The sequence below is a fragment of the Urtica dioica genome, chromosome 5 (assembly GCF_054948205.1).
Source record: "Urtica dioica subsp. dioica isolate 48M chromosome 5, U.dioica_male_clone48M_v1_H2, whole genome shotgun sequence".
Taxonomy (NCBI): Eukaryota; Viridiplantae; Streptophyta; class Magnoliopsida; order Rosales; family Urticaceae; genus Urtica; species Urtica dioica.
The window spans coordinates 26,212,478-26,284,566 of record NC_142760.1 but is presented as its reverse complement, the minus strand read 5'-3'; the positions used below and the strand labels follow the sequence as shown (position 1 = coordinate 26,284,566).

The 72,089-nt window shown below is 43.6% G+C and overlaps 3 protein-coding genes across 3 annotated transcripts; 1 reads left to right on the top strand and 2 right to left on the bottom strand.

Moving 5' to 3' along the window:
- Positions 1–7,078: 7,078 nt before the first annotated feature.
- On the bottom strand, positions 7,079–9,606 carry LOC149397664 (uncharacterized). The gene is made up of 6 exons (XM_089614309.1): positions 9,422–9,606; positions 8,913–9,282; positions 8,145–8,785; positions 7,980–8,066; positions 7,736–7,859; positions 7,079–7,174 (listed from the first exon to the last, which is right to left on the bottom strand). Exons 1-6 carry the CDS (start codon positions 9,604–9,606, stop codon positions 7,079–7,081), a joined length of 1,503 nt encoding a protein of 500 aa, XP_089470435.1.
- A 17,480-nt stretch (positions 9,607–27,086) lies between these two features.
- Positions 27,087–29,764, bottom strand: LOC149397663 (uncharacterized). The gene is made up of 5 exons (XM_089614308.1): positions 29,480–29,764; positions 27,887–28,641; positions 27,684–27,793; positions 27,464–27,585; positions 27,087–27,227 (listed from the first exon to the last, which is right to left on the bottom strand). Exons 1-5 carry the CDS (start codon positions 29,762–29,764, stop codon positions 27,087–27,089), a joined length of 1,413 nt encoding a protein of 470 aa, XP_089470434.1.
- Positions 29,765–68,758: 38,994 nt separating this feature from the next.
- LOC149397662 (cell division cycle 20.6, cofactor of APC complex-like) lies at positions 68,759–71,040 on the top strand. The gene is made up of 4 exons (XM_089614719.1): positions 68,759–69,337; positions 69,549–69,783; positions 70,072–70,372; positions 70,458–71,040. Exons 3-4 carry the CDS (start codon positions 70,114–70,116, stop codon positions 70,469–70,471), a joined length of 273 nt encoding a protein of 90 aa, XP_089470845.1. The 5' UTR covers positions 68,759–69,337; positions 69,549–69,783; positions 70,072–70,113; the 3' UTR covers positions 70,472–71,040.
- Positions 71,041–72,089: the final 1,049 nt, after the last annotated feature.

Here is a 72,089-nt window from a genome sequence, read left to right as displayed (position 1 = left end):
TATACTTACAAGTAAAAAATTGTCGCTATATCATCCGACACTTTTTGTTATTCAACGGATCTAAATAGTAAGCCGTATTTTTTGAATTATCAATCACCACGAGTGTCCAATGATATCTACAAAAATAAATTTATGAATAATATGTCAAAGCTATAAGAGAAAATGACTTTGTCATAATAAACTAAAAGTTACATGTGAATAAAAGGCATGAGTAGCAATTGATTGGTACTCAAAGCCTTCGCTCTACTCAAAACATGTTCCCCGCGTGCTATTGGTTCGTCATAATGCTATATTCCATCGTTGGTTTCGAACATGGCCGGAGAAACCAAAACTGGATTAACAAACATAAAATTCCCCGTCTTATGTTCTTCTTACATCGTATAGAATAAATGCCTAATTCATGGGATAAAAGTGCTCATTAGATAATATATATATATATATATATATATATATGTATGTATATATATATATATATGTATGTATATATATATATGTATATAGCAAAGTACTTATTAATATCAGAGACTTTTATAAACGTGTACCACATGTAAATGAGAATGACATTTGCTCCTATTTCTTGCATTCGCAGAAGTTGATTGATGTCTTCCTTTAATAAAAAGATAGGTTCAGATGGTTCACCAAAGATGTTTGGGTTGGGAGGTAGCTTGTATACTTCATCAAGCTCGATTTTGTCCATAGAGCGCTTTAATCTCACTGCGAAAGGCTCATGGCTAATAATATCGACGCTCGGAGGTGGATGGTGGGATCTCTTGGTTTTTGACGATTTCAATGCCGTTTTACCCTTCTTAAGTGATGTAACTTTTTTTTATACTACATGACGAGACGGAGCTTGGGGAACCTGTGAAAAAAAAAAGTTGATAACCATTTGTAAAAGCTATACTTGGAAGTTGGAACATATCCAGGCTGTGAATATATTTATGACTATCCAGACTGTTTTTCTTCAGTAGTTGGAAAAAAAAATGTTCATGTTTTTTTTGGATTTGTATAACATGCTCATCTAATATAATATGAAGCATTCTTACCTCTTCTTCATATATTACAAGAGACTTCGGCCAAGCGACAAACGATTTTAACGCGTGGCTAAGCAACGTCATTGTTGGAATTGATCTAGGGTTTAAGAAAAAGTTTAACACTTCGTTAAGCGGCGGAATTTTAAAAATTTTCTTTTTCAAGTAAAAACAGTTTTTACTAACTTAGACAAAGAGCAAGCACATGTAAATATAAACTTTTATGAGCATAGAAGTTTACCAACCTTTCTTGAAGCTTGAACTTTGAGAAGCTTTTGGAAAGTTGCAACGCTCGTCTCCCTCGCAGCACGTCTCTCTTTCTTTCGTCGGCAACTCGAGCAACCACGAAAGTTTCTATCACTAAATCACTCGAAATAAAAGGAATTAGTGTGTGGGCACTTTTAAACACTACGACTTAAGAACGAGTCTTGAAGTCGCAGAGCTAAACTCTAAGTCAAATGAAGACCTAGGTGCCAAAACAATAAAACGAAATTGACTAGAGAGAGAGAGGAGAGGGGCGGCCAAGGTTATAGAGAGAGAGTCTCTCAAATCTCTAAAACTTGGATGAATAGAATGAGAGGAATGATGGTCCTATTTATAGGAGAAGGGTTGGCCTTGGAAAGAAGTAGTTTCCTCTTATTTTCCAAGCCTTTATGAGCAATACCTTATCGCCCAAATCTCCAAAATGGGCGCCTACCTCAAGTCAATCCCCAAGGGATTAGTTTCCTCTTTTGTTTCCCTCTTGGTTGCCTTGGCCGAAATACTTGTTTCCTCATAGAGGAAATTTGTTTCCTCTTTTTCTTTTGGCAAGTATCTTGATACATTTATGCACAAAATATTCTCTCTTTCCTTGGGTATGTTGGGCGCCTATCACATTCTAGAAGGGGCTTCTAGAAGCTTTTCCATTTGTTCATGACAACATGAAAAAAGCCCATTAAGAATTTTCATTAAAATTCTTATGAAATGAAATTAATCCACAAGGCCCAATTGAACTAACTTGGCCGAGTGATATCAAGTCATCAAATGACCTTGTAAAAAAATTTATTGACATTCATTTCATCCTATGTCTCAAAAGACCAAAATACCCTTTTGACAATTTTCGTTCTTGTTTTGACTTAGCTTCCAGTTTAACTATTCCTACTCGATGTGATTCGTGACAGTGACCTCATGGATCCAAATGAACAAAGCTTGAGCTAAATACTTGGACTCAAAAGTTCACAAACCTTTTCCAAGTTTAGCTTAATGTCAACTGACTCCACTAAAGAGTTGACACTGAAAATCTATCGGTCCAAATGAATTTATTTTCTACTCAAGAATTAAAGCTAATTATGATGAGTGGATCCACAGAATATTATCAGTGTTTACCCTTCATGAATATCATCAGCTAGTCGGGATTTACAAAATTACCATTTTACCCTTCTAGCTGTTATTTCCTCAACTCCTTTGTCGCTTGTGAATAAGTTAGAAACAATGTATTGACGAGGAGCTAACAAGTCACATTGTTTCATCCAAAAGAGTCAGGACTCAATTTGGACACTGGCCAGTTCATTTATTCACACTCCAAGGAACAAAGCATGAGGTGATATACATTGCATTTCAGCAATCTCGTTCATGAATTCCATATCTATGAGAACTTCACAAAGTTACTCATGACATTCTCACAACTTAGTTTTCACCAATAGGACTTGTTCGGAATCACATAATGAGTCCGAACTCTGACTTTCTCAAATGAAAATACTAAGGTGTGAAATGACATGTCTCATTTCAGGATTAAGGTAAGCACGATGCAATTCATACGTAGTGACTTCGAGACATAAGAGGTTAAATGGTTTGTTCTTATCTTGTCTCTAGAAGTGCACTGGTCAATTCAGTACCTTCGGAAGATACCTAGAAGAACTATAGAGTCTCCAACTCTCAATGCCTCATAACCAAACATCATAGATTCTTCGAACAATCATACTGAGGTCAATAGTCCTTTGACCCTTAGATTGCGAATATATCGTTTTAAGCAAACTACGAAGAGTTTGTTCATGCAAATCTACATTTGTCTCTTCGTAAGTTGTTTAGTTTGTTTATGGACTAAAGACTAAGGTTTTATCATAAAGCTTCAAACAAGGAAGATTGAATGAACGTTTCAACTTTTTATTAATGAATAAGCAATTACAAGCAAGAGTCTTCATGAGACTTTATTACATCAAATGTACAATATAAAGATTACAACTCTTCTTGTGGACTCAAAGAAGATGTGTGTAGTCTTTCATGCCTAATCCTTCTCGATGTTGGTCGAAGACCTTGTTCGCTAGGGCCTTTGTGAATGGATCTGCTAGGTTGTCTACCGTTGAGATCTTCTTCACTTCCATGTCTCCGCGCTGCACAATCTCTCGAATCAAATGGTATTTCCTCTCAATATGCTTAGAGCGCTTATGGCTTCGAGGTTCCTTTGAGTTAGCGACAGCCCCACTATTATCACAATAAAGGGTCATGGGCTCGTCGACATTTGGAACAACTTCCAAATACTTAAGGAATTTTCTAAGCCATACAGCCTCTTTGGATGCTTAACAAGCAGCCACATATTCTGCTTCCATTGTGGAGTCAGCAATGCAAGATTGCTTAATACTTCTCCACACAACAGCTCCACCATTAAGGATGAACACAGATCCCGAAGTGGATTTCCTGGAATCCTTATCCGCTTGAAAATCGGAGTCGGTATATCCCGTCATAGTCAGGTCAGTACCTGAGTATGTAAGCATCAAGTTCCTAGTTCTTCGAAGATACTTAAGAACATGCTTAACAGCAATCTAGTGCTTGGGTCCAGGGTTGGATTGGAAACGGCTAACTACACCAACGGTGAAACAGATGTCAGGTCTAGTGCAAAGCATAGCATACATGAGGCTTCCTACGACAGAGGCATAAGGAATTTTCCTCATGTCTTCAATCTCTTGTGCAGTCTTGGGAGACTGGTCCTTAGAGAGTGAGACTCCATGCCTAAAGGGTGTTTGGCCCTTCTTGGAGTCTTGCATCGAGAAGCGATCCATCACCTTATCAATATAAGATGCTTGAGAGAGCGACAGGGTCCGGTTTTTCCTATCTTGAAAGATTCGGATCCCCAGAATGTACGCGGCTTCTCCTAGATCATTCATGTCGAATTGCTTTGCAAGCCAGACCTTAACCTCAGATAACTTACCCACGTCATTACCAATGAGTAGTATATCATCGACATATAGTACCAGAAACACAACTTTACCTTCGTGTATTAACTTGTAAACACAGGGCTCATCTATTGACTGTTCAAAGCCGAAGCTCTTTACAGTTTCAGCGAATCTAATATTCCATGACCTAGATGCTTGCTTTAATCCATAAATGGACTTAAGCAACTCACAAACCTTGGTCTCTTGACCTTCTTCCACGAAACCGTCTGGTTGAGCCATGTAAATGCGCTCGTCAAGATTGCCATTCAGAAAGGCTGTCTTGACATCCATTTGCCAGATCTCATAGTCGAGAGCTGCAGCTATGGATAGGAGTATGCGGATGGATTTAAGCATCGCGACTGGCGAGAAGGTTTCTTCATAGTCAACCCTTCTTGTTGAGTATAACCCTTCGCCACAAGTCGTGCTTTGAACGTCTCGACGTTCCCATCAGGACCCATTTTCTTCTTGTATATCCACTTACACCCTACGGGTTTAATCCCTTCAGGAAGGTCTACAAGTTTCCAGACTTTGTTGACATACATCGAGTGCATTTCAACTTTCATGGCGTCAAGCCAAAGGTTTGATTCAGAACAAGCCATCGCTTGGCTATAGGAAACAGGGTCATCCATGTCAGAGACAACTACGAGAGAGTCTCCATAGGACATGTACCTGTCAGGCTTTTGAGTAGCCCTCCCACTACGTCGAAGTACTACTTGACGAGATTCTGATGAGTTAGGTTGTGTTTCAGTTGGGGTAAGAACAGTTCTTACAGATGAGGTAGAAGCTTCCTCACCCAACTTTTCTTCAAGCACAATTTTGCTTCTAGGTTTCGCATCCTTCATAAAGTCCTCCTCAAGGAAACGAGCATTCGTGCTAACGAAAGTCTTATCGTCCTCGGGACTATAGAAAGTAAAACCTTTGGTTTCCTTTGGATATCCTACAAACAGGCACAATTCTGACCTACTAGCCAACTTGCTAGTCTTTTGCCTCAGCACGTGTGCAGGGCAACCCCAAATTCGGATGCGGCCAAGATTCACTTTACGGCCAGTCCATCGTTCATAAGGAGTACCAGGAACCGTTTTGGACGGAACTTGGTTCAGAATGTAGGCGGCTGTTTCGAGGGCATATCCCCAAAAGGAAAGCGGGAGTGATGAGTAACTCATCATCGATCTAACCATCTCCATAAGAGTTCGGTTTCTTCTCTCTGACACTCCGTTTTGTTGAGGTGTGCCAGGTGCGGTAAGCTGAGAAGCGATACCTTCTTCTTTAAGAAAGTCATCGAACTCTCCAGACATATACTCACCACCTCGATCAGATCGAAGGGTTTTGATCACTTTGCCAGTTTGCTTTTCCACTAAAGCCCTAAAGACCTTAAATACGTTAAAGGTCTCGGATTTGTGTTTGAGCAAATAGACAAACCCATATCTTGAGTAATCATCAGTGAAGGTAACAAAGTATTCGTATCCTCCACGTGCCTGTTGGTTGAGCGGACCACATACATCAGAGTGTATTAGTTCCAGCAACTCAGTGGCTCTTCGACCCTTATCGGAGAAAGGTCGCTTAGTCATTTTTCCTTCTATGCAGGATTCACAAGTAGGTAGTGAACCTATTGCAGAGGCTTGGAGTGCACCGTCCCTCACAAGTCTCTTAATCCTATCTAGACTGATATGACCAAGTCTTAAGTGCCATAGGTATGTTGATTTTGTTAGATCGGAGGATTCAGAAAGTTTGATCCTCTTTGGCTCCCTAATTAGATCATTATCTATTTCGGTGTCTAAGATGGAAGGTTGAGTGGGATAAATGTAAAAAAGACCATTCTTCATACATGCATCAGTGACAAAAGAATTAGAAAAAGAAATACGAATTCCATTCTTTATAAACTTTAAACAATAATCTTGCTCTAAAAGTTGAGCAACAGATATTAAGTTTTTCCCAAAGGAAGAAACATAATAAACATTATTCAACTTTAAAGTGCGATCTTCAAAAGATAGCGTCACGGATCCCACAGCCTTCGCAGACACCACGCTCCCATCACCCCACTTGAAGCAGAAGTCGTCATCCTCTAAGCTTTTGCTTTTCCTAAAACCAGTTAAGGAGCAGCAAATATGGTTAGTAGCAGCGGAGTCAATAATCCACGATGATACATTATCAGCTACTAAACAAGCTTCAGTAATAAGTACAATACCTTTTACTTTTGTTTTGAGGTAGGCAGGACAGTTCCTACGCCAATGACCAGGCTCATTGCAGTGGTGGCACTTGTCGTTAGACTTGTCCACCTTCGGAGCCTTTGGCGCCTTCTTCTTCACTTGAACCTTGGGTTGGTTCTTCTTCTCGGCCTTGCGAGGTCTCTTCTTAGATCCAGAGGTGGAGGCAGTAGCATGTACCTCTCCTAGAGCCCTCTTTTTCTTAGTGAGTGCCTCAGCGGTTTGAAGTTCCTTCATGAGCTCGGTAACAGTGTACTCTAGCTTGTTCATGGAGTAATTCAACTTGAAGGTATCAAATGTTTCGGGGAGAGTTTCCAAGATCATATCTATTTTAGTCTCCCCATCAATCTCAGATCCAAGGATCTCCATTTCGTTTAGATAGCTAATGATCAGCATCATATGATCTCTAACGGGAGTTCCAGCCTTCATACGACAGTTCATGAATTGTCGGACCGCTTGTTGCCTAGCTTGACGTCCTTGCCCTCCAAATAGCTGAGCTTCTTGCCAGATTTTTTCTCTTATAGATTCGTCAACTTCATGCCAATCTTCGAAGTCGATAATTGACCCCTTCATTCTCGCCATATCGCCCAAAAACGTGCGAAACTTCTTTCCGTTAGTCCTTATAAGTTCTCCGTAAAAATCGAAATCCACTTTGAGTTTAATGCCCTGATTCCGAATTTTTATAATGTCTGCGATCCTCATGGGTCCTCTTGTCCTTTTCTTCTCCTTTTGTGCTGGCTTCGACATTTTGAATCTGTACAAATTAATCAAGTCGCCATTAAAGCATATAAAAATTATTTTTTTAAGAAAAACTGAACATGTCAAAATTATAGAACTTCATCACAATTTTATTAAAAAAAGACTACTGATAATAAAAATTAAAAATAATTGAATAAAGTAAAATTACCACAATTTATCAAACCCAAATTCCCTCCCCGTTTTTACGAATATATAACAAGTCATTATCATCTTGTGCAACATTATCACCACTGGCATGTAATCCTTTCATAGGAGTCAAGCATTCGAATAAGACATCACTATCATGAATATCATCTTGAATTTCGTTGGCGTAATCTTTACTTTACGTAGCGAATACGTGTGACCATCTTTCATCACTTTGACTCGCAACATAGAAAACTTGTTTCACATGTGTTGCCATAACATACGGATCTCGCTTGTGACCTAGCCTCTTCAACTTTACGAGTGTAGATCCATGTGAATTGTGTTTGACTCCTCCGTTTATCGCAACCCAATCACAAAGAAATATTGGCGTGCGAAAAGACACATAGTCGATTTCCCATATTTCTTTAATTACTCCATAATATATCAACTCAGAATTAACGGGATTTTTATCCTTAGCACTTGCATAGTGCATACTCTCTGCTAGCAAGCTGACTCCGCTATTCTGGGTGACCCTCTCGTTATCCCGCTCCATAGTGCTAAATCGTACACCATTTATGATATAACCAAAATGTTTGATGACTTGTGTACTTGGTATTCTTGATAAACTGCGTAGCGTGTCATGAACATCGGTTTCACCCCTAATCCGCATTTCAAACCAGTGAGGAAATTTCTGAACATGATCATCTTCTACTTGTCTTATCGATTTTTTATTCGATTTCTCTTCCAAAAGTTTCATATGTTCTCTGCATAATCCAATAAACTAAGGTTAAATACAAAACATGGGAAAGGTAGGAAAGCAATACATTTTTTTACTAACTTACTCAATGTAAGGCTGAACCAAAGTGGAGTTCGCTAGTATAGTCTGATGTGCTATGATAAGACTCTCATATGGAGCTGAATGAACTATCCCGCCACCTAAGCCTTTACTCACATTTAGATCTTCGACGTTGTTTTGGAGTCCGATAGCTTCAAGATCATGCAAGTATTCAGAACAAAATTCAAGAGATTCTTCAGCCACGTAACCTTCAACGATACATCCTACTGGTCGATTTCGGTTTCTAACATATCCCTTCAAGACTTTCATAAATCTTTCAAAAGGATACATCCAACGAAGATAAACATGTCCAAACAGTTTCAATTCTCTCACCAAATGCACTGTAAGATGGAGCATCACGTCGAAGAACGGTGGCGGAAAATATTGCTCCAATTTACACAATGTGACCTGAATATCGTTTTGGAGCAAATCTAGTATCGAAGTATCAACCACTTTGGAGCAAAGATTGTTGAAGAATGCACATAGCCTAATGAGAGCATCTCTCAATCCGTCCGGTAAGATTGACTCAATCGCCACTGGTAAAAGATGATGCATCAAGACATGACAATCATGCGACTTAAGCCCAAACAGTTTTAACTCGTCCATAGAAACATAACTATGGATATTTGCGGCGTAGCCTTCGGTGACCTTAATATCGAACAAAGTTTGACAAAACTTTTTTTTTAATATTTGTTAAAGTGAAAGAAGATGGTGGTAGGTACAATCGACCCCATCTCTTCTCTGGAGCTAATTTTTCTCAAATTCCAAGTCGTACCATGTCAAGCCGCGATAATACACAATCTTTAGTTTTTTCTGGGACATTCAGAAGTGTACCAACAATACTTTCACCAACATTTTTCTCAATGTGCATCACATCGAGATTGTGACGCACGAATAAATGTTTCCAATACTCCAATTCAAAAAAGATTGATTTCTTCTTCCAGCAATTTTTGTCGTACACCACCAGCTTGGGCTTGCTCTCCGTTGATTTCTTGCCACCGTATTTCTTCTTCACAATCTTTCCAAAAGGCTTAAAACGCATACGTGAGACTTTCTCAAGTATCTCAATCCCCGTTAATGGTCTTTTCGGTACACCAAACTCCTGTTTTCCATTGAACGCCTTCTTACATCTCCGGTATGGGTGACTGAATGGTAAAAATCGCCGATGACCCATATAGACAACTTTTTTTCCCGTGTTTCAAAAACTCGGTACCTTCTTTATCTTCTTCACATATCGGACATGCGTAATAGCCTTTCACAGAAGCGCCAGATAAATTACCTTACACTGGAAAATCATTTATCGTCCACATGAGAACAGCTCTAAGAGTGAATTCTTCTCCGGAGTATGCATCAAAAGCTTGGACACCATTTTCCCACAACTCTATAAGCTCGTCGATCAATGGAGCCAAATAAACATCAATGTCATTGCATGGTTGTTTCGGACCCGAAATGAGCAGCGACAATAACATGAATTGGCGTGTCATGCACAACCAAGGAGGAAGATTGTAAATAACTAGAAGTACCGGCCAACAACTATGTCTGCTGCTCTGAACGTTATGTGGGTTGATGCCATCTGCCGAAAGCGCAAGGCGTAGGTTCCTCGCCTCTTTACCGAATATCGATCACATCGAATCGATACGTTTCCATGATGGAGAATCTGTCGTATGACGTAGCTTTCCATCATCGATCCTTTGATTTGCATGCCAGGTTAAATCTTTAGCATGTGTAGAATTTTGGAACAAGCGAAGAAAACGAGGAATGATAGGAATGTGCCACAATACTTTTGCAGGGATCTTGGATGACTTCTCTTGACTGTTGGTGGTTTTCTTCCATCTGGATTCTGTACACACGGGACATTGTTCTAGAGAATCATATTCTTTACGGTAAAGAATGCAGTCGTTCCAACAAGCATGAATTTTAGTGTAACCAATACCAATAGTTGCTAGAATTTTCTTAGCAGCATATATGCTTGATGGCAACTGATTGTTTTCAGGCAAGACGTCTTTCAACAATCTAAGCAGTTCTGTAAACAAGACATGACTTGAACCATCCTTAGCTTTTAGATTGAATAATCTTACCAAGATCTACAACTTTGTATATTTGGCAATATAGAGGATTTTCTGTATCACTTAGTAGAGACTAAAGTCCTTCGGGATTATCAACTAGCTCATCTTGCAGATCATCAACCATTTCAGATATGTGGAGCATCAACATATACATCATTCTCTTCAGCCACCACGTTACCCTTTCCCTTTGTGAAATAACTTTCACCATGTGGGACCAGTGAATATAGCTCTTATCAATCCCATTGATGATCAAGTGATCTCTCAAAGTACAAATATTCACCTTTGGATAGTAGTTTCCACATTTAACACATGGACAATGAATTTCATTCACGTTCTCCCAAACAGTTTGACAATGGGTTAAAAAACTTTCTACGCCATTCACATATTGAATTGAAGTTCTAGGAGAGGAAATCCAAGACTTATCCATAATAAAACTATATAAAAAAACAAATTAAAACGATTTAATAATAAACTATGTCATATACGGAACCAAAATTTTCGACGAAATTCACGAAAATATAGACATGCTAACTTAAAAAATTGCCGATAGCATAACAAGTGCTACAAAATGTCAAAGATTAAAGTATCGCCATTGGAAAAAAAAAATTCAACGGTTGCATATTATACATGAATCTTGCAATGAGAGAAAAGAAAAGGTATGCCATACATGTATTACTTTTCTTCATTCAACCAATAAATAATAGAAACCTTACAAAAAAATAGAGATATCTATCACTTGTACACTTTGTTTAGTCAAACGAATTTCTTGATGGAAAGCTATAACATTCCCTCTAACTTTATAAAAAGAAAACAAGGGAAAAAAACTCATGATAATATTGGTATGAATATGCATAACCAAGTCATTTAAAATAGCCAAATATTTAGTCATATAAACTTCTTCTATTTATCAGTCTACAAATTTATTGATTACACAACAAAAAGTCTCAAATTATAGTGCTTTTTGAAAAAGACATCTACAAGGATCATGTAGATATGAGAAACGTGCATAAAAGCAACCCATTATTTTTTCAAAACATTTTTTTAAAAACAATCAACAATGCTTCCACCAAAGCTAACACATGATAACAAATGAACAAAGCTTCACCTGTAACTATAAATATATATCCTAACAAACAAAAAACATCAACAACTTCATACTAACCATTAACAATAACAGAGTCATGCTAAAATAAAAATAATAATAAAAAACCAACGACATGATGTACATATAAAAAGCTTACCTGCGTGTCTGAAGAGGTATTACAGACTCGGAATGCGATGGAGCGTCAAAATATACTGAAAAACACTACAACGACGTCACCGGGATAGATACTGCCAAAGAGGTCTGAATTTGTGATGAATGACCAGGAAAATATGAAAAAGAACCACATCATCGAGGTTAATAACATTCCTTACAACCAATTACACAACGAATTTAGAGATAAAATAATAAATAAAACAATCATAACCTGCCGACCGTGTACACGATGTTGGGCTGTACGAGTGGCTATTATGGACTCGAGAAACGGTGGCGAAGACCGACATCGAGAGACGGTGGCGAGCAGCGGCGGGGAGGGTTGTCGCGCAAAAGTGGCAGTGGCGACAACACTCGACGTTGAGTCTGTTTTGAGTCTAATAACGGAGCAGCTCTCGACGGATGACTCTCCACAGACGACTCTCGACGGACGGCTCTCGACAGCAAATAGCGGCGGCAAGATGTGGTTATTCACGTACGCACATACAGAGAAGTTGTTGCGCTGCAAGAGTTTGAGAAAATAAAAGGCCAAAGTACAAAACCTTAGAAGATTGTGTTTGATTAGTCAAAAACATTTAATTATAATCCTTTTTTTTCTTAGACTTTAATAATATTCTTTTTATACAGCCCACCAAATCTTTTACCTGATAAAAATGGGTCACGTGGATGGGCTTGATTCTTTATTATAGCGTATGAATAAAAAACACTATTGAAAGTCTTAAATACCCAAAAATTTACAGACTTTTAATTTCATGGCGCCTAATATTTAAACGCTAAGAGTAGTGTTTTGGACTTTTAAGCTCTTCTAAGCTATTGACAGAGAGTGGTGATCAACTCGAAATATAAAAATGCATAACTATCTGCAATATTCAGAATCAAACACATCCTTCGGAATTAGCAATCTACAAAACACAGAAAAAAGCCTATTGATTATGAATACACTATCAAATAACCTGAATCATCAAACAAAACGCAGAAAAAAAAACGAATACACTATCAAGTGTTGACATTAAATCAAACACATGGAGGGCCATATTTTTACAGCATGAAATCTAGATCTAATGGTTGATAATCTCACAATCAAAGAAAAAAAAATGTATAAAACAATTCAATCAGATAATAAAAAAAGCCCCCCTAACCTATCGACTATGTACACGATGTTGGGCTGTCAACGAGGAGCGGCTATTATGGACTCGAGAAACGGCGGTGAAGACCGACATCGAAAAACGGTGGCGAGCAGCGGAGGGGAGGGTTGTCGCGCAAAAGTGGCGCTGGCGACGACTCTTGACAGCAAACAGCGGCTCTCGGAGTTTGATAATGGAGCGGCTCTCGACGGACGACTCTCGACAGCCGCAAGATATTGAACTAAAAGCTGATGATTTTTTTTTATCATTATTTTGTGTCTTCTCTTCCACAGGAAGATGTGAACAAGCTTTTATGAATATGAGAGATGAGACTTATTGTGGAGGATCATTTTCTGCAATGAGGCACAGAGTGATGCAGAAAAGATGCGCAAGTTTGAGAAAATAAAACTGTAGAGTATTTCAAAGTGTATTTTTTTTCCCTCAGAGTTAAATAATATTACTTTTATCCATCCCACCAAATCTTTTACCTAATAAAAGTGGGCCACGTGGATGAGCTTGATTCTTTATTATAGCGCATGAATAAACAACGCTATTAAAAGTCTTCAATACCGAAAATTGTCTGACTTGTAATGGTGGTCTTATTTTAAACGCCATTAAATAGATATATAGCCACGTGGTGCTAAATAATTGGATTATTTTAATTTGATGGCGCTTAACATTTAAACACTTAGATTAGTTTTTTTGGATTTTTCTTCAGTTGCCGACGCGGCGATCTGCTATTCGTTTTCTTTTGTAAAAAGAAATTCAAAAATACAATAATTACTTTTAATGGCGTTTTTTTTTCACTAACGCCATTAAAAGCCATTTTTCTACTAGTGATTGTTGGAAAATGTTGGTATTTAATACCAAGTTAATGGCTTATTTGTGGCAACAATTTGAGTGGGGTCCACTCATCGGATTTGAATAATTCGAAGTGCTACGTATTCCTTGTAACGAGGGGTATAAGATTGAATATTTGTTTTCCAAAATCGGACCTAGGATGAATGAGAAATTGATGCTCAAAGTAGGCTTAAAAGAAACACATTCATGCTGTATTGTGGTAGTGGAATTGCAAGAGTCCCACATTGTTTTGGGATGCGTGTTGTGGTAGTGTATAAATACTATCCTCTATCTTTTAGTGGATAAGCAAGTGCGAGAGAGGGGAGTGTGGGTGAGTTAACTAAACACCTCACGCGCGCGCGCACACACACACGCTCGCCGTCGCCGAGCCGGGCCGGGCCGGGCCCGGGTCCGAGTTTCGGGTTTCGGGAATTTCTCGGTCTCGAAATTGGATTAGGCTTGGGCTTGGGCCTAATCGTTATCCTTTTTATTGCAATTTTATTTCCGCATTGGGCTTGGGCTTACGCTACCATGCATTCACGTAGACACTTTGCATGAGAGGAAAACGTCTGTCCTTTGAGCTACATTGTAACCTCTGACTCTTCAGAGTTGAAACCTCTCATTTATCTTAGGTAAAGAGGTATTATGGACCTTAATGGTGGACGTTTTTGAGAGCTAAAGCTCAGGTCTCTATGCCTATATAAGGTAGAGCTTTTCTCTCATTTCAACACACCTGAAGTGATATTTCCTTTTGATTCCCTACTGTTCCCTCTCTCTTAATGTTCCCATAAATTTTTTATTTCTTTCTTTTGTCCAAATTTGGTGATAGTTTAGCTTCGGTTCTAGTTCGTTGTTCGACGAACTCAGTGGTACCTTAGTTCGTCGAGATTGTCGTTGTATCCTGGAAAGCCTTGCTCAAGTGTTCCAGTACCGGTGGGAGAGCAACAAAGCTTCAAGGAAACTGTCCAACAGTCCTCAATATTTTCCTCTCCATTTTATCTTACTTTCTGTGAAGGTTTCTTATTTTATTGTTGTTCATCTTCATCTGATCAGTTGTAATTTTCTGTTAATTTATTTTGTTCTTCATAATAGTAATCTGTCTTTATTCCCGAAAATATATTATAATGTTTCTAACAATCTTGACGCTTTGTTTCTAAGACAGATTACTTACGGGAGCTTAAAATATTTTTTTCCGGATTATAACTTTAAACAATTTACTTATTAGGGTTGAATTCTTTTGTAGAAATGACAACCAACACGAATCTGAACAACAACCTGGTGGATGAGTCGGGAAATCCGATCAACACCAACGTGGATGTCTTGACAACCAATGTGCTGAACCCGAACATCGTGGTGCAACCACATGACCCAATGGCAGTTACGGCTCAGAACGGATCTGCGGGTCTTGTTCAATCAATGGCCAACATGGGCATGAACGGACCTGCGGGTCTTTCTCCCAATGGCGGTGCCGACCTGCGGGTCTTGCTCCCAGTAGAACAACATCTTTTGCTGCCACCTCTTGAAGTTCGTCCCATCAAACTTCCCCGGCTTCTCGGCCTTGTACGGTTCTTAACCGACGATCCGCATATGCTTCAGGCCGACGAAACCGATCCGAGGGTGAATATGGCATACCTCGCTTGGAAAGATGCTGACTATTTGTGTCGCAACTATGTGATGAATTGCCTTGCAGATTCTCTACACATTAAGTATAGCTCCAAACGGTCTTCCAAAGACTTGTGGGAGTCACTGGATCGGAAGTACAAGATCGAGGACGCGGGCTCAAAGAAGTATATCGTGGGCCGTTTCCTCGAATACAAAATGGTGGACAACAAGACGGTTGTCAGTCAAGTTCAAGAGCTACAACTTATCTTTCACAGATTCAAGCAGGAGGAATGACCATCAGCGGGTCGTTCCAAGTCGCCTCCGTCATTGAGAAGCTACCTTCGGGATGGAAGGACTTCAAGAACTACCTCAAGCACAAGCGAAAGGAGATGAGCCTTGAAGACCTGGTGGTTCGCCTCCGAATCGAGGAAGACAACCGTGGCTCAGACAAGAGATTCAAGATCACTTCTGAGAGAGCCAACGTGGTTGAGCATGGTGAAAACTCAAAGGGAAAGAAGCCCGCCAACAAGCTTGGATCTAAGGGGACCTCTTTCAAGAAGAAAAGCCAACACAAATTTATTGGCAAGTGCTTCAATTGCGACAAGGAAGGTCACCGCGCTGCGGATTGTCGAAAGCCAAAGGTGAGCAAGAAGGAGGCCAATGTTGTGGAAGTCGAAGGTGACGACAAGTTCTTCATCGCCATGGTCTCCGAGGTGAAACTGGTGGGATGCAACCCCAAGTCTTGGTGGCTAGATTCTGGTGCTACCTGTCACGTTTGCCACGAAAAGAGCACGTTTTGCTCTCTAGACGAGACTCCAACCGGGGAGAAGGTCTACATGGGAAACTCTTCCACCTCCGACATCATTGGGTGTTGGACATGTGATCCTCAAGCCGACTTCGGGGAAAGAGATGAAGTTGACCAATGTTCTCTATGTGCCCGACTTGAGGAGGAATTTAATTTCTGATTTTTTGCTTTGTAACCATGGTTTTAAGCTTGTCTTTGAGGGACAAAGGATTGTTGTTAGTAAGAACGGAATGTATGTTGGCAAGGGTTATGCTCAAGACAACATGTGGAAAATGAATGTAATCGCCATTCATGGCAAAGACAAAGTTAATGAGAATGCATCTACTTCCACGTATATGCTTGAGTCATCTAATTTATGGCATGTTAGACTTGGTCATGTGAATTTTGACATTTTGCGTAGATTAATTAATTTGGATTGTATCCCCAAATTTAATATTGACTCAAAACACAAATGTGAAATATGTGTTGAAGCAAAACTAACGAGAACATCCTTTCATAGTGTTGAAAGACAAAATGAATCACTTGAATGAACCCATACCGTTTTATGTGATTTAAAATTCATGCCAACGAGAGGTGGAAACAAATACTTTGTGACTTTCATTGACGATAGTACAAAATACTGTAATGTATACCTGCTTAAAAGTAAAGATGAAGCAATTGAAAAGTTTGCCATGTACAACTAGAAGTTGAGAATCAACTCAATAATAAAATAAAAGTGGTACGTAGTGACCGAGGAGGTGAATACGTTGAACCATTTGGTGCCTTCTGTGCACAACATGGAATTGTTCATGAGGTAACTCCCCCTTATTCTCCTCAATCGAACGGATTTGAATAGTTCGAAGTGCTACGTATTCTTTGTAACGAGGGGTATAAGATTGAATATTTGTTTGCCAAAATCGGACCTAGGATGAATGAGAAATTGATGCTCAAAGTAGGCTTAAAAGAAACACATTCATGTTGTGTTGTGGTAGTGGAATTGCAAGAGTCCCACATTGTTTTGGGATGCGTATTGTGGTAGTGTATAAATACTATCATCTATCCTTTAGTGTATAAGCAAGTGCGAGATAGGAGAGTGCGGGTGGGTTAACTTAACACCTCATGCGCTCGCGCGCGCGCACACACACACACACACGCCGCCGCCGAGACGAGCCAGGCCGGGCCGGGCCCGGGTCCGGGTTCCGGGTTTCGGGTTTGGGGAATGTCTCTCGGTCTCGGAATTGGATTGGGCTTGGGCTTGGGCCTAATCCTTATCCTTTTTATTGCAATTTCATTTCCGCATTGGACTTAGGCCTACGCTACCATGCATTCACGTAGACACTTTGCATCAGAGGAAAACGTCTGTCCTTTGAGCTCCATTGTAACCTCTGACTCTTCAGAGTTGAAACCTCTCATTTATCTGAGGTAAAGAGCTATTATGGACCTTAATGGTGGACGTTTTTGAGAGCTAAAGCTCAGGTCTCTGTGCCTATAAAAGGCAGAGCTTTTCTCTCATACATTTGAACACACCTGAAGTGATATTTCTTTCTGATTCCCTATTGTTCCCTCTCTCTTATTGTTCCCAGAAATTTTTTTCTTTCTTTCTTTTGTCCGAATTTGGTGATAGTTCAGCTTTGGTTCTAGTTCGTTGTGCGACGTACTCAGTGGTACCTTAGTTCGTCGAGATTGTTGTTGTATCCTGGGAAGCCTTGCTCAAGTGTTCCAGTACCGGTGGGAGAGCAACAAAGCTTCAAGAAAACTGTCCAACAGTCCTCGACATTTTCCTCTATGTTTTATCTTACTTTCGGTAAAGGTTTCTTATTTTATTGTTGTTCATCTTCATCCGATCAGTTGTAATTTTCTGTTAATTTATTTTATTCTTCATAATAGTAATCCGTCTTTATTTCCTAAAATATATTGTAATGTTTCTAACAGTGATATCGACTCATTTTTGCGTAATATTAAAATATATTATTATAATTAAATTAAACATATTAAAATTTAAAGTATTGAATAAAATTTTATAGTCAACCCATCTGAAAAAAATTCGTTTGCTATAATAAAAGTTAACCTAGGCTTACCAAATCTTCACTTTTGCACATAATAAATTATTTTAATTTTATTTTGCCATTTTTAGAATTGTATAAACCACTTCAATAAATGTATATCAGAAATTATAAATTAATTCTCTTAAACTCTTAAGCATTGCAAACTAACACGTTAAATATTTTGTTTCTTATTAATCGAAATCGATAGAGCCGCGTATATGTATATGATTATACGAATAATTAACAATAATCAAACTAACACGTTAAATATTTTGTTTCTTATTAATCGAAATACGCATGTGTGTTATTGTCAATAGTATCGCATATATGCTTAGGTTATAGTGTCGTGTATAGGCTAACTGATTATCAACTATTAAATCAAATTTGTTAAGAATACATAGCTGAGATTCACCAGCTCATTATGTGTTTAATGTAATTAGTCAACTAGTAAATGCATTCAGCCAAACAAATCCAATTGATTTGCGATTGCAACTCTCTCTCTCTCTCTCTCTCTCTCTCTCTCTCTCTCTCTCTCTCTCTAACTAAATCCCATTTGAGTTCTTGATTTTGTTATGGTATCAGAGCTAGTTCTAGATTAAATACCTTTCTTTTATTTTCGCGAATCAATGGAGTCTCCGGCGAATCTGCAATCTTCTCCGACGACCTTTGATTCCACGCGGGCGAGTCAGATGCAGAACTATCAAAGTTTTGCACCGTACATCAATCCGCCGAGTTTGCGACTTGATCACAAACTTTCAGTTTTGGAGCTCACAAGTTCCCTCAACGACACGAGCTCACGGATTAGAAGGTTTTCGCTCAGAACAATTCTGACACCGGCTCAATTCCTCGGATCGGTTGATTATGAAGGAAATTCCAGTCAGTCCCCAAATCCAGAGTACATATTTTGGCTTAGGCATGATCAATTTATCATCACCTAGCTCTTCACGTAAATTTCCGAAGGAATACTTGGTTATGTCAATCGGTGCCCTAAATCTGCCGATGTCTGGTCAATCCTCTGCCAGTTCTTCCAGACCACGTCGAAAGCTAGGATTCTTCAACTTCGTCTCTCTCTGCAAACCGCAAAGAAAGGAAACCTCAACATCGATGAATACGATATGAAAATGAAGACTATCACAGACAATCTAAGCCTCGCTGGATCAATTATCAAAGATGACAATCTAGTCCTCTACATCCTTGGAGGACTTGGAGTTGAGTAAAAATCGGTTGTAGTAAATCTCACAAGTCAATCTGATGATCTTTCTTTGCCTAAAGTACAATTCTCATTGCAATCTCATGAGATGAGACTTGAAGAGCTCAATGTAGTTGCTGCTTCAGATCCTTTCGCGGTTCCAATGGCTAACGTCGCCTACAGAGGTGGTCGTGGAAATCAAAGTGGTGGAAGAGGCCAACATGGTCAAGGATGTGGACAATCTAGAGGCAGAAACGGCAATGTCAAATCTGTTCGTCAACTTTGCGGAAGAGTTGATCACTTGGTAACCAAGTGCTTCCATATTGTTGTTACATTGTAGTTGGCTTTATTTTTAGCGCAAGTTGTAAGGAAAGATGTCGGTCGTCATGCTCCAGCTTTTGTTGAGACATCATTCCTCTTGTGCACAGACTGTTATTATGAAAAGTTTCCGATTTTGCCAGATTGCTTTGCTGGTAAGGAAACCCTAGATTTACTTCCAGACTTGTTTAATTGCTATAAAAGCCTTGCGCTACCCCCTTAGTAGCCTTAATGCTTTTTACAATTAGGGTTCCTAGACGTGCAAGATTGGCGGATTGAGAAACAAGTTAGATTATTTTGGGCGGTGTTATTCACCAAATACTATTCCAAAAGATTGAGTGTTTGAGTGATTTGGGTTCTGTGTTTACGTGATTGAAGATTCACGTGCGTTGAAGACTGAAGTCGTCCAAGCATATGCGTGTGTTTGAAGAGTGGAATTGAGAGGGGTCACAAATAAAGGGAGAGTCCCTGCACTTGGTAATCACTCGTGGTAATAGTTTCTAGGGCTTTGATTTGTTGTTGTAATCATATAAGACCTTACTTATACTATTGACTACGTGATAGTGAATTCCTTTTCACTGGCTGTAAGCCCTCAGATGTAGGTGACATTGCACCGAACCGGGTAACCATATTCTGTGTCATTTCTTTATCGCACTTATTGTTGTTTGTCCAATATCTGTGTTTAAGCAAGTTGTCGGACACATTGTCTATACAGTGTGTGCGACCTCTTATCTTTCTAACTAAACATAATTTCAATTGGTAATAGAGCAGGCACCTAGTTCTTTGGGTGGTTTCCTGTGTATTTTATTCTGTTTACCAGAGATGGATAGTTCCAGAGAAGGAGGGCCCGTCAATCATCCTCCAGTTCTTGATGGAACCAACTATGGTTATTGGAAAGCTCGCATAAGCGCCTTTATAAAATCCCTCGACAGCAAGACCTGGAAGGCTGTGATCCATGGTTGGGAAGCCCCTGTAATTGTTGATGATAAAGGGGCAGTGACCGGTCCCAAACCTGAGAAGCATTGGAGTCCTACCGAAGATGAGGCAACCTTGGGTAATTCTCGTGCTCTCAATGCTATCTTTAATGGGATTGATAAAAATGTTTTCAGGCTTATAAACACATGCACAAGTTCCAAAGAAGCTTGGGAAATCCTTTATGTTGCCTATGAGGGAACCACTAAAGTGCGCGAGCAGAAGCTTCAGTACATCATTACGAATTTTGAAGCGCTCACCATGTTTGAAGATGAATCTATTGTCGACTTAAATGTGCGTATTCGAGATCTCCCCAATGAGTCATACTCTCTCGGCAAACCTATGACGGATGAAGACTCGGTCAGAAAAACCTTTTAGGGCATTATGTCCAAGATTCAATATGAAGATCACTGCCATAGAGGAGGTTCATGACCTTAAGACGTTGAAGTTTAATGAACTTATGGGATCCCTCATGACTTTCGTGCTATCTCTTCCCAAGATCGAGAAGAAACACAAAGGAATGGCTCTCAAAAGCTCTATCCTTGATTAGAAGAAGCATGTATAAAAAACTATGACATGGTTATGAAGAGATTCAGCTAGATGATCGGGAAGAATGTCCTTCAAGATGTCAAAGACAACTTTCAGCAAAGGTTCCAGAAGAATGGAAATTTTCACAGAAATGGCAAAGGTGGTGAACGCTCTCACAAGACTGCTGGAAAAAGGGAAATGTATAAAGTGCCATGAGTGTGAAGGCTTTGGGCATATTCAGAAAAAGTGTACTCACTTCTTAAAAAAGAAGAAAAAGGGTTACAATGTCACTCTCTCTGATGAAGAAGAAGAAAATAGTGACTCTGACCAGATAAGCAATTTTGTTGCTTTCACAACTTCTATTCCTATTCATAACTCTGAATCCTTTGATGGAGTTGCTGGTTCCTCAAAGAAAATTATTATTGATGATGAACTTTCTGATGATGCTATGAATGATGGTTATAATGTCTTACATACTAAATGGGTTGAAGAGTCTCAGGTTCTTGACAAGCAAAATGCTCTCATCCTTGCTCTTACTGAAGATAAGGCGAGGCTCTTGGAAACCATTGTTGATCTAAAGCACGAAGCCAGCCGCTTAAATGGGGAACTTGACCAGATGACAAAATATGTTAGGATGTTGAACTCTGTCACCGACAGCCTTGATAAAATTCTCACTGTTGGAAAGTCTGCAAAGAACATGAAGAGGCTTGGGTATACTCACTGTGCTTCCACGTCTCATACAACTTTTGTCCCTCAAAAGTCTGCTACCCTGATGCCGCGCATGTTGGAATAGATCTAGGGTTTAAGAAAAGATTATCGCTTCTAGCAAGCGGCGGAATATAAAAATTTCTTTAAAAACTCGTAAAACCTTTTACTACATAGACAAAGTGCATGAGTGTATAATTTAAAATTTTAAAACTACTTCGAGTTTTCACTCGGTATCAACCATGAATGGAGCTTGAGCGTTGAGAAGCCTTAGGAAGGTTGAATCGCTCGTCTCCCCACTCAGCTCGCCTCCTACTAGCCTTCTTGAACCTGTGAGTAACCACGAACGTTTTTACCACTAGAGTCTTTCGAGTATGGTTAGGATTTAGTGTGTGGGCACTTTTAAACACTATGACTCAAGAACTTGTCTTGGAGCCAAAGAGCTGAAACAAAAAACTAGGTCTAATGAGGAGATAGGTACCAAAACAAAAGAACAACAAGAGAGATAGGGAGAAAGAGAGGGCGGTCACTTTTCTAGAGAGAGAGGCTCTCAATCTCTAAAATTGTGTGTTGTGAATTGTGAATGAGGTGGGGTATTTATAGGAAGATGTTTTCCCTTGAAAATGTACTTTCCTCTTTTCCATTGAATATTACATATTCATGAGCAAATCATTGTTTCCTCTTTTACATCATGGGCGTGCAACATCTTTGCTTCAAGCCTTTGATTTGTTTCCTCATTTGTTTCCTCTCTCTTTGGCCGCCCAACATGTTTCCTATTAGAGGAAATTTGTTTCCTCTTTTTCTTTTGGCAAGTCTTCATACATCAATGCACAAAATAAACTCTCTTTCTCCCTTATGCTTCGACGGTTTTAAGGCTTCTAGAACATGCTTCTAGATGTTTCTATATTTTTTCATGACAATATAAGAATAGCCCATTTAGAATATTCACATAAAATTTCATGAAATGAAATTCAATCCTCAAGGCCCAATTCTTTAATGTGGCCGTGTGACATGAATTCTTTGTCATCATACGGCAATGTCAAAAAAACTTATTTATTGACATTCATACCATCCTATGTCCAAATAGACAAAATTACCCTTTAGACAATTTTCGTAAAACTAGTCTAGTTCAACATTTGAACTTGTTTTGACTTAGCTTTCTTGTTTAACTAATCCAACTCTAATGACTTGTGGTAGTGACCTCATGGATCCAAATTAACAAAGCTTGAGCTAGCATACTTGGACTCAAACGTTCACAAACATTTTCCAAGTTTTACCCTTCATGAATATCATCAACTAGATGGGATTTACAAAATTACCATTTTGCCTGTCTAGTTGTTATTTCCTCAACTCCTTTGTCGCTTGTGAATAAGTTAGAAACAATGTATTGACGAGGAGCTAACAAGACACATTGATTCATCGAAAATAGTCATGACTCAATTTGGACACTGGCCAATTCATTTATTCGCATTCCAAGGAACAAAGCATGAGGTGATATACATTGCATTTCAACACTCTTGTACATGAATTCCATATGTATGAGACCTTCACAAAGTTGTTCATGAATTCAAATGAGAATATGTAAGCTATGAAATGACATGTCTCATTTCAGGATTGAGGTAAGCATGATGCAATTCATACATAGTGACTCCGAGACAGAAGAGGTTAAATGGTTTGTTCTTATTCTGTCTCTAGAAGTGCACTGGTCAATTCAGTACCTTCAGAAGATACCTAGGATGAACTATAGAGTCTCCAACTCTCTATGTCTCATAACCAGACATAATAGATTCTCCTAACAATCATACTGAGATCAATAGCCCTTTGAACCTTAGATTGTGAATATACTGTTTCAAGCAAACCATGAAGAGTTTGTTGATGCAAATCTATATTTGACTCTTCATTTGTTGTTAGGTTTGTTTAAGGACTAAAGACTAAGGTTTATCATTAAGCTTCAAACAAACAAGGAAGAATGAATGAAAGTTTCAACTATTTATTAATTATTCAATAGTTACAAGCAAGAGTCTTTGTTAGACTTTATTACATCAAATGCATATGAGTAAATAACTATTACTCTTCTTATGGGCACCAATACCAACAAACTCCCACTTGACTCAAAGAAGACGTGATTAGTCCTTCATCCCCAATCCCTCCCGATGATGGTCGAAGACTTTGCTGGCAAAAGCCTTGGTGAATGGATCTACCATGTTGTCCACCGTCGCGATCTTCTTCACCTCCACGTCTCCGTGCTGCACGATCTCTCGAATCAAATTGTATTTCCTCTCAATATATTTAGAGCACTTATGGCTTTGAGGTTCCTTTGAGTTAGCGACAGCCCCACTATTATCACTATTATCACATATTCTGCTTCCATTGTGGAGTCAGCAATGCAAGATTGCTTGATACTCGTCCAAACCACAGATCCACCATTTAGGATGAACACAGATCCTGAAGTGGATTTCCTAGAATCCTTATCCGCTTAAAAATTGGAATCAGTATATCCCGTCATATTCAGGTCAGTACCTGAATATTTAATCATCAAGTTCCTAGTTCTCCTAAGATACTTAAGAACATGCTTAACAGCAATCCAGTGCTCGGGTCCAGGGTTGGATTGAAAACGGCTTACTACGCCAACAGCAAAGCAGATAACTGGTCAAGTACAAAGCATAGCATACATGAGACTTCCCACGGCTAAGGCGTAAGGAATTTTTCTCATGTCCTCAATCTCTTGTGCACTCTTGGGAGACTGATCCTTAGAGAGTGAGACTCCATGCCTATAGGGTGTTTGGCCCTTCTTGGAATCTTGCATCGAGAAGCGATCCATCACCTTATCAATATAGGATGCTTGAGAGAGCGACAAAGTTCGGTTCTTCCGATCTCGAAAGATTTAACTGTTGTCAATGGTGCCCACAAGAAGAGTTGTAGTTTCTAATTATGTACATTTGTTGTAATATAGTCTCACGAAGACTCTTGCTTGTAACTGCTTATTTATTAACCCCAGGTTCCCGTGGAGGTTGCTCAATCGACAAACTACCCGCCTGACGGAGAGGCCACCGATGGGTCGGGCGTCCCTCCACCCGAGATCGATGAGGAGCAGGTCGATTTTGGTTTCGAGTAGCTAGTTTTATTTTGATTTCTCGCGCACTTGTTTAGCGCTTGTCTTCTTTGATGCTTTCCTTTCGGATATTTGTTGCATTCTTTTTCTTTTTGTTGGGTTGTTCCTGTAACATTGGCCGTTTTTATTAAAGCTTTTCCGGTTTGTCATGCGTCTTATCTTCTCGATTTACTATGTTTAGCGTGGTCGATTCGCGCAATCCGGCTAGTGCGTGTCTCACGGACCTCGGTTTACTATGTCTAGCGTAACTGGTCTGCACAGCTTAGCGCCATACTTTGTGGCGAGGTTACCTATGGACGTTGGCTAGACCAACTTCATCCGGTGGGCGAGAGCCTTTGAAACCCATTGGTGACTCGCTGCCTCTCGGCGCACGAGCTGGGCGGCTAGCGGGCCTCTTTCATGGCGTGTACGCTACCTGTTGGCGTGCGTGTTATGTGCCAGGATGGGCTTGAAGTAAGCGCATCTCCCAGCGAGCGTGGTACCTGTCGGTACACGTATCGCATTTTGGATTTTGACTGCTGTCTTAGGATCAGCAGTCCGGTGCGCGGATGCGACCTGTTGACGACTCGCTACCTTTCAGCGTACGAGGCGTGGAATCGTGCGAGAGCGTCGCATGAAAGATGTATACCTGTTAGCTGTCTTAGGGTCAGCAGTCCGATGCGCAGATGCGACCCGTTGATGACTCACTACCTTTCGGTGTGCGAGGCGTGGAATCGTGCAAGAGCATCGCACGAAAGATGTATACCTGTTAGCCGCCCGAGTTTCTTGTGTACTCATAGAGGAGACTAGAAATTATAACAACGCATAACAAGGCTTTTAAGGTGAAATGTAATCCCATTATCATGTCAAAGAAATTAAAATTACACCCCTTGGCCATTGGCCTTATTCAAACTCGATATTGTCACTTAACAAAATTGGAAATAAAACAAGAAAAGCATAAAGAGTCGAGAGCGGGCTTTTATTGGTAGTATTGCCTCAGATGCTCGGCGTTCCATGGATGAGTGAACACGAGCCCTTCTAGGTTCTCGAGCTCGTATGTGCCGCCGTGTATGGCTCGGCGCACACGATACGGGTCTTCCCAGGTGGGTATTGCTTCTGACATAGTTGAAATTCTGCAAAACAATACACTCGTGAAGTAATGAAGAGAAGGCATCACAACTCTCGCTCACGTGTTTCTCTCAAGTACGATGATCACTCAATTTCGCTCGTGTTTACACTCAATATTATTGGCTTTTACCCTCTGATAAACTCACACTCTCTTGCCTCTTTCCACTCGAATCCTCTTTTGTTTCTTTTGAAACTAAAGAACGGTGATGAAAAAGGTAAACTAGTGATGTCCAAACGCGACCAACAAGAAAGAACAAACACAAACAATTGCGACACAAACACAAACAATTGCGACACAACGCACCAAACCAAAAAGATAGACATCACACTTTTTTTTAATCTGACTTTTTTTTTTATCTGTCTTTTTCTTTTTTTAAACTGACTCTTTTTTTTTGTATCTTTCTTTTCTTTGTTTTTTTTTTTTTAAATCTGACTCTTTTTTTTTCCTGGGAAAAGAACTTCAATAAAGAGGAACTAAGAAAAGGAACTAGGAAGATGGAAATAAACAACGAAAACTAGGAAATTCGGATGAAACTGGCAGAAACCTTTTGGGGACTCAAATCAATAGAAAACTGACTTTTTCGGATTCAAATACAGGGTTTACTAGTAAACCCTAAATCGATTCAATATTGCACAAAAAGATCTTTGATTTGATATATTAAACACCTAAATCCGATATCAAAATCAAAAGTTATGACGGTTTCAATTCTTACCTAAACACAATTTCGGGAATGACGATTTTTTTTAATAAAACAAAAAGGATAGATAAAACCTTGATGAACTCGATTAGCTCTGATACCAAATGATACAAACCACGCCAACAATGTGACGGTGACCCGGAACCAACGTTGGTGCCTTCGCAAACCAGGATCTCAAGTTCGATGACTCCGCGACCCAACGCCTAGAGAGACGCGAACCTTGGAATAATGAGGACGCCACAAACGAATGTGTAAGTTCGCTTGATAAGTCGGGGATGAACGCCACAAAGAATACCTTGATAAGTTCAGAAGTTTCTTCAAGAAACAAAGAGAATTCTCTCACTTTTTCATAAAAAAAACATAGTCTCCCATTCTCATTCATGAAACCTCCTTAAATAAGGAAAATACAAAGCAAATTCGGAGCTCCCTGTTGCCCTTGCCCTTGTGATTGGTCCCTTTGTTTGTTCCTCCTTGATGTCCGCATCACCAAGACTCCTGCCCCTTGCACCTTGGTGTTTTGGAACAACCCTCTGAGGACGAGGCTCCCGTCGGCGAACTTCCGAAGCTTGACCTTGGACTTGTAATACTTCTTGACCTTCCTCTTTTATGTGGTGAGGCGGGTAAGTGCGTCTGCCCTCTTCTTGTCTATGAGGTCCAGTTCGAGCCTCATTGCTTTGTCGTTGGCGTTTTCTTCGAATTCTTTGATGCGGAAACTCGGGAGTTTGGTCTCGATGGGAACCACGGCCTTGACGCCGAATGCGAGTACGAATGAGGTTTTACCGGTTGCATTCCGCGCGGTCGTTCGGTATGCCCACAAGACCGTAGGAAGCTCTTTGGCCCACGCCCCCTTTCTTTCCTCTAGCTTCTTCTTTAGGTTTTCCTTGATCGTCTTGTTGACTGGTTCGACTTAGCGTTGCCTTGAGGATGACGAAGGGAAGAAAAGGTCTTGCTGATTCCCAACTGCTCGCATATGTCACGGACGTGCGCATTGTCAAATTGTTTCCCATTGTCGGTCACGATTGATGCGGGGATCCCGAAGCGGCAGACGATGTTCTTCCATATGAAACTAGTCGTGTTCGCCTCCGTGATCTTTGCCAATGGTTCTGCCTCCACCCATTTCGTGAAGTAATCAATAGCTATGATTGCGTGCTTGTATTGTCGTGGGGCCGTAGGCAGCTCGCCGATAAGGTCGATTCCCCACTTCGCGAAGGGTCGAGGTACAATGATCGGGCATAGCGGCGCTGGTGCATGACGCGGGACGTGGGTGAATCTTTGGCATTTGTCACACTTATTGGACCACTCGTGGGAGTCCTTTTTCAAGGTTGGCCAAAAGTATCCAAGCCTTAGAAGTTTCAGAGCCAAAGATTATCTGGCGGCATGGTTCCCGCACAGCCCCTCGTGTACCTCGCAGAGTGCGTTCTTCGCCTCGACCTCGCTAGGGCATCGGAGGAGGGGCATCGAGTACCCTCTCTTGAATAGGGTGGACCCCTCATCATGTATTTGGGTGCTAAGCTTCTCAGCTTTCTCGCTTCCCCCTTGCTTTCGAGGACGACTCCTCGCTTGAGGTACTCCACGAGTGACGTCATCAATGATGGGGGTGGCACTTCGTCAATCACCCCTACGTTGCTTCTCAAGATGTAGGGTCGGGTCAACACTTCTATCGGGACATTGCCTTCTCCCTCTTCATCAATCCCCGACGCAAGGCGCGCCAGGACATTGGCCTCGATGTTCGCCTCGCAGGGAACTTGGACTATCTCGAACCATGATAGGGCTTCCAGGTTCTTCTGAGTCTTGGAAAGATATGCGATCATGCTCGGCTCCTTGGTTGCGTAGTCGCCCTTCACCTGGTTCACAATTAGTTGTGATTCGCAGTGGATGCGTAGGTTCCGGATTTCTAGCTTGTTTGCCAACTCCAAGCAAACGATCATTTCTTCGTTCTCCGCCTCATTGTTGGAGGCCTTGAACTCGAATCGCAAAGCGTACCTCAATTTTTTCCTATCGGGGTTTGTGAGTACGCTACCGGCGGCAGCCCCACGGGCATTTGATGCGCCGTCTACGTGCAAGTCCCAGACCGGCCCTATCGGGTCACTGGTCCTTTTCTTTGACGACCCGTCCTGGTCGTTCTCCTTGTCTTCCTTGTCTCCGTCTATTGGGGCGTGCTGGTGAATTCCGCCACAAAGTTGGCGAGGGCCTGGCCTTTGATAGCGGTTCTCGGTTGAAACTCGACTCCGTACTCGCCCAGCTCTTGGGACCATATGGCCATTCGTGACGAGGTCCCTTTTTGCAGAGCCTTTTCGATGGGATGTCCCGTGCGCACCACGATCGGCTGTGCTTGAAAGTAAGGGCACAATTTTCTCGCCCTCATGACAAGGGCGAGGGACAATCTCTCGATTTCCGGGTATCGAGTCTCGGCGTCGAGGAGAGCCTTGCTAACGTAGTAGACCGGCCACTGGACCTTGTCTTCCTCGCGTACCAGGACCGCGCTCACGGCCCTGTCGGAAACCGCGAGATAGACATACAAGGTCTCACCATCTTTCGGTTTTGCAAGGAACAGAGGAGAGATGAAGTAAGTCTTCATTTCGCGGAACGCCTTCTCGCACTCCTCCGTCCATACAAACCCGTCAGTCTTTTTCAATGCTTTAAAGAATGGTTGGCACCTGTCGGTGGCCTTGGACACGAATCGCGTTAGGGCGGCGATTCTTCCCGTCAAACTTTGCACTTCTTTAACATTCTATGGTGACCTCATTTCCAAGATCGCCTTGATTTTTTAGGGATTAGCCTCGATCCCACGGCGGCTCACCATGTAGCCCAGGAATGTCCGGACTTAACCCCGAAAGCGCACTTGTTGGGGTTGAGCTTCATTTTGTAGCGCCGCAGGATCGTGAACATTTCCCTGAGGTCTCGGACGTGGTTGTGAGCTTTGAGACTTTTGACCAGCATGTCATCCACGTAGACCTCCATTGTTTTGCCAATCTGGTTGGCGAACATTCAATTTACCAACCTTTGGTGCGTAGCGTCCGCGTTTTTGAGGCCATAAGGCATGACCTTGTAGAAATAGAGTTCGCGGTTCGTAACGAAGGTGGTCTTCATCTGATCCGGTTCGTGCATGTGGATCTGATTGTATCCCGAATAGGCATCCATGAAGCTTAGCAGCTCATGGCCCACCGTGGCATCCATGAGTTGTTCAATTCTTGGGAAAGGAAAGTTGTCCTTCGGGCAGGCCTTGTTGAGATCTTTGTAATCGATGTAGATCCACCACTTCTCATTTGGCTTCTTCACCATGATGACATTGGACACCCACTTGGGGTGCTCCGCCTCCCTAATGAAGTTGGCGGCGAGAAGCTTGTCAACTTCTTCACCAATGTCCTAGTATCTCTCCCCACTGAACGCTCGTCTCGGCTGGACACGTTCGGTCACTCTTTTGTCGTCATTGAGGTGGTGGACCATTATCTCGGGATCGATCCCCGGCATGTCGGCATGTGTCCACGCGAAGACGTCTTTGAACTCGTGGAGGAAGGCCGCAAGTTGGAGTCGGATCTCGGTCGGGAGCTGGGCGCCTACCTTGACTACTTGGTCGGGCTTGGCGTCGTCCAGCACAACAGGAACGAGGTCATCCGGTGTCTCCACCTTCCAACGCTCGACATCATCCCTTTGGTCCTGCTCCCCGAAGGTGCCTCCTTCCTCGATTTTGCATGGGAACTTGTCTCCGAGTTGGAAGACGGTGCTCACCATCTTTCCCTTCATCTTTCCATCCACCCCCTGGATGTAGCACATTCTCGCCAATCATTGGTCTCCCAACATTATGGTGATTCCCTTCTCAGTCGGGAATTTCATCATCAGATGGTAGGTGGAAGTTATGGCCTTCACCCGGTTGAGAGTCGGGCGACCTATGATGATGTTGTACGCGGACGGCTGATCCACAACCAGGGAAGACACAATATGGGTGACCTCGATCCCCCCAGGAGTTTCGAAGGTGACTGGGAGGTCGATGGTGCCCTCCGTCATGACCCTCTCCCCGGAGAAGCCGAAGAGTGGGGTCGAGATCAGAGTCGGTCTCAGCCCGATCAGCTTCATCCTATCCAGAGCTGATTTGAAGATGATGTCGGCCGAGCTGCCATTGTAAATCAGGATCCTCTAGACGAGGTTGTTAGCGACTGGGGCCGAGACGACTATCGCGTCATTGTGTGGGTGGAGCACTCGCACTGCCTCCTGGTTAGTGAAGAACATGGATTCAAAGGGGGCCGGAGGTGGAACCTCGTACGTGTGGTTGATATGATGGGATATCTTCCCCTGAGAGACTTCCCGTACGTACTTCTTTATTTGCGTGCTTGAGTCCCCAAACTCTGGTCCTCCAATGATCGAGCCCACAACATGCATTTGTGAGCACTCCGATTCAGTGTTCGCCGTTCAGTCAGTGACGATCACTATCGTCTGGCCCTTCCTTTCTTGTCGCGGGCGTTCTCCGCCCGATGCGGCCGTCCCGATCGTTTCTGAGGACGTATTATTTCATCTTCCCGTCTTGGATAAGGGCTTCAATTTGACGTTTGAGCTGGTAGCATTCGGACGTTAGGTGCCCGTGGTCTTGGTGGTATTCACAAAAATTTACTTCGATCCCGCTTCGCGGGATCCTTCGTGAGAGGAGCGGAGCTTCCTAGCTTATCGTGGTGCAAAGCCAGGATCCGCTCTTGCGGAGTGTTGAGAGGGGTGAATGTTGAAAACCTCCGGAAGCTGTCAACATGTGAGGGCCTTGGCCCGGGGAGGGAGCGACCGTTAGGGGTCTGGCCTCCTTGTTTCTCCTCTTTCGAGGGTCAGGGTGATCCCCGTCCTGATCATCGCGACGGCGACCACCTTGTCCCCTAGCTTTCCAGCCGTCTCGGCCATCGAGGTAGTCCTCGACCCCGATGTAAGTGCGGGCTCTTGACATGAGCTCCGCCATGTCCCTCGGGACCTTTCTAACAATAGACTTGAGGAAGTCACTCTTGCGAGCTCCCTCCGTGATTGCCGTGATGTCGTCCTTATCATTGAATCCTTCGACCTTGTGGGATTCTTCAGTGAAGCGAGCTAGATACTGCCTCAAGGTCTCGTCTCTTCCCTACCGGATGGACAGGAGGTATGTCTTTGATTTCTTATGTGCCACCAGAGTGGCAAACCGAGCAAGGAAGGCCTCTCGCAAGGCCCGGAAAAACGGGATGCTCCTCGGCCTTAGGCTTCGGAACCACCCAAATCCCGGCCTGGTGAGGGTCAGGCTGAAGACTTGGCACAGGGTGGCGTCCGACTGCCCCTGCATCGACATTCACGTCTCGTAATGCTGGATGTGGAAGTTCAGGTTCGTCCGTCCGTCGTAAGGAGGGAAGGACGGTAACTCAAAATTCCCTACGCATGGTTGTGCAAGGATTTGAGCGGCGAAGGGAGAGGATGATTCCTCGATCCAGCCGTATGGTCTTTGTCCTCCCGATTCCCTCATCTCGATAATCTGATTTTGTAGGCTTTGGATCATCGTCACCATGTCAAGCCCATTGGCTGGGCTGACCACCGGGGCCGCGGGAGTCGCATGTTGGCGTTCATTGGACGCTTGGTCCCCGGTGTTGGCCTGAGGTCGGCCAAGAGTGGTGGCAGGAAGTGCGTCCCTTCGGGAGTTGAGCCTTTGACGGAGGTCCTCTCCTCAGGAGTTCCTCTGAGCCGTCAAACGTTCCCTCAGGTCCCCGTTCTACGCTTGGCGGGGCGAGGCAACCCTTGGTCGGGTCACCCGGTGAGCGTCCCGGCTATCGGCCCCATCATCTCCAGGGGCAGCTCTCTCCCCGGCAGGGGGCCGTGTCCGGTCCTCGCGGAGGACGGCTTCGGGGTCGGCCGCCGGATCTTGGGGTTGGCTCTCGTTGTCACGAGGCTGCCCTCCTAGGCGGTGTGCGAGGTTTCTGAGGCCATACCTCAAGCCCGTTGCTCGGGTGCCTGCAGAAGTGGTCGGGACTTGACTCATCTTTCGATAGTCGTAAAGGTTGCAAGAAAAGAGGTTGGAAGCGAGAGCATTGTCAAGGTCGGGAGCTCCCCCCCTTCTAGCGCCAAAATGTTGTCGCTCATTTTCGGAAAACTATTCAGGAGCCCCAAACGGTTAGACCCAAGGCCGGACCAAGTGGTCGCGTTCGGGCTCGAACGTCTCGAACTCGGTATCCCGAGTTCTTCCTAGCTATGAATAATGTTTGCCTCGTCCGTCGTTGATCATGCGAAAGTAGGAAACGATGAACTACAAAGGGGAAACAGATGGGGTGCCTCTGTTTACTCTCCGACGCTCAACATTAGGAGGATTGAGGTGGAAGATAGAGGGTTTAGTGTTTAGAGGGCCAAAGCTTGAGAGAAACGAGTGAAGTACCAGTTCAGCAACGTTTCTGTACTCAATTTCGGATTACCTGACTCGAGGGGTCGAGCCTTTGTATTTATAGGCGACCAAGGAGCGTTTGAAGGCCCCTTGGCCGAGTGATGACCCAGGACCGGCCGAGTGACGGCCCAGGGCCGGCCGAGTGATGACCTAGGGTCGGCCATCGACCGAGTGACGGCCCTGGGTCGGCCATTGGCCGAGTAACGGCCCAGGGTCGGCCGAGTGACGAGTGACGGCCCTGGGCCGGCCATTGGACGAGTGACGGCCCAGGGCCGGCCGAGTGACGACCCAGGGCCAGCCATCGGCCGTGACGGCCCTAGGCTGGCCATTGGCCGAGTGACGACCCAGGGCCGACCATCGGCCGAGTGATGACCCAGGGCCGACCATCGGCCGAGTGACATCCCTAAGCCGGCAATTGGCCGAGTGATGGCCCTGGGCCGGCCTTTAGCCGAGTGATGGCCCTGGGCCGGCCTTTAGCCGAGTGATGGCCCAGGGCCGGCCGAGTGATGACCCAGGGCCAGCCATCGGTCGAGTGACGGCCCTGGGCCGGCCGTGTGCCGGGGGGAGGCCCGGGGCCGACCCTTATCGCTCTCATCGTCGCTTCACCCGGTCGAGACAGGCCGGTAACAGCTGCTACTCTAGATAACGTTGTTGGAATTGATCTAGGGTTAAGAAAAGATTTAACGCTTCGAGCAAGCGGCGAAAAATAAAAAATTTCTTTTAAACAAGTAAAACGATTTTACTAACCTAGACAAAGAGCAAGCACATTTTTATATTTAAATTAAAACTATTAAAGAGCATTACTCGTTTACTAACCTTTGTGAAGCTTGAACGTTGAGAAGCCTTAGGAAGGTTGAAACGTTCGTCTCCCCACGCAGCTCGTCTTTCTTCGTTCTTCGGGAACTCGAGTAACCACCAAAGTTTCTATCACATAAATCACTCGAAATAAGAAGGAATTAGTGTGTGAGCACTTTTAGACATGACGACTCAAAAACAAGTCTAAGAGTCGAATAGCTAAAACAATAGGTCAAGTGTGGACCTAGGTGCCAAAACAAAAACGAAAAGAACTAGAGAGAGAGGGAAATGGGGCGGCCAAGTCTAGATAGGGAAGCTCTCAGTCTCTAAAACTTTGGGATGAGAAAACAATGAGAATGAGGGCCCTATTTATATGAGAGAAATTACCTTCAACAAAGTAGTTTCCTTTTCCATAGAATATCACATATTCATGAGCAAATTTTCCCTCCTTCTCTCTAAGTCACACGGCCAAGGCTAGTCTTCTAGAAGCCTTGGATTTGTTTTCTCTTTTATCTTTGCTTCTCCCTTGACTCTTGTTGGCCGAACCCTTACTTTCCTCATAGAGAAAATTTGTTTCCTTTTTTTTTTTGGCATGTATCTTCACACATTAATGCACAAAATTGGCTCTCTTTAATTGGACGTGTAGAAGGCTTCTAGAAGGACCTTCTAGATGTTTCTTCATTTGTTCATGACAACATAAGAAAAGCCCATCAAGAATTTTCAAGTAATATTCCATGAAATGACATTAATCCTCAAGGCCCAAATTCCTTAACTTGGCCGAGTGATATTTTTCATCATTTGACAATGTCAAAAAATTCATTGACATTCATTTCATCCTATGTTAAAGTTGTCTATTTTCGTAAAAGTTGTCTCGTTCTTGTTTCTACTTAGCTTCTAGTTTAACTAATCCTACTCGATATGAGTTCTGACAGTGACCTCATGGATGAAAATGAACAAAGCTTGAGCCAACACACTTGGACTCAAAAGTTCACAAACCTTTTCCAAGTTTAGCTTAATGTCAACAGACTACACTAAAGAGTTGACACTGATAATCTTTTGGTTCAAATGAATTTATTTTCTACTCAAGAATTCAACTAAATTGTGATGAGTGGATCCACTGAATATTATCTATGTTTACCCTTCATGAATATCATCAGCTAGTCGGGATTTACAAAATTACCATTTTACCCTTCTAGCTGTTATTTCCTCAACTCCTTTGTCGCTTGTGAATAAGTTAGAAATAATGTATTGACGAGGAGCTAACAAGTCACATTGATTCATCCAAAAGATTCATGTCTCAATTTGGAAACATGACAGTTCATTTATTCACATTCCAAGGAACAAAGCATGAGGTGATATACATTGCATTTCAGCAATCTTGTACATGAATTCCATATCTATGAGTTCTTCACAAAGTTACTCATGACATCTTCATAACTTAGTACTTCACAAATAGGTCATGTTCAGAATCACATAGTGAATCCGAACTCTGACTTTCTCAAATGAGAATACGTAAGCTATGAAATGACATGTCTCATTTCATAATTGAGGTAAGCATGATGCAATTCATACGTAGTGACTTCGAGACATAAGAGGTTAAATAGTTGGTTCTTATTCTGTCTGTAGAAGTGCACTGGTCAATTCAGTACCTTCATAATATACCTAAAAGAACTATAGAGTCTCCAACTCTCAATGTCCCATAACCAGACATCATAGATTCTCCTAATAATCGTACTGAGATTAATAGTCCTTTGATACTTAGATTGTGAATGTGCAGTTTTAAACAAACCATGAAGAGTTTGTTCATGCAAATCTACATTTGTCTCTTCATACGTTGTTAGGTTTGATTAAGGTCTAAAGACTATAGATTATCATAAAGCTTCAAACACACAAGGAAGAATGAATGAACGTTTCAACTTTTATTAATGATTTAACATTTACAAGCAAGAGTCTTCGTGAGACTATATTACATCAAATGTACATAAACATACACTACTACTCTTCTTGTGGGCACCATTGACAACAAACACCCACTTGACTCAAAGAAGAGGTGAATAGTCCTTCATGCCTAATCCATCCCGATGCTGGTCGAAGACCTTGTTCGCTAGGGCCTTGGTGAATGGATCTGCCAGGTTGTCCACCGTCGAGATCTTCTTCACCTCCACATCTCCGCGCTGCACGATCTCTCGAATCAAATGGTATTTCCTCTCAATATGTTTAGCGCGCTTATGGCTTCAAGGTTCCTTTGAGTTAGCGACAGCCCCACTATTCTCACAATAAAGGGTCATGGGCTCGTCGACGTTTGGAACGACATCCAAATACTTAAGGAATTTTTTAAGCCATACAGTCTCTTTGGATGCTTCACAAGCAGCCACATATTCTGCTTCCATTGTGGAGTCAGCAATGCAAGATTGCTTAATACTTCTCCACACAACAGCTCCACCATTAAGGATGAACACAGATCCCGAAGTGGATTTCCTGGAATCCTTATCCGCTTGAAAATCGGAGTCGGTATATCCCGTCATAGTCAGGTCAGTACCTGAGTATGTAAGCATCAAGTTCATAGTTCTTCGAAGATACTTAAGAACATGCTTAACAGCAATCCAGTGCTCGGGTCCAGGGTTGGATTGGAAACGGCTAACTACGCCAACGGCGAAACAGATGTCAGGTCTAGTGCAAATCATATCATACATGAGGCTTCCTACGACAGAGGCGTAAGGAATTTTCCTCATGTCTTAAATCTCTTGTGCAGTCTTGGGAGACTAGTCCTTAGAGAGTGAGACTCCATGCCTAAAGGGTGTTTGGCCCTTCTTGGAGTCTTGCATCGAGAAGCGATCCATCACCTTATCAATATATGATGCTTGAGAGAGCGATAGAGTACGAATCTTCGGATCTCAAAAGATTTGGATCCCCAGAATGTATGCGGCTTCTCCTAGATCCTTCATATCGAATTGCATTGCTAGCCAGACCTTAACCTCAAATAACTTACCCACATCATTACCTATGAGTAATATATCATCGACATATAGTACCAGAAACACAACCTTGGCTTCGTGTGTTAACTTGTAAACACACGGCTCATCTATTGACTGCTCAAAACCGAAGCTCTTCATAGTTTCATCAAATCTAATATTCCATGACCTAGATGCTTGCTTTAATCCATAAATGGAGTTAAGAAACTCACAAACCTTGGTCTCTTGACCTTCTTCCACGAAATCGTCTGGTTGAGCCATATAAATGCGCTCGTCAAGATTGCCATTCAGGAAGGCAGTCTTGACATCCATTTGCCAGATCTAATAATCGAGAGCTGCATCTATGGATAGAAGTATGCGGATAGATTTAAGCATCACAACTGGCGAGAAGGTTTCTTCATAGTCAATCCCTTCTTTTTGGGTATAACCCTTAGCCACTAGTCGTGCTTTGAACGTCTCGACGTTCCCATCCGGACCACTTTTCTTCTTGTATATCCACTTACACCCTATGGGTTTAACCCCTTCAGGAAGGTCAACAAGTTTCCAGACTTAGTTGACGTACATCGAGTGCATTTCAACTTTCATGGCGTCAAGCCAAAGTTTAGATTCAGAACAAGCCATCGCTTGGCTACAAGAAACAGGATCATCCATGTCAGAGACGGGTACGAGAGTGTCTCCATAAGACATGTACTTGTCATGCTTTTGAGAAGCTCTCCCACTACATCAAAGTACTACTTGACGAGGTTCTGATGAGTTAGGTTGTGTTTCAGTTGGGGTACGAACAGTTCTTCCAGATGAGGTAGATGTTGGAATCGATCTAGGGTTTGAGAAAATAATTAACGCTTCGGTAAGCGGCGGAATTTTAAAAAATTTCTTTTACAAGTAAAACAGTTTTTACTAACCTAGACAAGAGCAAGTACATGTAATTAAAAACCAATATGAGCTAGAAGTTTACTAACCTTTCTTGAAGCTTGAACTTTGAAGAAGCTTGTGGAAAGTTTGCAACGCTCGTCTCCCCTCGCAGCACGTCTCTCTTTCTTTCCTCGGCACCTCGAGCAACCACGAAAGTTTCTATCACTAAATCACTCGAAAAGAAGGAATCAGTGAGTGGGCACTTTTAAACACTACGACTTAAGAACGAGTCTCGAAGTCGCAGAGCTAAACACTAGGTCGAGTGAGGACCTAGGTGCCAAGACAAGAAAATATCGAAAATAAACTAGAGAGAGAGAGAGAGGATTTTCGGCCAAGTTCTAGAGAGAGAGTCTCTCAAATCTCTTAAACTTGGATGAATGAAATGTGAGGAATGAGGCTCCTATTTATAGGAGGAGGATTACCTTCAAAAGGTAGTTTCCTCTTTTCCTATTGCCTTGCACGTCCAACATGCCTCATGAAGGCTTAGGATTTGTTTCCTCATTTGATTTCCTCTTAGTTGGCCGAAAATGCACTTTCCTTCTTAAGGAAATTTGTTTCCCCTTTTTCTTTTGGCAAGTATCTTCATACATCAATGCACAAAATAAACTCTCTTTCCCACTATGGCATGAACGAAATTCAGCCTTATTTTCCTTGGGTTGGACGAAATTTGAGCTTCTAGAAGGAGCTTCTAGATGTTTCTTCATTTGTTCATGACAACATAAGAAAAACCCATTAAGAATTTTCAAGTAAAATTCTATGAAATGAAATTAATCCTCAAGACCCAATTACACTAATATGGCTGAGTAATATTTATTTCATTTGTCATCATATGACAATGTCAAAAAAAAATTTATTGACATTCTTTTCGTCCTATGTCCAAAAAGACAAAAAAAACCCTTTTGACAATTTTCGTAAAACTGTCTCGTTCTTGTTTTGACTTAGCTTCCAGTTTAACTATTCCTATCGATGTGATTCGTGACAGTGACCTCATGGACCCAAATGAACAAAGCTTGAGCTAAACACTTGGACTCAAAAGTTCACAAACCTTTTCCAAGTTTAGCTTAATGCCAACTGACTCCACTAAAGAGCTGACACTGAAAATCTCTCGGTTCAAATGAATTTGTTTTCTACTCAAGAATTCGACCTAATTATGATGAGCGGATCCACTGAATATTATCTATGTTTACCCTTCATGAATGTCATCAGCTAGTCGGGATTTACTAAATTACCATTTTACCCTTCTAGCTGTTATTTCCTCAACTCCTTTGTCGCTTGTGAATAAGTTAGAAACAATGTATTGACGAGGAGCTAACAAGTCACATTGTTTCATCCAAAAGAGTCAGGACTCAATTTGGACACTGGCCAGTTCATTTATTCACACTCCAAGGAACAAAGCATGAGGTGACATACATTGCATTTCAGCAATCTTGTACATGAATTCCATATCTATGAGAACTTCACAAAGTTACTCATGACAGACTCACAACTTAGTACTTCACCAATAGGCCTTGTTCGGAATCACATAGTGAGTCCGAACTTTGACTTTCTCAAATGAGAATACTAAGGTGTGAAATGGCATGTCTCATTTCAGGATTAAGGTAAGCATGATGCAATTCATACATAGTGACTTCGAGACATAAGAGGTTAAATGGTTTGTTCTTATATTGTCTCTAGAAGTGCACTGGTCAATTCAGTACCTTCGGAAGATACCTAGAAGAACTATAGAGTCCCCAACTCTCAATGCCTCATAACCAGACATCATAGATTCTTCTAACAATCATACTGAGGTCAATAGTCCTTTGACCCTAAGATTGCGAATATATCGTTTTAAGCAAACTACGAAGAGTTCGTTCATGCAAATCTACATTTGTCTCTTCGTAAGTTGTTAAGTTTGTTTATGGACTAAAAGACTAAGGTTTTATCATAAAGCTTCAAACAAAGAAAGAATGAATGAACGTTTCAACTTTATTAATGAATGAATAGGCAATTACAAGCAAGAGTCTTCGTAAGACTATATGACATCAAATGTACATAAATAGACACTACTACTCTTCTTGTGGGCACCATTGACAACAAACTCCCACTTGACTCAAAGAAGGTGTGAGTAGTCCTTTATGCCTAATCCCTCTCGATGTTGGTCGAAGACCAGGTTCGCTAGGGCCTTGGTGAATGGATCTGCCAGAGTTCTACTTCACCTCCACGTCTCCGCGTTGCGCGATCTCTCGAATCAAATGGTATTTCCTCTCAATATGCTTAGAGCGCTTATGGCTTCTAGGTTCCTTTGAGTTAGCGACAGCCCCACTATTATCACAATAAAGGGTCATGGGCTCGTCGACGTTTGGAACAATTTCCAAATACTTAAAGGAATTTTCTAAGCCATACAGCCTCTTTGGATGCTTCAGAAGCAGCCACATATTCTGCTTCCATTGTGGAGTCAGCAATGCAAGATTGCTTAATACTTCTCCACACAACAGCTCCACCATTAAGGATGAACACAGATCCCGAAGTGGATTTCCTGGAATCCTTATCCGCTTGAAAATCGGAGTCGGTATATCCCGTCATAGTCAGGTCAGTACCTGAGTATGTAAGCATCAAGTTCCTAGTTCTTCGAAGATACTTAAGAACATGCTTAACAGCAATCCAGTGCTCGGGTCCAGGGTTGGATTGGAAACGGCTAACTACGCCAACGGCGAAACATATATCAAGTCTAGTGCAAAGCATAGCATACATGAGGCTTCCTACGGCAGAGGCGTAAGGAATCTTCCTCATGTCTTCAATCTCTTGTGCAGTCTTGGGAGACTGGTCCTTAGAGAGTGAAACTCCATGCCTAAAGGGTGTTTGACCCCTCTTGCAGTCTTGCATCGAGAAGCGATCCATCACCTTATCAATATAAGATGCTTGAGAGAGCGACAGGGTCCGGTTTTTCCTATCTCGAAAGATTTGGATTCCCAGAATGTACGCGGCTTCTCCTAGATCCTTCATATCGAATTGCTTTGCTAGCCAGACCTTAACCTCAGATAACTTACCCACGTCATTACCAATGAGAAGTATATCATCGACATATAGTACCAGAAACACAACTTTACCTTCGTGTATTAACTTGTAAACACAAGGCTCATCTATTGACTGTTCAAAGCCAAAGCTCTTTACAGTTTCATCGAATCTAATATTCTATGACCTAGATGCTTGCTTTAGTCCATAAATGGATTTAAGCAACTCACAAACCTTGGTCTCTTGACCTTTATCCACGAAACCGTCTGGTTGAGCCATGTAAATGCGCTCGTCAAGATTGCCATTCAGAAAGGCTGTCTTGACATCCATTTGCCAAATCTCATAGTCGAGAGCTGCAGCTATGGATAGGAGTATGCGGATGGATTTAAGCATCGCGACTGGCGAGAAGGTTTCTTCATAGTCAATCCCTTCTTGTTGGGTATAACCCTTCGCCACAAGTCGTGCTTTGAACGTCTCGACGTTCCCATCAGGACCCCTTTTCTTCTTGTATATCCACTTACACCCTACGGGTTTAATCCCTTCAGGAAGGTCTACAAGTTTCCAGACTTTGTTGACATACATCGAGTGCATTTCAACTTTCATGGCGTCAAGCCAAAGGTTTGATTCAGAACAAGCCATCGCTTGGCTATAGGAAACAGGGTCATCCATGTCGGAGACGGCTACAAGAGAGTCTCCAAAAGACATGTACCTGTCAGGCTTTTGAGTAGCCCTCCCACTACGTCGAAGTACTACTTGACGAGATTCTGATGAGTTAGGTTGTGTTTCAGTTGGGGTAAGAACAGTTCTTACAGATGAGGTAGAAGCTTCCTCACCCAACTTTTCTTCAAGCACAATTTTGCTTCTAGGTTTCGCATCCTTCATAAAGTCCTCCTCGAGGAAACAAGCATTCGTGCTAACGAAAGTCTTATCGTCCTCGGGACTATAGAAAATGAAACCTTTAGTTTCCTTTGGATATCCCACAAACAGGCACAATTCTGACCTACTAGCCAACTTGCTAGTCTTTTGCCTTAGCACATGTGCAGGGCAACCCCAAATTCGGATGTGGCCCAAACTTACTTTACGGCCAGTCCATCTTTCATAAGGAGTACCAGGAACCATTTTAGACGGAACTTGGTTCAGAATGTAAGCGGCTGTTTCGAGGGCATATCCCCAAAAGGAAAGCGGGAGTGATGAGTAACTCATCATCGATCTAACCATCTCCATAAGAGTTCGGTTTCTTCTCTCTGACACTCCGTTTTGTTGAGGTGTGCCAGGTGCGGTAAGCTGAGAAGCGATACCTTCTTCTTTAAGAAAGTCATCGAACTCTCCAGACATATACTCACCACCTCGATCAGATCGAAGGGTTTTGATCACTTTGCCAGTTTGCTTTTCCACTAAAGCCCTAAAGACCTTAAATACGTTAAAGGTCTCGGATTTGTGTTTGAGCAAATAGACAAACCCATATCGTGAGTAATCATCAGTGAAGGTAACGAAGTATTCGTATCCTCCACGTGCCTGTTGGCTGAGCGGACCACATACATCAGAATGTATTAGTTCCAGCAACTCAGTGGCTCTTCGACCTTTATCAGAGAAAGGTCGCTTAGTCATTTTTCCTTCTATGCAGGATTCACAAGTAGGTAGTGAACCTATTGCAGAGGCTTGGAGTGGACCATCCCTCACAAGTCTCTTAATCCTTTCTAGACTGATATGACCAAGTCTTAAGTGCCATAGGTGTGTTGATTTTGTTAGATCGGAGGATTCAGAAAGTTTGATCCTCTTTGGCTCCCTAATTATATCATTATCTATTTCGGTGTCTAAAAGAGAAGGTTGAGTGGGATAGATGTAGAAAAGAGCATTCTTCATACATGCATCAGTGACAAAAGAATTATCAGGAAACGAAATACGAATTCCATTCTTAATGAACTTTAAACAATAATCTTGCTCACGAAGACGAGCAACGGATATTAAGTTCTTCCCAAAGGTAGGAACAAAATAAACATTATTCAAGTTTAAAGTGCGGTCTTCAAAAGACAGCGTCACGGATCCCACAGCCTTTGCAGACACCAGGCTCCCATCACCCCATTTGAAACAGAACTCGCCTTCATCTAAGCTTTTGGTTTTCTTGAAACCATTCAAGGAACAGCAAATATGGTTAGTAGCAGCAGAGTCAAGAATCCACGTTGATACATTATCAGCTACTAAGCATGCTTCGGTAACTAGTACAATACTATGTTCCTTTGCTTTGAGATAGGCGGGACAGTTCTTTTTATCGGCCTTGTAAGGTCTCTTCACAGTTCCAGAGGCGGAGGCTTTTTGCTCAGTAGCATGTGCCTCTCCTTGATTCCTCTTTCTCTTAGTGAGACCTACAGCAGTGTGAAGTTCCTCCATAAGCTTGGTAACAGTGTACTCTAGCTTGTTTATTGAGTAGTTCATCTTGGAGGTATCAAGAGATGCGGGGAGAGTTTCTAAGATCATATCTATGACATTCTTCCCATCATTCTCAGATCCTAGGATTTCCATTTTATTTAGAAAACTAATGATCGGTATCATGAAGTCTCCAACAGGAGTCCTAGCCTGCATATGACAGTTCATAAACTGTCGGACTGCTTGTAGCCTTGTTTGACGCCTTTGCCCTCCAAACATCTCAAGGAGATTGTAGAGCATGTTAGCGGCAGTCTCGATGTCACGATGTTGCTCTTTCAGCATATTGTTCATAGATGCCAAGATATAGCACCTCACAATCTCATCGGATCTAAGCCAGGCCGCTAAGGCGTCATTGTCCTCTTGAGTTGAATCATCATTCGTCAGAGGAGGACATGGGGTGGTGAGTACCCATTTGTGCTTGTTAACGGTAGGTATTATGTCGAGGTTACGTTTCGAATCTACGTAGTTTTAGTTTTCGAGGTTGATCGAGGAAAGAAAGATAGAGAGATGGTTGAGAGACATATTGCCTATATAAGTTGAAACAAGTTTATGATTAGTCTTTGGTTTAGGATTTAAGTTTTATTAAGACTTTTATAAAATCCAAAGGTGTTATAAACCAAACGATAATTTACTCCCTCAAGAGAAGGCCGCAAAAAATCTCCTTTTATAAGTAAATGACACATCATTAATGCTAAGCCAAGATGTCAATACATCTATTTTGACTAGCCACCTTGTAAATTGGTTTGATCACTCACATCCTTTCGCAGGGCCTCGAGGGAGGATTACTAGGGATTGAGCCTAAGTGTGCAACCAACCACTTAGTCCAAAAGATCAACTTTGAAAAACAATCCCCCAAGGGGAGGCCTTGCCATCATCGTCTCACTCTCGGACGTAGCTCATTGAGCAATGATCAGAGCAAAGCGCCCTTGAGTACTCTCATTTAAGAGAGGGCCACGAGGGTGACTCTTAGTCCGGCGACACTTGCACTTTTCATTAGTGTTGGGGATCGTGGGTTACAAACAACAAGTATAACCCTCCCACTTAGTTTTTGGAGTTGGTTCATCGACTCTTATAAGTTCGGAAACAAATTTCCTAGTTAGAGAGCGACAGAGCGGACAACTAGAAGAGAATCCTAGATCGACATGTTCAGAGTAGTATTAGTGCATAAAGGCACAAGGTACATACTCGATCTTTTCCTATTTTCTATTTCGGGAAAGTGCATGAGGGAAGTGTGAACTTCAACTCACTCGAACACTTGAAAGTTTGAGATTACACATCTTTTTATTTTTCGGCTTGTCTACAAGGAGACCTCCCACTCAAATTTTCAAGAGCATATAGATTTTGAACATATGTGATATAGATATAGTTTTGAAAAAACATTTTGAAAATTTATTTGATTTGGATGACAAAATATTTTCAAGTTTGAAAGTGAAAACGGTTTTTCAAAATTCAAACTAGTTTTGTAAAAATTCAATTTCAATTAAACTTTCAAAAATCAAAACATTTTAATCTTACACATCATGTTTATAATCATATGAAAAACATTTTTGCTCAAGAAAATTTTCTCATTAGAGTTCTATAACTCATGGTAGTGGGGTTTGAAAATCCGGATTTCTAAAAAACTGGAGTTTCAGACAGCCGCGCACCTCGGAGTAAAATCGCCATATCTGGCGGCTCCGATGTCCTTTTGAGCCGAAACCGGTGGCATTGGACAGAGGACAGACAGAGCTTTAATTTGATTCAAGAATCATTAAATTTAGATTTTTGAGTAGAGAGTTATGCCACTTTTAATGCGGGTTTACTCCAGCTCGAAGAAAAAGAAATAAATTAAAGCTTGGTCCTATTTAGGTGCGAAAAAGAATCAAGTGTAACGGAACGTTTTAAGATGTTGTTTAAAGCTTTTATTTGTGTTTTAATAGCAGGGTAATAACATAGAATAAAAGAAATAACAACAAGCATAAAACGAATACGGTAAATAAAAGAAACTAGAAAGACAAAGTAACTAGTCACAAAATTTACCGAAATTTCTCAAACCTTTAAAACACGTTTTTCAGTATAAAAAATTAAAAACTTTTAGAACTGATTCTAATGTGTTTTAAAAACATCCCAAACTCATAGAAAATCAACATGCTTTTTAATTTAAAGACATGAGCAATAAATTAAAAAAAAAATCTAAGATAACAATTCTAACTTTTCATAAAATTAGTAAACTTTCGAAAACGATTTTCAAGCTCATAATTTTAAAAACATGTACATGCTAATCTTTGACCATAGCTCTGATACCATTTGTTGGAATCGATCTAGGGTTTGAGAAAATAATTAACGCTTCGGTAAGCGGCGGAATTTTAAAAATTTTCTTTTACAAGTAAAACAGTTTTTACTAACCTAGACAAGAGCAAGTACATGTAATTAAAAACCAATATGAGCTAGAAGTTTACTAACCTTTCTTGAAGCTTGAACTTTGAAGAAGCTTGTGGAAAGTTTGCAACGCTCGTCTCCCCTCGCAGCACGTCTCTCTTTCTTTCCTCGGCACCTCGAGCAACCACGAAAGTTTCTATCACTAAATCACTCGAAAAGAAGGAATCAGTGAGTGGGCACTTTTAAACACTACGACTTAAGAACGAGTCTCGAAGTCGCAGAGCTAAACACTAGGTCGAGTGAGGACCTAGGTGCCAAGATAAGAAAATATCGAAAATAAACTAGAGAGAGAGAGAGAGGATTTTCGGCCAAGTTCTAGAGAGAGTGTCTCTCAAATCTCTTAAACTTGGATGAATGAAATGTGAGGAATGAGGCTCCTATTTATAGGAGGAGGATTACCTTCAAAAGGTAGTTTCCTCTTTTCCTATTGCCTTGCACGTCCAACATGCCTCATGAAGGCTTAGGATTTGATTCCTCATTTGATTTCCTCTTAGTTGGCCGAAAATGCACTTTCCTTCTTAAGGAAATTTGTTTCCCCTTTTTCTTTTGGCAAGTATCTTCATACATCAATGCACAAAATAAACTCTCTTTCCCACTATGGCATGAACGAAATTCAGCCTTATTTTCCTTGGGTTGGACGAAATTTGAGCTTCTAGAAGGAGCTTCTAGATGTTTCTTCATTTGTTCATGACAACATAAGAAAAACCCATTAAGAATTTTCAAGTAAAATTCTATGAAATGAAATTAATCCTCAAGACCCAATTACACTAATATGGCTGAGTAATATTTATTTCATTTGTCATCATATGACAATGTCAAAACAAATTTATTGACATTCTTTTCGTCCTATGTCCAAAAAGACAAAAAAAACCCTTTTGACAATTTTCGTAAAAATGTCTCGTTCTTGTTTTGACTTAGCTTCCAGTTTAACTATTCCTATCGATGTGATTCGTGACAGTGACCTCATGGACCCAAATGAACAAAGCTTGAGCTAAACACTTGGACTCAAAAGTTCACAAACCTTTTCCAAGTTTAGCTTTATGTCAACTGACTCCACTAAAGAGCTGACACTGAAAATCTCTCGGTTCAAATGAATTTGTTTTCTACTCAAGAATTCGACCTAATTATGATGAGCGGATCCACTGAATATTATCTATGTTTACCCTTCATGAATGTCATCAGCTAGTCGGGATTTACTAAATTACCATTTTACCCTTCTAGCTGTTATTTCCTCAACTCCTTTGTCGCTTGTGAATAAGTTAGAAACAATGTATTGACGAGGAGCTAACAAGTCACATTGTTTCATCCAAAAGAGTCAGGACTCAATTTGGACACTGGCCAGTTCATTTATTCACACTCCAAGGAACAAAGCATGAGGTGACATACATTGCATTTCAGCAATCTTGTACATGAATTCCATATCTATGAGAACTTCACAAAGTTACTCATGACAGACTCACAACTTAGTACTTCACCAATAGGCCTTGTTCGGAATCACATAGTGAGTCCGAACTTTGACTTTCTCAAATGAGAATACTAAGGTGTGAAATGGCATGTCTCATTTCAGGATTAAGGTAAGCATGATGCAATTCATACATAGTGACTTCGAGACATAAGAGGTTAAATGGTTTGTTCTTATATTGTCTCTAGAAGTGCACTGGTCAATTCAGTACCTTCGGAAGATACCTAGAAGAACTATAGAGTCCCCAACTCTCAATGCCTCATAACCAGACATCATAGATTCTTCTAACAATCATACTGAGGTCAATAGTCCTTTGACCCTAAGATTGCGAATATATCGTTTTAAGCAAACTACGAAGAGTTCGTTCATGCAAATCTACATTTGTCTCTTCGTAAGTTGTTAAGTTTGTTTATGGACTAAAAGACTAAGGTTTTATCATAAAGCTTCAAACAAAGAAAGAATGAATGAACGTTTCAACTTTATTAATGAATGAATAGGCAATTACAAGCAAGAGTCTTCGTAAGACTATATGACATCAAATGTACATAAATAGACACTACTACTCTTCTTGTGGGCACCATTGACAACAGTAGAAGCTTCCTCACCCAACTTTTCTTTAAGCACAATTTTCCTTCTAGGTTTTACATCTTTCATAAAGTCCTTTTCAAGGAAACAAGCATTCATGCTAACGAATGTCTTGTCATCCTCAGGACTATAGAATGTGAAACCTTTGGTTTCCTTTGGATATCCAACAAACAGACACAATTCTAATCTACTAGCCAACTTGCTAGTCTTTTGCCACAGCACGTGTGCAGGCCAACCCCAAATTTTGATGCGGCCTAGGTTTACTTTACGACCAATCCATCGTTCATAAGGGGTACCAGTAGCCATTTTAGATGGAACTTGGTTAAGAATATATGCGGCTGTTTGGAGGGCATATCCCCAAATGGAAAGAGGGAGTGATGAGTAACTCATCATTGATCTAACCATCTCCATAAGATTTTGGTTTCATCTCTCTGACACTTTGTTTTGTTGAGGTGTGCCAGGTGCGGTAAGCTGAGAAGCGATACCTTCTTCTTTAAGAAAGTCATCAAACTCTCCAGACATATACTCACTTCCTCGATCAGATCGAAGGGTTTTGATCACTTTGCTAGTTTGCTTTTCCACTAAAGCTGTAAAGACGTTAAATACGTTAAAGGTCTCGGATTTGTGTTTGAGCAAATAGACAAAACCGTATCTTGAGTAATCATCAGTGAATGTAACAAAGTATCCGTATCCTCCACGTGCCTATTGACTGCGTGGACCACATACATCAGAATGTACTAGTTCCAGTAACTCAGTGGCTCTTCGACCCTTATCGGAGAAAGGTTGCTGAGTCATTTTTCCTTCTATGCAAGATTCACAAGTAGGTAGTGAACCTATTGTTGGAATTGATCTAGGGTTGAGAAAAAGTTTAACGCTTCGAGTAAGCGGCGGAAAATAAAATTTTCTTTAAAACAAGTAAAACGATTTTACTAACCTAGACAAAGAGCAAGTACATGTAATTTAAAAATATAAACGAGCAATACGTGTTTACTAACCTTTGAGAAGCTTGAACGTTGAGAAGCCTTTGGAAGATTGAAACGTTCGTCTCCCCTCGAAGCACGTCTCTCTTCTTTCCTCGGAAACTCGAGCAACCACGAAAGTTATATTACAATAATCACTCCAGAAAGAAACGAATTAGTGTGTGGGCAATTTTAAACACGACAACTCGAGAACAAGTCTCAAAGTCAAAGAGCTAAAACACTAGGTCAAATGTTGACCTAGGTGCCAAAACAAAAACGAAAGAAAAACTTAGAGAGAGAGAGAGGATCGGCCAAGTCTAGAGAGAGAAGCTCTCAATCTCTAAAACTTTGGAATGAATCAAATGTGAAGAATGATGGCTCTATTTATAGGAGAGGTTTTACCTTCAATAAGGTAGTTTCCTCTTCTATAGAATATCACATATTCATGAGTAAATATTTCCTCTTTCTCTTCCTCATTTGGGCGGCCAAGAGAGCTTCTAGAAGGCTTGGATTTGTTTCCTCTTTTGCTTCCCTCTAGCTTGTTGGCCGAATTCCCTCTTTCCTTAAGGAATAAATTTGTTCCCTCTTTTTCTTTTGGCAAGTATCTTCATACATTAATGCACAAAATAATCTCCCTTTTTCTTTGGGTGTTGGGCGGCCAAGAGCATCTAGAAGGAGCTTCTAGATGTTTCTTCATTTGTTCATGACAACATAAGAAAGGCCCATTAAGAATTTTCAAGTAAAATTCTATGAAATGAAATTAATCCACAAGGCCCAATAAACTTATCATGGCCGAGTATTAATATGTCATCATATGACATTGTCAACAAATTTATTGACATTCATTTCATCTTATGTCCAAAAAGACAAAAATACCATTTTGACAATTTTCGTAAAACTTGTCTCGTTCTTGTTTTGACTTAGCTTCTAGTTTTACTATTCCTACTCGATATGATTTGTGATAGTGACCTCATGGATCCAAATGAACAAAGCTTGAGCTAAAATACTTGGACTCAAAAGTTCACAAACATTTTCCAAGTTTAGCTTAATGTCAACTGACTCCACTAAAGAGTTGACACTGGGAATCTCTCGGTTCAAATGAATTTATTTTCTACTCAAGAATTCAACTAAATTATGATGAGTGGATCCACTGAATATTATCTATGTTTACCCTTCATGAATATCATCAGCTAGTCGGGATTTACAAAATTACCATTTTACCGTTCTAGCTGTTATTTCCTCAACTCCTTTGTTGCTTATGAATAAGTTAGAAACAATGTATTGACGAGGAGCTAACAAGTCACATTGATTCATCCAAAAGAGTCATGACTCAATTTGGACATTGGCCAGTTCATTTATTCACATTCCAAGGAACAAAGCATGAGGTGATATACATTGCATTTCAGCAACCTTGTACATGAATTCCATATCTATGAGATCTTCACAAAGTTACTCATCACATCTTCATAACTTGGTACTTCACCAATAGGCCCTATTTGGAATCACATAGTGAGTCCGAATCTGACTTTCTCAAATGAGAATACGTAAGTTATGAAATGGCATGTCTCATTTCAGGATTAAGGTAAGTATGATGCAATTCATACGTAGTGACCTCGAGACATAAGAAGTTAAATGGTTTGTTCTTATCTTGTCTCTAGAAGTGCACTGGTCAATTCAGTACTTTCGGAAGATACCTAGAAGAATTATAGAGTCTCCAACTCTCAATGTCCCATAACCAGACATCATAAATTCTCCTAACAATCGTACTGAGATCAATAGTCCTTTGATCCTTAGATTGCGAATATATTGTTTTAAGCAAACCATGAAGAGTTTGTTCATGAAAATTTACATTTGTCTCTTCATATGTTGTTAGGTTTGTTTATGGACTAAACACTAACGTTTTATCATAAAACTTCAGACAAGGAAGTTTGAATGAACATTTCAACTTTTATTAATAAATAAGCAATTACAAGCAAGAGTCTTCGTGAGACTTTATTACATCAAATGTACAAAAGTAAAGACTACAACTCTTCTTGTGGGCACCATAGAAACCAAACTCCCACTTGACTTAAAGAAGATGTGTGTAGTCCTTCATGCCTAATCCCTCTCGATGTTGGTCAAAGACCTTGTTCGCTAGGGCCTTGGTGAATGGATCTGCCAGGTTGTCCACCGTTGAGATCTTCTTCACTTCCACGTCTCCACGCGTCACGATCTCTCGAATCAAATGGTATTTCCTCTCAATATGTTTAGAGCGCTTATGGCTTCGAGGTTCCTTTGAGTTAGCGACAGCCCCACTATTATCACAATAAAGGGTCATGGGCTCGTCGACGTTTCGAACAACTTCCAAATACATAAGGAATTTTCTAAGCCATACAGCCTCTTTGGATGCTTCACAAGCAGCCACATATTCTACTTCCATTGTGGAGTCATCCATGCAAGATCGCTTAATACTCCTCTACACAACAGCTCCACCATTAAGGATGAACACAGATCCCGAATTGGACTTCCTGGAATACTTATCCGCTTGAAAATCGGAGTCGGTATATCCCTTCATAGTCAGGTCAGTACCTGAATATGTAAGCATCAAGTTCCTAGTTCTACGAAGATACTTGAGAACATGCTAAACAACAATCCAGTGCTCGGGTCCAGGATTGGATTAAAAATGGCTAACTACACCAGTTACGAAGCAGATATCAGGTCTAGTGCAAAGCATAGCATACATGAGACTTCCTACGGTGAGGCGTAAGGAATTTTTCTCATGTCCTCAATCTCTTGTGCAGTCTTGGGAGACATGTCCTTAGAGAGTGAGACTACATGCCTAAAGGGTGTTTGATCTTTCTTGGAGTCTTGCTTGAGAGAGCGACAGAGTCCAGTTCTTCCTATCTTGAAAGATTTGCATCCCCATAATGTATGCGGCTTCTCCTAGATCCTTCATATCGAGTTGCTTTGCCAGCCAGACCTTAACCTCAGATAACTTACCCACATCATTACATATGAGTAATATATCATCGACACATAGTACCAGACCTAGATGCTTGCTTTTATCCATAAATGGACTTAAGCAACTCACAAACCTTGGTCTCTTGACCTTCTTCCACGAAACCGTCTAGTTGAGCCATATAAATGCGCTCGTTAAGATTTCCATTCAGGAAGGCAATCTTGACATCCATTTTCCAGATCTCATACTCGAGAGCTGCAACTATGGATAGAAGTATGAGGATGGATTTAAGCATCGCGACTGGCGAGAAGGTTTCTGTTGTCGCACAAAAATGAACAAGTGATCGCACCCGGGCCAAAAGTGTGAACTCGAAAGTCTCGAGCTGGGTTTTCTCCGATCAACTCACCTCTTAGAGGAGGAGAGGGGTGAGGAGGAGGAGTGACCGTGCCTTTTGTGTAGGCTGCCTACGTACCCGTGTCAATAGGTATCAGGTCAGAACGTAGTTCAGAGCATATGTAACGCACAATGAGGCACGAAGCCTGGAGGAGAGGCGTACTCGACGAAGGAGATAGAGCGCAGAGGAGTCCTCGGCGACGTCTCAGAACTTCGGAGATCGCGGATGCGTCTAGTGTGTTAGACGCGTAGGGGATTCTCAGTGGAGAACCCTAGGAGCGTGCCTGGGCACTAGCTTTGGCGTTCGATCAGAGGGAGCGACGTCCGAGAGTCCCCGAGAGTGCTTTGAAACCTCTGAGAACGGGAGAAACTTGTAGAAAGCGCTTCAGGCCAGAGATGGCATCATGAGAAGCAGAGGAGAACGATAATTCGAGCGTATCGATTGGAATGAATTAGCATGGCTTCCCCCTCAATGAGAGGGGGTATTTATAGTTGTTCGAGGAGAATGACTCGACTCGAGGAGCAAGACTCGACTCGAGGAGAGTGACTCGACTCGAGGAGCAAGGCTCAACTCGAGGAGAGTGACTCGACTCGAGGAGCAAGGCTCGACTCGAGGAGCTGAGAGTTTGGCACGAGGACCTGCCAGTCGACTCGTGACAGAAGTCTCGCCGTTCTTCAAGACCTCCGGCCTGAGCATCGGCCCTTTGAACGGTGTATCTTCTCGGCATCTCGGGTTTTCCGAAAACGACCGGCAACATTAGCCCCCCAAGTTCATCGCTCGGGAGGCCCCGGGCGGTGAACTTTTAGTTGTTTCCACGGGGTGTTTGAGGAAAATTTATTTCCCAGAGCTTCGCCGTCGCGAAGCCTTTGTGATTATAAAGAATATTCTCACTATTGCGTGTGCTCTCTCTCTCGCTTTTCCTCAATCTCAACATGATTGTGTGATCAACACGTTGAGGAGGATCCAAGCAGATAAGAGGCGTAGCTCAACGTGGGCGAGGCGGACGCGATCGCATCCATCGCTCTAGCCCCGGAGCCACGGGGACATGCGCGCGCAAGTAGGGCATGCGTATGTGCAGAGGCGGACCGGCGTGTCGCGGCTTGTTGATCTTTTGGGGAAGTCTCGCCCAAGTCTTTCTTCGATGGCGTTTTGTTTGAATATCTTCAAGCCGGAGTCCATGGGACTCGACGGTGACTAGCAGGGCAACGATTGCGTAATCGTGACCTATTAGGGGAAGATCATTGCATCCGTCTCGGCCAGCTTGGAAGGCGACTGCACTTTTGCATTTCGCAAAGGCGTGCTCATCCGAGGTCTCGGAGATGGAGGTTGATTCTGCGGGCCGTTGCTTCGAGAAGGCGGAGTGGTACCTTATGGAAGGCTCTGCCGCTCCGGATGGCTTCGACTGCTCGGAGATCAATGCTCAAAGTTTGATCGCGCATCAAGCATAAGTCGGTCTCACGGGGCATCTGCCATTCCAGCTTTGGTGATGCTTCTCCGTCTGCGTTCAGAAGATCGACCCTTATTCCCCATACGTGAGTGCGGGTCTCTGTTGTGGCCTTTGGAGCAGTGTTACTCCGATTCTGGCTGACTTTTCTGCCGGTGCGGAGGCAGATAGTTTTCGTTGAAGACGTGAAAGTACATCGTAACGAGTAGCAATGTGGACATCTTCTATCATAGTGTTTTTGACGCCCAAAGGGTACATTTCCCTCTGTTTGTCTTTTCGTTTTGTTTTGCAATAGTCTTGCTTTGGCTAGCATGTTCTTCAAATCGTTTCAGGTGCTTGCTCGAGGAGCGGGACTCGACTCGAGGAGAATGGCTCGACTTGAGGAGCAAGGCTCGACTTGAGGAGAGTGACTCAACTCGAGGAGCGAGGCTCGACTTAAGGAGAGTGACTCGACTCGAGGAGCGAGGCTTGACTCCAGGAGAATGACTCGACTCGAGGAGTGAGGCTCGACTCGAGGAGAATGACTCGACTCGAGGAGCAAGGCTCGACTCGAGGAGAGTGACTCGACTCGAGGAGCAAGGCTCGACTCGAGGAGAGTGACTCGACTCGAGGAGCAAGGCTCGGCTCGAGGAGAATGACTCGACTCGAGGAGAATGACTCGATTCGAGGAGCAAGGCTCGACTCGAGGAGAGTTACTCGACTCGAAGAGCGAGGCTCGACTCGAGGAGAATGACTCGACTCAAGGAGCGAGGCTCGACTCGAGGAGAGTAACTCGACTCGAGGAGCAAGGCTCGACTCGAGGAGAGTGACTTGACTCGAGGAGCAAGGCTCGACTCGAGGAGAATGACTCGACTTGAGGAGCAAGACTCGACTTGAGGAGAATGACTCGACTCGAGGAGCGAGGCTCGACTCGAGGAGAATGACTCGACACGAGGAGCAAGACTCGACACGAGGAGAATGACTTGACTCGAGGAGCGAGGCTCGGCTCGAGGAGAATGACTCGACTCGAGGAGAGTGTCTTGACTCGAGGAGCGAGGCTCAGCTCGAGGAGATTCTACACGATCTCATTCGTCACCTGGGACTCTTCCAGGAGGAGCTTGCTCGAGCGAATCTCAGCTAGCTCAGGCTGAGCAAGGTTCTTGCTCAAAGGCGGAGTTCGTGAGTCCTTGCGAGTAGCTTCAATTAACTCGCATGGAATGGGGAGTCTCCGAAGGCGAGTGTGATCGCGCTCAGTTAGCGGTGGCGCAGATGGCATGAAGTGCGCCTAGTATGGCGGTTCAGGTGCGTCTTGTTGTTGGCCCGTCTAGGGCCAACGGAAACAAGGGCATCTCTTCGACCCACATGGCTAGTACGAGGTCTTGGGCGGCGAAACCCCGACTCAACCAGGAGCCGGCCCAAACCAATGGCCAAGTCAAAGCCCAGCCATGGGCCGAGTCAATGGCTCACTCGGCCATTGGCTGGGTCAAATGGCTCACTCGGCCATTGGACAGTTCACTCGGCCAATGGCCGAGTGAACCCTTCAGCCACCAAGGCAGTTCACTCGGCCATTGGCCGAGTGAACCTTCCAGCAGTTCACTCGGCCAATGGCCGAGTGAACCCTTCAGCCACCAAGGCAGTTCACTCGGCCATTGGCCGAGTGAACCTTCCAGCAGTTCACTCGGCCAATGGCCGAGTGAACCCTCCAGCCGCCAAGGCAGTTCACTCGGCCATTGGCCGAGTGAACCTTCCAGCAGTTCACTCGGCCAATGGCCGAGTGAACCATCCAGCTGCCCCTGCAGTTCACTCGGCCATTGGCCGAGTGAACCTTCCAGCAGTTCACTCGGCCAATGGCCGAGTGAACCATCCAGCCGCCCCTGCAGTTCACTCGGCCATTGGCCGAGTGAACCTTCCAGCAGTTCACTCGGCCAATGGCCGAGTGAACCTCAGCCGGCCCAAGCTTTTCACTCGGCCAATGGCCGAGTGAACCTCACCACCATGTTCACTCGGCCATTGGCCGACCCGGCCACTCAATGGCCGAACCAAGCAAGTTCACTCGGCCAAGGGGGCTCCCAACCACCCCTTGGCTGCCTATAAATACAAGGGTCCTTCCCTTGACCCAGGTAATCCATTCTTGAGTACTGAAACGCTGCCGAACTCGTACCTCGCTCGTTTCTCTCAAGCTTTGGCCTCTAAACACCCCTAAAACCTCTATACTCCACCTCAATCCCACTAATGTTGAGCGTCGGAGAGGTAAACAGGGGCACCCCCCCTGTTTCCCCTTTGTAGTTCACGTGTTCTCTACTCCTTTTCAGGTACTCTGACGAACTCAAGGGACATCCACAGCTAAGGGACGACTTGGGGTACCAAGTCCGACACGCTCGAGTCAAGATGAGACCACTTGGTCCGGCCTTGGGTCTAACCGTCTTTGGCTCCTAAATAGTTGTCCGAAAAACAGCGACAACATTTTGGCGCTAGAAGGAGGGGACCACCGACCTTGGCACGCTCTCCCTTCCATTCCACATTTTCACCACTTCTACGACCCTCGAGAGATGAGTCACCTACCCACTACCTCCGCGGGTACTCGAGCGACGAGCTCGAGGTACGGCCTCCGACTCCTCGCACACCGTCTTGAAGGGCAACCTCGCGATAGCGAGAGCCAGCCCCAAGACTCGGTGAACGACCCCGAGGCCGAGCTCCGAGAGGACACGGCCCGGCGGCTCGCGGAGCTCCTTGACCGTCCCAGCGTTGACGGCTCCCTCATCGCCGATCTCCTCGGCTACGACGTCGAGGATCGATCTGCTCAGGATTACTCCGACCCCGAATACGCGGAGGAGTCGAGGACCGACGAGGCCACCCCTAGCCTCGCTCAAGCGCGACCCGAGAGGGCCAATGGTGCGTTGGCCGATCCTTTGTACCCGGCGCGACAACAGGCACGGTCACAGTCCCGGGGACTCGCCCCCTCGGTTTCAAGAGGTGGCCGGACACGGCCCCTCGCCGAGGAGAGAGCGACTCTGGTCGACGATGGAGCCGATAGCCGAAGCGCTCGCCGGACGACCCGACCAAGGGCGACCTCGCCTCGTCACGCACCAAGCGTGGACCTTAGAGAGCGCTTGACGGTGCAGAGAAACTCCCGAGGGGAGGATCTCCGCCAAAGGCTAAACTCTCGAAGGGACGCGCTCCCCGCCGCAACTCTCGGCCGACCTCAAGCCAATGTCGTGGACCAGGCGTCCAACGAACGCCGACCGGTGACCCCCGTGGCCCCGACAGTCGGCCCTGCCAACGGGCTTGATATGGTCACAATGATTCAAAGCCTCCAAAACCAAATCATCGAGATGCGGGACTCGGGGAGGCAAAGATCATATGGAGGGATCGAGGAATCATACTCTCCCTTCGCCGCACAAATCCTCGCGCAGCCTTGCGTGGGGAACTTCAAATTGCCGTCCATCCCTCCCTATGATGGACGGACTGACCCAAACTTCCACATCCAACACTACGAGACGTGGATGACAATGCAAGGACAGTCGGATGCGACCCTCTGTCAAGCCTTCAGCCTAACCCTCACAGGGTCGGGCTTTGAGTGGTTCCGGAGTTTGAGGCCTGGAAGCATCCCGTCCTTCCGGGCCTTGCGAGAGGCTTTCCTCGCTCGCTTTGCCACGCTTGTGGCACAAAAGAAGTCGAAGACCCACCTCCTCTCCATTCGACAAGGGAGAGATGAGACATTGAGACAATATCTCGCTCGCTTCACTGAGGAGTCTCACAAAGTCGAGGGCTTCGACGATAAGGACGCCATCACAGCGATCACCGAGGGAGTTCGCACGAGCGACTTCCTCAAGTCCATTGTCGGGCAGGTCCCACGAGACATGGCGGAGCTGATGACGAGAGCCCGCACACATATGGGAATCGAGGACTATCTCGATGGCCGCGATGGCCGAAAGTCAGGAGGACAAGGTAGTCGCCACCGCGAAGAACAGGACGAAGATCATCCCGACCCTCAGAGGAAGAGGAGCAAGGGAGGCAGGGCCCCTAACGGTCGCCCCCTCTCCGGTCCAAGATCGTCACACGTTGATAGCTTCCGAGCGTTATCGACGTACACCCCACTGAACACTCCGCAAGAGCGGATCCTAGCTCTGCACCGTGACAAGCTAGGAAGTCCGGCTCCTCTTGCAAAGGATCCCGCGAAGAGGGATCGAAACAAGTTCTGTGAGTACCACCAGGATCACGGGCATCTAACGTCCGAGTGCTATCATCTCAGGCGTCAGATCGAGGCCCTGATTCAAGACGGGAAATTAAAAGAGTATGTCCTGAGAACGGCCGGGGCGGCCACGGTGCACGAAGGCCGTCCACGGCAAGGAAGGAAGGGTCCAGCGACGGTGACTGTCATGGACCAGGCAGCGATTGAAGAACCGGAGAGCTCACAGCTGCATGTCGTGGGCTCGATCATGGGCGGCCCAGAGTTTGGGAACTCGTCCACGCAAAGAAAGAAATACGTGCGCGAGGTTTCTCGAGGAAAAATTGCGCACTACATCAACCATACATACGAGGCTCCCCCTCCGGCCCCGTTCGAGTCCATGTTCTTCACCGGCCAAGAGGCGACACGAGTTCTCCACCCGCACAATGACGCAATAGTCGTCTCGGCCCCGGTCGCTAACAATCTCGTCCGAAGAATCCTGATTGATAACGGCAGCTCGGCCGACATCGTCTTCAAATCAGCGTTGGACAGGATGAAGCTGACCGGACTGAAACCGACCCCAATCTCGACCCCACTCTTCGGCTTCTCTGGGGAGAGGGTCATGACGGAGGGCACCATCGACCTCCCGGTCACCTTCGGAACACCGGGGGGGCTCGAGGCCACTCGCATCGTATCCTTCCTAGTTGTGGACCAGCCCTCGGCATACAACATCATCATCGGCCGCCCGACTCTCAACCGATTGAAGGCTATAACGTCTACCTATCACCTGATGATGAAGTTCCCGACTGAAAAGGGGATTGCCATCATGTTGGGAGACCAGTCGATGGCGAGGATGTGCTACATCCAAGGCGTGGACGGGAAAGGGAAGGAAAAGATGGTGAGCGCCATCCTCTAGCTCGGTCAAGCTACAGAAGCTGGCACTGCAGCGGAAGCCCGTCCCCATTTCTCATTATGTCATTTTATTTCCGGTTTTAAGACAATATCGAATTTCAATAAGGCCAATGGCCCAGGGTTGTAATTTTTTACTATTTTTGCATGATAATTGTATCACATTTCACCTCGAAGTCTTTATCTTGCTGCATTATAATTTCTAGTCTCCTCTACGAGTACACGAGAAACTCGGGGGGCTAATGGGAAACAATGCTCGACGAAACTAGAGTTCGCTCGCTCAACAAAAAAAAAATACAAAAAAGACGTGCAAATCGATTATGCCTTCGATGGCAAATCGAGAACATAAGACGCGCACAATACAAAAAAGACGTGCAAATCGATTATGCCTTCGGTGGCAAATCGAGAACATAAGACGCGCACAATACAAAAAAGACGTGCAAATCGATTATGCCTTCGTTGGCAAATCGAGAACATAAGACGCGCACAATACAAAAAAGACGTGCAAATCGATTATGCCTTCGGTGGCAAATCGAGAACATAAGACGCGCACAATACAAAAAAGACGTGCAAATCGATTATACCTTCGTTGGCAAATCGAGAACATAAGACGCGCACAATACAAAAAAGACGTGCAAATCGATTATGCCTTCGTTGGCAAATCGAGAACATAAGACGCGCACAATACAACGAAGACGTGCAAATCGATTATGCCTTCGTTGGCGAATCGAGAACATAAGACGCGCACAATACAACAAAGACGCGCAAATCGATTATGCCTTCGTTGGCAAATCGAGAAAACAAGACGCGCACAATACAAAAAAGACGTGCAAATCGATTATGCCTTCGGTGGCAAATCGAGAAAACAAGACGCGCACAAAACAACAAAGACGCGCAAAATCGATTATGCCTTCGTGGGCAAATCGAGAAAACAAGACGCGCACAAGACAACAAAGACGTGCAAATCGATTATGCCTTCGGTGGCAAATCGAGAACATAAGACGCGCACAATACAAAAAAGACGTGCAAATCGATTATACCTTCGTTGGCAAATCGAGAACATAAGACGCGCACAATACAAAAAAGACGTGCAAATCGATTATGCCTTCGTTGGCAAGTCGAGAACATAAGACGCGCACAACACAAAAAAGACGTGCAAATCGATTATGCCTTCGGTGGCAAATCGAGAACATAAGACGCGCACAATACAACAAAGACGCGCAAATCGATTATGCCTTCGTTGGCAAATCGAGAAAACAAGACGCGCACAATACAAAAAAGACGTGCAAATCGATTATGCCTTCGGTGGCAAATCGAGAAAACAAGACGCGCACAAAACAACAAAGACGCGCAAAATCGATTATGCCTTCGTGGGCAAATTGAGAAAACAAGACGCGCACAAGACAACAAAGACGTGCAAATCGGTTATGCCTTCGTTGGCAAGTCGAGAAAATAAGACGCGCACAACACAATAAAGCCGTGCTAATCGATCACGCCCTCATTGGTAGATCGATAAAATGAGCCACGCACGATCAACCCGAAACAAAAAGTCGTCCCTCGCGACGCGCGAAGGCCATTCCTCATGATGCAAACCCGAGAGCATTCGTCCCGCGTCCACATAAAAGCGTAGATTTTGAGTTTCCACTCGACCTACGCTCAACCGAAAACTCGGGGGGCTAATGTTGTTGGCCCGTCTAGGGCCAACGGAAACAAGGGCATCTCTTCGACCCACATGGCTAGTACGAGGTCTTGGGCGGCGAAACCCCGACTCAACCAGGAGCCGGCCCAAACCAATGGCCAAGTCAAAGCCCAGCCATGGGCCGAGTCAATGGCTCACTCGGCCATTGGCTGGGTCAAATGGCTCACTCGGCCATTGGACAGTTCACTCGGCCAATGGCCGAGTGAACCCTTCAGCCACCAAGGCAGTTCACTCGGCCATTGGCCGAGTGAACCTTCCAGCAGTTCACTCGGCCAATGGCCGAGTGAACCCTTCAGCCACCAAGGCAGTTCACTCGGCCATTGGCCGAGTGAACCTTCCAGCAGTTCACTCGGCCAATGGCCGAGTGAACCCTCCAGCCGCCAAGGCAGTTCACTCGGCCATTGGCCGAGTGAACCTTCCAGCAGTTCACTCGGCCAATGGCCGAGTGAACCATCCAGCTGCCCCTGCAGTTCACTCGGCCATTGGCCGAGTGAACCTTCCAGCAGTTCACTCGGCCAATGGCCGAGTGAACCATCCAGCCGCCCCTGCAGTTCACTCGGCCATTGGCCGAGTGAACCTTCCAGCAGTTCACTCGGCCAATGGCCGAGTGAACCTCAGCCGGCCCAAGCTTTTCACTCGGCCAATGGCCGAGTGAACCTCACCACCATGTTCACTCGGCCATTGGCCGACCCGGCCACTCAATGGCCGAACCAAGCAAGTTCACTCGGCCAAGGGGGCTCCCAACCACCCCTTGGCTGCCTATAAATACAAGGGTCCTTCCCTTGACCCAGGTAATCCATTCTTGAGTACTGAAACGCTGCCGAACTCGTACCTCGCTCGTTTCTCTCAAGCTTTGGCCTCTAAACACCCCTAAAACCTCTATACTCCACCTCAATCCCACTAATGTTGAGCGTCGGAGAGGTAAACAGGGGCACCCCCCCTGTTTCCCCTTTGTAGTTCACGTGTTCTCTACTCCTTTTCAGGTACTCTGACGAACTCAAGGGACATCCACAGCTAAGGGACGACTTGGGGTACCAAGTCCGACACGCTCGAGTCAAGACGAGACCACTTGGTCCGGCCTTGGGTCTAACCGTCTTTGGCTCCTAAATAGTTGTCCGAAAAACAGCGACAACATGTCTTGTAGCGGCTCCGAGTGCGTTGCGATTAGTCATCATACGCAGTGCCTTGTGGAGACTCAGAGCACGTTGTGAGGGATGGCTCTGTGCGTCGTTTAGGCGTCTCATGCACGTCGCGAGGGATGACCTAGATGCGCCATGTAGGCTTCTTAGGTGTGCCATATAGGCTTCTTAGATGTGCCATGTAGGCATCTTAAGATGTGCCATGTAGGCATCTTAAGTGCGCCATATAGGCGTTTTAAGTGCGCCATATAGGCGTCTTAGATGCGCCATGTAGGCGTCTTACGTGCGCCATATAGGCGTCTTAGATGTGCCATGTAGGCATCTTAAGTTCGCCATGCAGGCGTCTTAGATGCGTCACGAAGGACGACTTGGTTGTGCCATGTAGGCGTCTAAATTGCACCATGTAGGCATCTTAGGTGCGTCCCGAGGGACGACTTGGTTGCGCCATGTAGGCGTCTTAATTGCGCCATGTAGGCGTCTTAGGTGCGTCCCGAGGGACGACTTGGTTGCGCCATGTAGGCGTCTTACGTGCGCCATGGAGGCATCTTACGTGCGCCATGGAGGGGTCTTGATGCACCATGTAGGCGTGTTAGGTGCCCCATGTAGGCGTCTTAGGCCTGCATCTCTTGGATGTCTTATGGCACGCCGCGGAGGCGTCTTTAGCCTGCATCTTTGGGATGTATTATGGCGCGCCGCGGAGGCGTCTTCATCCCGCATCTCATGGATGTCTTACGGCGCGCCGCGGAGGCGTCTTCAGCCTGCATCTCATGGGTGTCTTATGGCACGCCGCAGAGGCGTCTTCAGCCTGCATCTCGTGGATGTCTTATGGCGCGCCGCAGAGGCATCTTTAGCCTGCATCTCTTGGATGTCTTATGGCGCGCCGCGGAGGCGTCTTTAGCCTGCATCTCATGGATGTCTTACGGTGCGCCGCGGAGGCGTCTTTGGTGGGTCGTGAGGGACGGCTTTAGGCTGCATTTCTTGGATGACTTATGGCGCCCTGCGGAGGCATCTTCAGCCTGCATCTCATGGATGTCTTATGGCGCGCCGCGGAGGCGTCTTCAGCCTATATCTCTGGGATGTCTTATGGCGCGCCGTGGAGGCGTCTTCAACCTACATCTCATGGATGTCTTACGGTACGCCGCGGAGGCATCTTCAGCCTGCGTCTCATGGATGTCTTACGGCGCGCCGCGGAGGCGTCTTAAGCTTGCATCTCATGGATGTCTTACGGCGCCGGGGAGGCGTCTTCAGCCTGCATCTCATGGATTTCTTACGTCGCGCCGCGGAGGCATCTTTGGTGCGTCGCGAAGGACGGCTTTAGCCTGCATCTCTTGGATGACTTACGGCGCGCCGCGGAGGCGTCTTTAGCCTGCATCTCTGGGATGTCTTATGGCGCGCCGCGGAGGCATCTTCAGCCTGTATCTCTGGGATGTCTTATGGCACGCCGCAGAGGCATCTTCAGCCTACATCTCATGGATGTCTTACGGCACGCCGCAGAGGCGTCTTTAGCCTGCATCTCATGGATGTCTTACGGCGCGTCGCGGAGGCGTCTTCAGCCTACATCTCATGGATGTCTTACGGCGCGCCGTGGAGGCGTCTTTAGCCTGCATCTCATGGATGTCTTACGGTGCACCGCGGAGGCGTCTTTGGTGCGTCGCAAAGGACGGCTTTAGCCTACATCTCTTGGATGACTTACGGTGCGTCGCAGAGGCGTCTTTGGTGTGTCACGAGGGATGGCTTTAGCTTGCATTTTTTGGATGACTTATGGCACGCCGCGGAGGCGTCTTCAGCCTGCATCTCATGGACGTCTTATGGCGCGCCGCGGAGGCGTCTTTAGCCTGCATCTCTGGAATTTCTTATGGCGCGCCGCGGAGGCGTCTTCAGCCTGCATCTCCTGGATGTCTTATGGCGCGCCGCGTAGGCGTCTTTAGTGCATCGCAAGGGACGACTTTGGTACGCCATGTAGGCGTATTAGGTGTGCGCTCGTTCTCGTTTATGTTCGGGTGTTTTGTTTTGGTGGAGCGTACTTTCTTGAGGATTTCAAGCGTACATACCGTTGCCTATGTCACTAGCCCCCCAGGTTTTGGGTTTACAAGCGTTATCTTGATGACCGAAAAACATTGATAAAGTGGAGTTTGAAAGAAAAACCACGAACTTTATTAATATTCCAAAAATTTGAAATCCTAAAACATTGGCTCGTAGGCCTTATTGAATGTTGGAAAGCAAAGAAATAACATGGGGGAAGTGCTGGCTACTGGTAGTACTGCCTCAAGTGTTCCGCATTCCATGAGTGACATATCGGGGTCCCGTCCGTGTATTCGATGTAGTAGGTCCCGTCATGTGTTACTTGGCGAACGCTGTAGGGTCCCTCCCAGTTTGGGATGAGGACGCCGGCACCTTATACTTGGGTGTCATGCAGATGTCTTTGTGGATTTTTCGGAGGACCTTGGTCGACTCGACGATACCTCTAAGTTGGGATATCGTGTTAACTGTCTTTCTAGCGGGTTTTCCATCGATTCCTTGGATGTAGCAGATTCTGGCCTGGGATTGATCTCCAGCCATTATGCCAATTCCCTCTTTGGTAGGGAACTTCACCAGTAGGTGGTATGTTGAAGTAATGGCCCTTAGTCAATTCAGCGTGGATCGCCCAATGATGACATTATAGGGCGACTCTTGATCAACCACTAGGAATGGGATCATGTGAACGATTTCAATGCCTCCGGGAGTTCCGAAGGTGACCGGAAGATCGATGATGCCTTCGTTCATGTCTCTCTAGGGTGGTCTTGAAAATTATGTTGGCAGCACTGCCGTTGTCGATGAGAACCCTTTTCACCAGGTTATTAGCCACTTGGGCCTTGAGCACTATCGCGTCATTGTGCGGATGCACAACTCGCTTGGCCTCTTCGTTGGTGAAGTACATCGTCTCGTGAGGTACGGACGGAGGTTCCTCTTAGGTGAGGTTGATGTGCATAGCGACGTCTCCTTGGGACGCGGCCCTTAGGAATTTCTTCCGTTGTCGGGTCGATTCTCCACTTTGCGGGCCTTCCAGTATGGTGGTCACAACGTGGAGCTGCGGATTGGCATCGGCAGTTGCTGTGGCTCGGTCGGCAGTAGCAGTTGCTCCTCCTCTTTTGCTAGACTGTAGTTTTCTTGAGGTGGGGCCCGCAATGCTAATCATGCGCAACACGAACTCTTTTAGCTCACCCTGTTGGATCAGAGCCTCGATTTGCCTTTTGAGATTGTGGCACTCGGAGGTCAAGTGACCGTATTCCTGATGGAACTCGCAATATCTAGACCGGTCGCGAGTCGTGGGGTCTTTTCTCATTGGAGCCGGGGCGATGAACTTGTCCCGCGCCAAAGCCAAGATTTGATCCGGCGTCGTGTTCAACGGTGTGAACGACGAGTAGCCCTTAAAGTCTTCCGCAAGTTGCGGCTTTTGGGGCATCGGAGGTTGGCTATTAGAAGTCTGACCTCCTCTGTTTCGCCTTTTACGGGAGTTGCCTTGCTCATTACTAGGTTCATCTCGATGGTGAGAGCTTTGATTATTGCCCTTGCGGCTATCGAGGTAATCTTCAACTCCCATGAAGGTCTTCGCTCGAGTCATTAACTCGGCCATGGTAGAAGGGACACGGCCGACGACGGACTTGAGGAAGTCACTTGTGAGCAAACCTTCAATGATGGCAGTGATTGCGTCTTTGTCGTCAAAGCGATCGACCTTATTCGATTCTTCAGTGAATCAGGCGAGGTATCGTCTAAGAGACTCGCCACTCTCCTGCCTGATTGACCACAGGTACATCTTGGTCTTCTTTTGGACCATAGATGTAGCGAACCGTGCTAGGAACATGTCCTTCAGGTCTTTGAACGATTGGATGCTTCCCGTCATTAAGTTCTTGAACCACTCGAAGCCGGGTCCGGCGAGGGTAAGACTAAAAGCTTGGCACATGGCGCTGGGAGCGAAGCCCTGCATTGTCATCCAGGTTTCTAGAGATGGAGATGGTGAGCGGGTCGAGCTCTCTTCGTGGAGCGACTCTTGGTCACCATGCGCTCGGGAGCGCAAGAAATATTTTTTGGTCCTAGTGACGTTATCGGGGTTGTTAACGCCCTCAGAACGTACGGGTGGCTGATTACTCATCTTTTCTCGAGTCCGAGAAAGTCGAGTTTTTGAGAGAAAAGACGAAGATGAGCATAAGGGATTTCGGGATGAACAGGTCGGGAAGTCCCCTCCTTCTAGCGCCAAAATGTTGTCGCACGAAAATGAACAACGATTCTCAGTGGAGAACCCTAGGAGCGTGATTGGGCACTAGACTCGACGTTCAATCAGAGGGAGTGACGTCCGGGAGTCTCCGAGAGTGGTTCGGAACCTCTGAGAACGAGAGAACTTGTAGAAAGCGCTTTAGGCCAAAGATGACATCCAGAGAAGCAGAGAGAAGAGCGAGAATTCAAGAGAATGAATGGGAATCAGTAGGATTGCTTCCCCCTCATTGAGAGGGGTATTTATAGTAGTTGGAGGGCCTCAAGAGGCTTGTTTCTCGTCCATGTGGGACTGGGGGCGTGCTCCCCTCAAGGAGGTGCGCGCTCTACTCGAAAGGAGGTACGGCGCGGGGTGCGCGGCGCACGGCGCACAAGAGCCTCTGTGCGGCGCGCCCCGCGCGGCACGCACTTGGCGTGCTTTTCGGACGACACGCGCGCGCTGGTCCAGGGGTGCGCGGCACGCGCAGTCCCTTGGTGGCGTGCATATTTCTTCGCGCACGTCCTTTTTCGAGGGGCATATGACTCAACTTGTCGGCCGTTTGCGAGCCTTGGAGGACCTCGATGACCCGGCCCATTGGGCCTTCGGGACTCGGGATTTCACGCAAGTTGGGTGAAATATAAAAGTCTCTACTCGAGGAATTAAAGTCGACACGAGGACTCGTCAATTGACTCGTGGACACATAATTCTACTCGATGAGTTATTTCGACTCAAGGAGGATGACTTCGACTCGAGGAGGGTGACTCGACTCGAGGAGCAAGGCTCGACTCAAGGAGAGTGACTCGACTCGAGGAGCAAGGCTCGACTCGAGGAGAGTGACTCGACTTGAGGAGCTGAAAGTTTCGGCACGAGGACTTGCTAGTCGACTCGTGACGGAAGGCTTGCCGCTCTTCAGGACCTCCGGCCTGTACAATTTTATTTTTTTTACTTTTTATAGTTGCTTTCTCTCTCCTCTCATTCAATTTTTGATTTTTTTTCTTCAAAAATTCAAAAACTCATATTTTCCTCATATGTACTCGAAATTGAGTGATTTTAAGTCATATGAATTCGTAGCGGCAAGAGCTTCAAGAATACATCCAATTGTGTTGGCTGAAAAATTATGTTTACTGTCTTGAAATTATGTCGGAGAAGAAGTCCTTCCATCGGTGCATTATTTTGATTTCAAAGAGTTTACAAAATCAAAAGATTCAATTTCGAAAAAGTTTAGCCATGGCCGGTGAACCACGACAGTGAGTGGTCGAGAGCGGCCAATGTCACGTCATCGTTGCCGATGAATGTTTATGACCATACGAGTGATTTTTGAACCACGTTTTAGGCGTGGCCCACGGTCTCTGGTTGGCCTGGTGGCTCTGCTTCATCGTTGTCGGAGTTCACCATGTAGACTCTCTACCTCACGCTCAAGTCTTTCCCTCTCTGAATCAACAATAATTTTCTGTTAATGAACGTTAATATTCTCTGTTTTTATATTATTTCAGATTTTTTACTTCTAAATTGTTAGTAAATTTCTATTAATTAATGTATAGTTTCGGATATTTAGCTTATAAATCGTGAGTCAATTTGTGTTAATTATCGTTAATATGCTCTAATTTTTGTATGATTTCAAATTTTTAGGTGACGAATCTTCAGTTAATTTGTGCTAATTATCGTTAATAATTACCTGCCATTTTAAATATCAAGTGATTTTAGTTTCAGCAATTATTTTTTTATTTCTAGCGATTTTTTTTAATCGTCAGTTCCTAGTTTTACGACTTTATTTTTATTTTTAAGAAAGTATTTAATTATGTTTATTCTGAGGTAACTGATTCCTTAAATTGTGGGATTGTAATTTATTTTTTTATTTATGAAAATAAATACTTGTGGACATTTAGGTAAAAGGTTAATTGGTGTTGGCTATTCATTTAAAACGTTTAAAATGTTGACTATATTGAAACTAGAACGTGTCAAAATGGCTAGTTGTCTAGAGTGTCCTTTTTCATTTTTATTTTGTTCAGTTTATTTTGTATTTGGTTACAACGTAATATATGCTATTTATTGAAATCAACTACTAAAAATTGTTATACATACATGGGAATATATTATAGAATTTAAGTTATTTTTTAAATAATAATTAATTTTTTTACGGGAAGAAGGTGAGAGAGAGAGAGAGAGAGTACTAAAATAAACGAGTTAAAAGTTATGGAAAAAATCATGAGATATGATTTATACTAACTAATTAATTAATTCTGATAACTATTATTTTTCATTTAACTCGTTTGTTTTTACACTAAAATATTTTGGAAATGTGTGCTAATAACCATAAGAGAATTGTGGATTTTATTAACTAGTTTATTTTTGTTAATGGATAAATTACAAAATTAACCAAACGTTAGCTGGTTTGCAAAATCAATTTTTGCTATTGTGTACTTTACTACTCTACCCTTCTGGAAATTATATATAGTGAGGCCATTCCAATTTGGATAAGTTCACTAACTCTATAATGGTTTGGTTTTAATTAAAGAAGGCTCGTTTCTCCTTAAAAAATCCCACATCACAAAGTTATAAAAGTACCACATGCGATATGGCATAAAAAAAAAACTCACTTATGCATAAGCCTTTAGCCCTCAATCTCTAACCCTCATCGGTTCCTTTTTTTTCTGATCGATTCAATTTCCTCGCCATCGATTTCCCTGGTCGATTCTTTAGTTTGTTTTTCTTATGTTTGATATATTAGTGGTTTGTGTGATTTTTATTTTTCAGGTCTCAATCAATGGGGAGCTTTGAGGTTATTCAAAGTTTGTGCTCACACACATTGTCTACACAGATTTCTAGAGCAGTGTTGAAGATTATTCTTATTGTTGCGGTTCAACATCAACAAGGAGACGTGTAAATGAGAGAAAGTTTAGACCTATGAAGTGAAAATTTAGATTTAAAAAGGTTAGCTCTCTTGACTAGTTTAATATGTATCATGTGTAAGTTTCACTTAAAACGTGTTTTTGTGAAATAAAGGAAAAAATATCCGGCATAGAAAGTTATGATAAATCTTATTTAAAACACTACGCATCTTTTCCACCAGTTCCTCCATGACAAGTGGGTAAGAATAGTTCAAGTAAACTATTGATTTGAAAGGAACGAGGAATTTCGATTTGATCGTTTTCACTTGTTTTCTAATATGCTTGCGCTTGATAGCATTAAACTGTTTCAGATTTCTCATGACACTAAGTTTGCAGGTTCAGGTAACGAAAGAACGACGATCAAGGAGTTTAAATTCTGTTTATATTCGTGGTGCGTCAAGTGATAGTCAGACCAAAGTTAGAATAAGATTGTTGGATGTGGTCCAACAATAACCATTGGGCCAAGCCCATATGTGAGCAAGAGGAAGGATGGGCTGAAGATTACAAAGCTCATGCGCTGTGCTGAAGGAATATTGCAAAGACAGACTTGTCGTTTAATGAAACGCGCGTATAAGGGTGCCTTGAGGCTTGAGCAAGCTGGAGAGATCGGGAACGCCTCTCTCTCTAAAATCAAGAAATCCGAAATTCAATTTGCTTCTACTCCTTTCTTTAGTTTGTTCGAATTCCTTGCCAGAGAGCTATAAACCTGACCGTGTTTCACTTTCGCGTGATTGTGGAAGGCGTTTCCGGTTTTGTGGCTCTGGGCTTGAATCACGGCCGAGAATTAGGGTTTGCATTTGGGGGTTTTCGTTCCAGTACTCGTGTTGAGTTGTACTGGACTCGATATAGTGCAATGAGCTTACGTTTGAGCTCGAAAGTGGATTTCCCTCGTCGATTCTTTATTTTTGTTTTTATATACTAGGGTTTTGTGTGATTTTTTATTTTCAGGTCTCGATCAATGGGGAACTCTGATCGATTCATCCCCAGTCAGGCGGCGTTGGATATCCATTACGCACTACTGCGCTGGCTCTTCTTTGTCGAGTGAGGCATGTCAGAAGACGCTATCTCAGCTCTTTAACATGAATCGATCTGTTATATTTTCGTTTAAAGACACAGATCGAGTTCCAATCAACTCGAGTTTCACGCTTTCGGCCAAACACCAGAAGCGTATCATTTATCAGGTACAATTGAAATTCCTCATGGTTCATTTTTCATGTGTTAGTGGACCAACTGCAGTGATAATTGATGCAGAATTGTTGTTCTCAGAAGAGTTGTTAGCTTCGATATCTGGACGTACGTAGGGATTTGTATTAATTTTCTATTGTACCCCAAAAGTATCCATTTTCTATTGATCTAATTGTTTTATTTTTTTTTTAATTGTCTTTCTTGTAGGGTTGTGAGTTAACTTTGGACGCTCTAGGCAATTTAGATGATTATTCGTTGAGTTTGCCCTGGATAAAACTGTCTACCTCTACAATGCTGGGACAGATCAACCTGGGAGCTTTGCACGGTTGCTGAAGAAGACGGTCCAGTGACTAGTGTGAGCTGGGCTAGCGATGGTGGGAGTATCGCTATTGGCCTGAATAACTCCCATGTCCAGCTCTGGGATTCAATATCAAGTAGACAGGTTTGTTGACAAAACCCTTCTATTCCGGTCAGATTTTGTTAGGATCTAAAGGGAGGGGTAATTGTAATAAATAGTAGTCGGTTGAGGGCTGAATCTATAGTAATAGTTGTATTCTGATCTATAAATACAGAGAATTAATTTGGATGAACATATGTTAGAATGGACCTCTTCTTGAAATCCTACAAAGTTTAGTTTGCATTACATTTTTTTTTCTTGTTCATTAGTCCAACAGAAAATATTATTTTATTTCATATCAGATTTGTTCCAACAGAATATTGTTCTGTGCAGGTAAGAACACTGGGGGGCGGTCACAGCACGAGAGTCAGGTCAATGGCCTGGAACAGTGACGCCCTCTCGACAGGGGACAAGGAGGGGACAGTGGTCCTCTTGTGGGACCGCTCAGGCCGGTGGCTCCACAGTTTCAGAGACCACAAAGCAGCAGTGAGAGCCCTCGCCTGGTGCCCATTCCACAACTACTTGCTGGCCACTGGCGGTGGGAAGCTTGGCGGGTGCATTGACCCGAGCTCGGTCAATATTAAAGATTGTGGAGCTCGGTGGACACGAGTCAAGGCCTCTCTACATGGCTCAGGTAATAATAGTTGGGTTCCCGCTTCTTTTCAAATTATTTTATACCTGTCTAAATATCCATCTGTGTATGTGTCTATATTGCTCAGAGCCCCGATGGTAGAACTCTGGCAACTGCAGCTGGAGATCGGTTCCTTAAGTTCTGGAACATGTTTAGGGCACAGGAAGTGAAAGCAGGCCCGGAGCCATTTGCTCATCTGAACTGTATTCGGTGAAGCTTTCTTTTTCTCTCTCAATGTAATCTATAGTGAAGATTGCAGAGCTCCACGGATGCACGTCGAGGCCTCCAAGGTAATAATATTGCCCAGGGCCCTAAGGGTAGGAAGGGGGCACAGGAAGTGAAAGTAAGTCCAGGGTGATTTTTGCTCATCTCTACCGGATTCCATGAAGCCTCTCTCTCTCTCTCTCTCTCTCTCTCTCTCTCTCTCTCTCTCTCTCTCAATGTAATGCAGATTGCGGAGCTCAATGGACAGGCCTCTTGGGTAATTTGGCGATGCAAGTGCAGCTGTAGATGAGAGCCTTGTATATTTTTCGTGGTTAACCGCATTTATTTTATCAACTACTATTTTGTTAATATCCAGATATTTTTTGCTGTTTTATTTTTTATTTTTTTACTTTTGTATCCGGACTATCTTAGCGTTTAATACAGATACTATTGATAATGCAAATATTAGTTTAAGTCATGGATTAAAATCTCGCATCTCGTGGTCGTACCGCACTTTTAATTTTGGGGGTATCTCGTCTCGTATCGTGGTATTCCGTGGTATTTGATGAACGTTCGGGGTATCTCGTACCGTGTGGTAAGCTACATTCCGCGGGATATACCGTCTAAAAAAGAATATTCTCCGGGGTATTTAAACAATTTTTTAATTAAATTTTATTTAAATTTAGGATTCACAAAAAAATAAAATTTTCAACATTTCACACATAGAATTCTAATAGAGTATAAATCAATACACATTTAGATCAAATTAATTACAAATGACATCTAAATCAACAAAATAAACTAAAAAACATAAAATAACACCCGAACACTTATCCCGCGGAAAACGGCGAGATTTGAGCAAAAATGAACATATGACAGACGAAAATGAAGATATCTCGCGAGATTGTGAGAGATGCGAGAAATAGCGCGAGAAATGCAACAACTCGCGAGATAAACTCATACCCTTCTCGCAACTTTCATTTTTGCGAGATCTCGCGCGAGATACCCCCATCTCGTGCGAGATTTTAAACCTTGGTTTAAGTTAATGATTGAAATGTTGGTGGTCGATTTCATGGGGATGGTCCCAAAAATAGAAAATTGCGGTGGCCGATGAAAATTGCAACGGAACTAATGTGGAAGTTTGAAAAAATTATGTCGACGGAAATTGCGGTGGTCGGCGGAAATTACGATTACATGCGAAAATTGCGACGGAAATAATGTTGCATAATTTCAGGTATAAAAAATAAGTTCCATACACATATAATGAGATTTGTAAACAACTAGCCTACTTATATAAGGGGCTTTTAAATTATAGTCAAACTATCCATTTATTTAGGGGAATAGCCCATATTTCTCATACTTCCAAAATTGCCCTTGGTTTCATAAAACTTTGTTCTTATTTGTTTGTTAATTCCAAATTTTTTCCAGTTATTCATCATCGGATTTGAATCATAGAATCGTTCGCCAAATCAGAGACATGTATTTTTCTTTTTCGAATGGTAAATAATATTTAATA

Excerpts from the sequence above, each read along its gene's own strand:
- LOC149397664 (XM_089614309.1), bottom strand. The coding sequence starts at position 9,606 with ATGTTATTGTCGCTGCTCATTTCGGGTCCGAAACAACCATGCAATGAC. Across the intron at positions 9,283-9,421 it reads ACGATAAATGATTTTCCAGT|TCACCCATACCGGAGATGTA; the intron begins GTAAGGTAATTT and ends TTTACCATTCAG. Across the intron at positions 8,786-8,912 it reads TATTATCGCGGCTTGACATG|GTCACCGAAGGCTACGCCGC; the intron begins GTACGACTTGGA and ends TTCGATATTAAG.
- LOC149397663 (XM_089614308.1), bottom strand. The coding sequence starts at position 29,764 with ATGGTGAAGAAGCCAAATGAGAAGTGGTGGATCTACATCGATTACAAA. Across the intron at positions 27,794-27,886 it reads CGAAGAACGCACTCTGCGAG|GACTCCCACGAGTGGTCCAA; the intron begins GTACACGAGGGG and ends ACCTTGAAAAAG. Across the intron at positions 27,228-27,463 it reads AACAATTTGACAATGCGCAC|GCCGTGGTTCCCATCGAGAC; the intron begins GTCCGTGACATA and ends TTCGGCGTCAAG.
- LOC149397662 (XM_089614719.1), top strand. The coding sequence starts at position 70,114 with ATGGCCTGGAACAGTGACGCCCTCTCGACAGGGGACAAGGAGGGGACA.